This window comes from Erithacus rubecula (genome assembly GCF_903797595.1).
Source record: "Erithacus rubecula genome assembly, chromosome: 3".
NCBI lineage: Eukaryota > Metazoa > Chordata > Aves > Passeriformes > Muscicapidae > Erithacus > Erithacus rubecula.
Window position 1 is genome coordinate 102309906 of NC_136689.1, and position 66769 is coordinate 102376674.

The 66769-nt window shown below is 37.4% G+C and overlaps 1 protein-coding gene across 2 annotated transcripts; it reads left to right on the plus strand.

Moving 5' to 3' along the window:
• The first annotated feature begins 25966 nt into the window (after positions 1 to 25966).
• On the plus strand, positions 25967 to 59583 carry RBBP8 (RB binding protein 8, endonuclease). 2 transcript variants are annotated; one of them, XM_079301785.1, is made up of 19 exons: positions 25967 to 26047; positions 28880 to 29099; positions 34185 to 34227; positions 36558 to 36653; positions 38421 to 38533; positions 39992 to 40067; positions 43110 to 43279; positions 44645 to 44746; positions 45432 to 45529; positions 46152 to 46279; positions 47179 to 48061; positions 48144 to 48270; positions 50152 to 50252; positions 50602 to 50716; positions 51593 to 51742; positions 52324 to 52393; positions 53350 to 53446; positions 56980 to 57121; positions 58988 to 59583. In XM_079301785.1, the coding sequence occupies exons 2-19, from the start codon at positions 28988 to 28990 to the stop codon at positions 59083 to 59085; spliced, it is 2721 nt and encodes a 906-aa protein (XP_079157911.1). In that variant the 5' UTR covers positions 25967 to 26047; positions 28880 to 28987; the 3' UTR covers positions 59086 to 59583. The 2 variants fall into 2 exon arrangements, with proteins under 2 accessions (XP_079157911.1, XP_079157910.1); XM_079301784.1 differs by lacking the exon at positions 25967 to 26047 and adding an exon at positions 26098 to 26314.
• Positions 59584 to 66769: the final 7186 nt, after the last annotated feature.

The following is a 66769-nucleotide window of genomic DNA, read 5'->3' on the forward strand; positions in this document are numbered from 1 at the left end:
ATCTATTTGCAAGTCCTTTATATGAATCCTCAAGTCAGAATTAACTTACAAATGGATGCAGAAGTAACCCACCAGACATAAAAAGCTTTAGCCTTCAGCTCAGCTCTGTTGACAATACTCTTCCATCCAGCTTTCTTTGAGAAGAAGGAATCAGATGAGTTAAGGCACAAGTTTGAGGTGAGTCTGCCCCAAGTTTGAGACCCAGGGTTCCAAAGTTGTACTCTGTTCCTGAGCTTGAGAAGCATACACAGGAATATACATTTAGGCATACAAGTCTTCTCTCTGATGAATCTCAGGTGCCACCTGGGTCTCCATTCAGGAACCTCTAAAACACATCTGTTACAGCATTTGATCCTTCCTGAGGCAACTGTATTTGGTACCTTCAGTAGGGAAGACCAAATGGGATATTCTAAATACCATCTACTTAAACCTACTTGGCCTCAGTGGCCAGAAAGGCATGGATAAAATTTAAACCCTTCACACCCCTTTTTGGGGTTTTGAAACCATTTATTGGAAAGGAGCACCTGAAGGACTGTGCTTTTCATGTACTATCTGCAAAGAACCAGCAAGTACCAGTGACAACCTCCATGGTATTTGATGTCTCTCATCTGACTGGAAGCCACTTCTGAACTACCTAAACCATGAGAGGAATCAGCCAGCACAGATTTTCCATGTAATTTACCCAAGATTTTAATTACCAGCTAAACCAAACAGCAGAGGGTTCAGGAAACACACAATCCACTTGGGAATTCACCACCTGCCTGGTTCAAAAAGCTCACACAAAACCACATTGTTTTATAGGTTTCAAAAAGAGAAGGAGGGTGAAAAATAGTAAGCATTTGATTGTTTTTCTTCCAGAAAAACTCTTTTTTGAGAAAATTTCTTTTGTAGCTGGATTTTAACAGAATTACTACACCAAACTGAAACTTTTCAGTGGCCCAGACTGTAACTTTGGGTCCATCCTCTGCATTTTCCCAGAGATAAGACTGACAGAATCTTGATTTTTTTTTCTGAGAATAAAGCCCATACTGTGCAATGTGGGGGAAAAAAAAAACAAAACAAATGTGTAAATGTCATGAACATGGAAGAGACAATGTAACAGAGACAACTTATTTCTGATATTTTGTTACTTTGTAGTGCTTGACTTGCAAGTCGAATAATGTAGGTTTTACATGCAATTCCATTAAAGGAAAGAAATGAGGGACAGAGTACTGGAAAACTTCATGAATAGTCATCAGGTCCCAAAAGCTTAGATCCACAGCACAGTCTATGATTGTTCTAATCTGCTTGAGCATTTGGTGACACAGTAGAAGACTATTGTCTATGCCCAGCCACGGGAGGGAGATGAGACAAAACTTTAATGAGTATATTTCAAAGCTATTTGTTAGACAGCAAATGAAAGATGAAAGTTGGGAAAGCACAGTTCAATCACAGAAGAAAAATGTATTTTCTTTTTGGAAAACTCTGCTGTTCTTGTTCTCCTTGGCTTTTCTCTCCATCCCCACATCTGTTCCCACTTACTCTGCGCCCATTTTCTCACTGGGAAGCATCAGACAATCTTTACTGCAGGCACAAATATCTGTTCCAAGTGTCTTCGAGGGAATACATTCTTAGTCATGCTTCTACTCTACTGGGTGTCCTTACTTTACATGCAAGTCTGAGTCCACATGTGTCCCAGGCTTCGACTCAGCAAAATACTTATGCAGGGACCTCACAGTACAGAAGTGCTTAACCCCCAAATGCCTAACATGCATTTAGTTTTGAGAATTCATTCCAATGGAAGTGGCAGAAGTGCTGTATTTGTCACTGTCTTCTCCTAAACAGGGGCTTGAAACTTGTATATTGCACTCATTTGTGATGTTGACAGCCAAAAATGCATATTAATTACACAGCAAATGTAACATTTCTGTTTTTTTAAAAAAAAATGTTAGTTGGCAAGGAAGACTATTATTTTCCCCACACTTTCTCCAGATGAGTTCATAATTTCCCCCTTATTTTGATACACACTCAAAAGTCAGAGCAAGATTTTACTTGCCTGGCTTGTGACACTGCTGTGAATTCTCTTGTGTCCCTTGTGTGTCTCCCAGGAAGAACCAGTGAGTCCTTGGGGGCCTCCTCACTCCTTCAGTGACTTTCTCCCAGGGAAGACTCCCTGCCCTCAGCCCCCCAGGTGGCTCAGGTGCTCTTTACACACAAAGCAGACCACAAACACCTTGATGAACGGGGGAAAGATGTCCAAAAACACAACAACACCCTTATTTGCCTATTGCTTGTGGATAAATGATTATGATCCATGGGAGGAATAGAGAACTGGCACGAGTAGGGAAACAGCATTAAAAGGCCCACAGGTTGCTATGCAAAATAATGACTTAATAGGCAATGCCTGTAAGCATCTGCTGTATTAAATAATTGTAATTAACCTGTTTCAACTGCGAGAAAGATTTTCATTCAGCTAGAAATGCAACTGCTCAGCATGCAGTGAAGCCACAATGCAGAAAATCATTGCTCAAGAATATCAATAGCCTCTGCAAGAAAAAGGACATTGTTGCCAGCTTTTTTTTTTTTTTTTTTTTTTTTTTTTTTTTTTTTTTTTTTTTTTTTTTTTTCCCCAGGAGAAAAGCAGCCAATATAACAGGATGGGACATTTTCCACTCAGAAAACATGCATGCTCAGACAGGCTGGAGGACTGTGTAAAACAGGCAGCTGTGGAGAGATGAGTAAGTCCCATCCATTCAGAGATAAAACAATTTTTTTTTTTTTTTACATTGGATAGTCTAATGTGGAAACTGCCAAACCTTCTCCTCTCACTACTTCTTTGATGTTCATTTGCTTTAAAATTTTTCTCCATGATGAACAACAGAGATTGCCAGCAAGTATTTGCAAGCTCAGCAGCAAAGCAGAAGGAGCTGAAGACTTGTTGCTCCAAATGAATCCTTGAAAATTGCTATCTGCAATCATTCTCTTCTGTTTGCTTCACTTAGTGAGCTAAGGGATAAAGGGAAGGAAACAAAGCATGATGGCAATAGCTATAATAATAATAATCATAATAATAACAACAACCCATTACTGTTTGTAAAACCTCTGTTGGAGGCATGTAAGTATGCAAAGTATCACTCTGAAAGGGATACTGAAGAAGGTCTATTTATTTCCTCACAGGCTGCCTCTTTTTACAAATATATTTTGAGTTTTGAGAGCATTGATAATACATTTGATAGTTTTGATAGTGAAAAGGGTACCTAAAGCAATAGACTGTCCCTGAGGGTGGGGCTCTTTGGGAGGAGTGCAAGAACAGAGTTAGAATATTGGAAGGTGGTAATATTTCCTCCGGACAGACTCCCCATCACAAACCATCGCCTGTGTTGCATATGATGAACACAGACAGCATAACCTGCTCCTTCAGAAACCAGCTATTCAGGGGGCTCCCCTTGCCTGAGATGTCACTTGCCCGAAGCAGGAGGCTGGGTGCGGCACTAGGTGGCATGGAAGCCCTGCGGTTAAGGCAATTTTAGTGTTATTTTGGGTTTTAGGCGCCACCTGGCGTTACTGTCGGCTTTTTTTCTCGAAAAGTCTGGTTATGAAACCCTGCCTGGAAACCTCCACTTCTCGTGATTTAAATAGCTGGATATTAAAATACAGTATCATCGAGTTTTGCTGAATGGATTAGTATTTCCCCTCCTTTCTTGTAATACTTTTGGAAAGGAGTTCAATATGCAATGCACTTATCAATTCTGATTTTTAGCCAAAAACATTTAATCACAGAAGTTTTGGCTTAAAGGCATGAATGTGTTGCCAGATGCATTTCTGCTTCTGGATACAAAAGCGTTTCAATGCCCTTTCCTTCACAGCTCCTTGGCTTCTCCACCTTTAGGCTTCCTCTTGAAAGATCAATCAGACAGGTAAGACAAATCAGAGAGACTGCCATGGGAGGCAAAAGCTCAAAGATCAAATAAACATCCATTCTTCCAACTTCCATCCACCCTGCCCACCTCACAAAAAGAAACACCAAATTAAAACAATAACAAAAGACTAGTCCTTCACAAAAATCCCCAAAGCTTGGAATGTACCTAATCATCAGTCAAGATGCTGCACACCAACATCAACCACCTAGTAAGGCTTTTCTTCCATGCAAGTTTGTTGCAAATCTTCTCATTTCTCACTACATTCTTTATTTGTTTGGCCTGAAATGCTTTAGTAACAAATAACAGCTAATTTTATACCCCTAGAATATTCCTTCTGGATAGAAGAGTGTATTATTTGTGTATGTAAAACTCTAGATTCTGCTTTGTCATTTCCTGGACAACATACAACCTATGCTGAAGGCAGTGTGCAACACGTACATACTGAGCTTCTCAAAAGGAGGCATCTGTTTCATACTTTGAAAGACTCTTGCACTAAGACTGGGAGGGCAGAGGAAGGTTTCTTCTCAGTCCTGCTCATGTCGAGGTTAAACAGAAAAGTTCCATTCCACTTCTTTAGGACCATACAGTGGGTTTTGTCTTTCGCTACTACCTTGTAAATTGATGCTGCAAGAAGAAATTGCTGACAGTGGGACAAGGAGAAACAGCTCTGGCTCTAGGAGCTGGTGGGTGACTGATGCTGGGGTGGCAGCTCACTAAACCACTCCAGACCCTGTCTACAGACAGGGTAGGGGACTCCACTGATTCCACCTTGAAAGGCAGAAGGGCTAACTTGCTCTTCCTGTGATTACCAACACTGGCACACTAAAGCCAAAACTCAGATTACCTTTGTATAACTTGCCAACAATTCATTTACCCTGTTATTATCCAACATCCCATCACCTGGAGTCAAGGATGGAGGGGGGTGGCAGGTAAACACTAGGGCATAGGATGGGCACTTCTGCAAAATGCCAAACCAAGGAGGTTAGCCAGGGGAATTCAGAAAGGAGCATGAAACAGTTGACCTACCTAAAAATGAATCCTCTCCCAGACATTATGAAGGCAGAATTTGCATTAGAAATTCATACAGCTGTTTGGAGAAGGGAATGTTGCCCTCAGGGACAAATCCACTCCCTAACACCCAGCCTTAGCGTCTCCCTCATGCCTGGCCAAGGTCCTCCCCCTCATGAGGAAGAATCCTGCCCCCGAGGCGCCTAAGCAACAGTGGAGCAATCCTGAGGAGGCTGCTTTATTAAATTAAATGTCCTCGTGGGAGGATGCAATTCAGGGGGTTTTTTTCCTTTTTTTTCTTCTTTCTTTTTTTTATTTTTTTTCCCCCTCAAATGAAGTTCCCTTCTCAGAGAAGAGAGTTTCATTTGGAAAAATGAATTCTATGTGACATGACTCAAACTGAACGTTGTCGCTTTGTTCCTTTTTCAAAGTCAAGTTGCATAAAAAGTAATACATTTCCAAAATGGGATTGTCTCCTCCTTCAGATCTGATTACTTACTTCAGCTTCATCATTAGTATCATGTAATGTGGATCCATGCTTTAAGCAGGACTCTCCAGTGAAACAATGAGTGTTCTGCCTAAGTTAATGACACAACATGTCCCGTAGAAAAGAACTAAAAGATAAGCCAAGTTAATTTCATTTAAGATAAATGTAGGAGCTTTGCTTTGATGTAAGAACATAGCAACTTAGTCTTATTCTATGGGAAATTAATTTGAGAAACATATCCTAAATAATCAAGACAGGCAAACATTTGTATATAAGTAACCATGACTACATCCCTGAAATACAATGAGGATTTTTTGCAGCTTTAATATCAGGCTTTCCATACAAAATACTTAACAGAAACTCTCAAATCCAATATGCCTCTTTACTTTTTATAATTAGTTGGGGTTTTTTTCACTTTAGTTTTGTGTAAACTCATTAACAACACTCTCCTTTGCCTGTTTTGTACTATTCTGCTCATGCTAGACCACAAAAAAAAAAAAAAAAAAAAAATCTGTAGAAGAAACTTAAGAGGTCTGTACTTCTGTAAAGTATGTGCTTTACTTGCTGTATCTGCACCACAAATAAACAAAAGCAGGAGGTCACATCACTGTGCCCCTGTGTGGCTCCAGTAACAGGACTTTGGACATACAGGTGTAGGCACCACAATGGTCACTTTTTGACTGCATTTCAAGCTTGTGTCCCAGCACGTTTAAGCTCAAACTTGTTTCATGTCCGAATAATTTCAGTATTAACACCCAAAATAGAGTTTCAAGCAGAGATTTGGAGTCATGCTATTCTCTAGTCCAGATTCAAACATACTAACATTGCAGCAAAATTACACAAAGCAGACAAGGCAGGGCAGGTGCCTTCTAAAAAGGCTGGTATATGCAGCAAGGTTCCTTCTAAAAAGGCTGGTATATGCAGCAAGGATAGGTAGGCTGCTGAACTGTACTTCAGGGCCAGAACAGAGACACACAGATGAGAAAATGCATTTTGTTTCATGCAGCTTTCTGTCTTGTGCTCTACCCATAGGGAGATGCAGCCTATGTGGCCCAAAATTTCCTTATTCTACTTAGAAAAAATGCAATTTGTTAAGTAAGTTCTATTTTAACCTAATGGCCACCTCTACTGGCAAGACAGTCCCCTGAGGTTCTTTTCACAGCACAGAAAAAACAGTCAGGCTGTCAGAAGGGCATTTCAGCATGCCTTTGTTCATTATATCTTTTCAGCTCTTGAAAGTGCTGAGCAAAGTGATAACACCTGTTTTGAGAAGAGAGAGTGCATCAAAAACAGACAGTTTGAACTTCTCTTCCTACTGGTCTGTTCTCATTACCCATGTTCTAACATCTTGTATTTATATTGTTTAGACATTTTACTCTTACCAGGGGACTTGTGCTGTTTTCATCTAATTATCCTCAAGACTTTCTGTACAGAACAACTTCATATAGAGCAACTTCACCCAGCTGACAGACAGGGTGTGCAAATAAAATTTTCACTGCACTGTAGACTAGAAGAATGAAAAGAGGTCACACCTCACCTACCCATGCTGTATAAAGCTCTTATTCACGTAGGTATGGTCACTGAGAAGAGCAGGCTTTAAATAACTTGTTGAGAAAAAAATCTGTATCAGAAAAGTAAACAAAATTGCAAATTCTTGACTCTTCAGCTTTGCTGGACCCACAACCTCTTTCTCATGCCCTCTTCCAACATAAAAGACACCCAAACATTCCTTGTCATGCAAAAATTCTCATTTGTGTGAGACTCCAGTGACTTGTCTCACTGGCCTTTTAGGGCATAAATACCTCTTCTAAAAAGAGAAAAGGTCAGATTCGTTAAAGACTTCACATCTACTCATGACTACCAGGCTATTGCAATGTAATGACTCCAGGAGATAGGTCTACAGTCCTAGTGTTAAGGAATGCGATTTTGAGCCGTTGCCGGTACAGACATGTCACTGATGCTACTAAAACAAAACTTGAGCTAAAATTTGTTTCAAGTCTTTACTTGCTTGCAATGGAAAGTTTGCTGGCAGCTGTTGTCATCATTAGCCTTGTGGCGATGTTTTTTTTCTGAAGTGTCTTGTGTCTTATTGAAGCTTAACGCTTGTTAAGTTGGGAGGGGACTTTGGGTGATCTGCCAGCACCAGACAATAAAGTGTTCTTTTCTCCTGTTGTAACAGAGTCATAAGTTTTGGGTTTATGGATAATGGCAGCTACAACACGGTAAATTAAAACACACACAAAAAGAGGAAAACATGAGGGCTTTTCTCTAAGTTGTCTATTTAGCCTATTACACACTCCCTCGGGTTTTAAATACAGCCATAAAAATGCTCTAATTTTCACCATTAACTATTTTCTTTTCTTACTAAGCTAAGAGCAGGCAATTTATAGCAATGTCCCCTCTCCAAGGACCCCAGCTTTATAAATTTTTGAGCAGCATCACTATCAACTCTCTTTGTTGCAGGGAAAAGGTGTGATCTGGAGAAAACCCCTTTTTTCCCTGCACAGCTCCTCTGGGAAGGAGCTGAAATTCATCATCTGCTAGTGCACTGCCCTCTGGTTTTGGCCTTCTCACTATGGATTGCTGGGATGGATGGTGGTCTAGATTTTAAATATGGGTCAACTACATAATCTTTTAAAGTGACCACAGGGCCGTATCTCAGAGCATGCCAGAAACCCAGGAAAAGAACCACTGAAGGAAACTGTGCAGCCCAAAGTAGTACATTGGTTCTATGCAGTGAAGCTCACATACGACTTAGGGAGCTCTGTCAGGGCCATGGGACCCACTGCAGGACATCTGGTAATTTGTTGGTATAAAACACCAAATGCACCAGAACCACTTCACTTCACCAGCTTCTGTGCAGAGGCCCTGCAAGCAGTGGGGAGGTACTATATCACTCTACAGAAACACACAGCAGCCTCAGGTTCAAGTTTAGGTTCATTATTCTAAAACAGGTCCAGTGAAAGCTAATCAGATTAAGATAATTAAAAAGCAACCAGGCACCTTCAGCAGAAAAAAACTAGACTAGAAGTCCAAGCAAGGAGCAGCATGTTTTTGCTGCTTTGCCCACTGGTTGTGGTTTTCCTTGTTTGCTCAAGTTACTATAGTCCTTGAAATTACATGAAGCAAGCACGGCCAGGTACTGGCATTGTTTTATCAATATGATGAAACTAAACTGCAAAGAAATCTCTAAGGTTTGTGTGATTTAACACAGAGCTCTATGGGTAGGTCCTGGGCTGGAAACATAGGTTATGTGGGGAATTCAATTCCTTACAGTAACTCCAGCTCCTCAGAGCAAACTTGGACTTGTCACTCCAACTCTCTGTGTCTTTTCTCCTCCTTCACATTGCAGCCACAATGATGATGCACTGCTGCCTACCCTTCCTGCCTCACCTCCTGGAACAGGAGCTACTGGGAAGCAAGTTGCTGGCAGCTGCTTGCAGGAACACAGCCTGGCACAACAGAGCCACTGGTGCAGATCTTCACAGCTCTACCAGCAGCAGGAGGGTGTGTGCACTCCTTTGTCACCACAAGAGCACACACAGCGAGGTTCACTGTCCCTGCCACAGAAAGACAGCAGGCAGTAACACTCTCTGCATGCTTAATAATTTAAGGAGATAATTGTCATACCATAACTTAAAACTTATGGGCAATTCAGGAAAGTGGAATTAGTTATCTGTCTTGGCACTTGGTCTCGATTCTACTGCTAGGATGTGTTATAAAACATATAAACATCATGGAAGTGTTGTTCTATTTGTCATGTTGTGTGAAAAACTGGGGAAAATACTACCGAATAGGAAGCCAATATATTTCCTCACATACACTCTGCCTTAAGTAATCATCTCTTCCAGTACAAATCTGAGGCAACAGCATTCCTGCTATTAGCTGTCTTCCAGTTATACAGAAACATGAAGTACAGAAATAAAATTCCACTTGCATTACATCTGTCTTTCCTAAGCGGCCAGTGCATATACCTTGCTCAATTTAATTCTGGAATCTCAGACTCAGCCAGAAGGCAGCTCAGTCTCCTCAAGGTCACTCACCTGGCAGTCTTTTGCCAGGTTCTTTGCACTTGCATATTTTCCTAATTTTCTTTCCTGGTGTTTGTGTGTCGTTTGATCTTTCTGAATGACAAAACAAGGTAACAACCAAAAAAGGAAAGGAACAGAAAAGCCATTTTAGCATGTGTAACAATAATCTCACTGGAATTTCTCTGGAAGCGTTGTAGTCTGATCTTGTAGAGAGAAACACCTCAGGTTGAGTCTTTTTCTTGTTCTGACCCAAACAGCTGCAAAAAAATGGGCAGTTTTATCTCTTTTTTCTCATGGGATCTAGATTTTAAAAAAATAATATTTCACACATCAGTTTTCACTTAGGTATTGAGGCAGCTGGCTGCCTCGATGGAAGTGCAGAGATCCCAGCTGAGCTGAGTGTCCCTCAAAATAAAAGCAAAGTAATGGCTGCTTAAAGTTAGGCAACTACCACGTTCTCAGTGGCAAAAATTTATAAAAAGATCAGACCAAAAAGCTGTGCCAAGAGAGGTGTATGTTCCTTTGCTTTTGAAGTGTCCCTAAAGCACAGGTTTAGGGACCAGGGCTTTCCTCTGCTGCTCTGTAAGCAGCAGTAGTATATGCATTTCAAACATCAGCCACTGCTGAAAGACAATGAACAAAGGGCATGCAAAAGGGGGGAAAGAACTCAGAGCCAAATTCTCTCAGGTCACATACCAGGTGAGATGACACTAGTTCAAGCTGTTCACTTGTCCAAACGAGGCCCTACTGCCATCTGCCCGCATATTTCTGTCTTTCCGGTGTTTCTGTCACAGCAAGTCCTTCATTCTTCTGAAAAAAAAAAAAAAAAAAAAAAACAGAAAAGAAAAAAAAGGCCACCTGAACTATTGTATGTGTATTGATTTGGTTGATTTGCTGCCTGTGTAACTCAGAGCATCATTAATCTGATACAGAGGGCACCATTTGAAAGGCTTTGACTAAGTACAATATCAAGTGTCACCCTGGGCTTTAGAGTACAAAAAGTACAGATAACACAAACAAAAGGGTCATATTCACCGTGGTTTAACTCTTTCAGCCTTGCTAGCAGTTGCCATAATGTGGTTATTCTGGACTTGAATGAGAGGAAAATCTGAACCAGAATAGAAATGGGAAAAAGCTGGCTGGATAAAGATATTTTCTTAATTTCTTAAGAATGTTGCTTGCTTGATACCACTGAAAATGCCACATAATTGGAAACGTTCATGTTACTGTTTTTTAGACGTTGGAATTTTCTGGTTTCTGGATAGCAATGTGATTATCAAAGGTGCTAATCACTGCCTCCAATAAGATTAATTAAATAAGATTAATTTCTCTACAGCAAATTAATACACAGGTGGCCTGTGACCAGGACTGGTGAACTGCCTCATAAACAGTTGAGTAACAGTAAAAACCCCTGAGAGTATATTTAGAGAAAGTAGCAGCAGGCATTTGCCTTCACAAGAAAGAAAGAAAAAAACCTTTCAAACTCAAATGCTCTTGTGCTCTTATCCAGATTCCTTCCCCTCACCTGTATTCTGGTCCATACTTCTATTGCTGGGTCAGCTATCATCCTTACTGCACCCATGCCCTCCTTCTCTTATTCTCAACAACTGCTGTCAGCTGCTGCCTTCTCCAACAAGACTTAACAGCTTCAGCACACTGGGCTGTACAGGCTGCAAGTTACCAGCCAAGTGCTTTGGAGTATGCTCTGTGATCCCACATGGACTTTCAGTATGTTTCCTCTCTTCCTACAACCCGCACATAGGCATCCAGAAGAAGTAGACTATTTCATTATGCCAGCTAAAAAAAAAAAAAAGAAAAAAAAAGGCAAATCTCCAGTGCAATAGGGCTGTCATAAGCCTGAAGCAAAACAAAACTCAGCACCCTGTCCAGCCCTCCTGCTCTGGATCACTCCTGATATCACTCACCCCCAGGGGCTCAGTCTAACCTTTACATCATGCCTATAGCAGATGGAAGCTCATACAGTTTTACTGAAGCTAAATATTATTTGAATTTTCAGTCAGGTTTTTATGCAGCTCAGAAATGGGCAAAACATGATCTAGAAACTTTATTTAAAGTGAGAGGGAGAAAGCAAAGCAACTGTGTTCAATTTTTAAACCATTTCCAGTACCGGTTGAAATCAACCCCATGTGCCTTGAAATTCATCGAGACAAGAAACTGATGTTGTTGCTGACCCAGGCAGAGTACCTATGACAAAAAACCAACTTCTCTCTGTCACTGAATTATTGTTTCTCACTGACATTAAGAAAACAACCTGGAGATTAGCCATTGATAAATGGTTTCTGTTTCCCCAAATGTAAGATTCCCGTTTTACGCTGCAGTGTAGACAATCGAGCCCATGTCAGATTGTCAGCAACGCGTGACAGTGGCTTCCTGTAACAAACAGGCCATGTTCCAGTCTGCACATTCCAATGCCATTAATCCTTGTACTACTTTGTGTTTAAAATATAAGTACCATGATTGGAAAAACAATAAAGATATCATCTGAGAAGTAAGTATATTAGAGGGCAGAATTCTTAGAAAACAGTATTGCTGACACTGGACTGTCCCTGGGCTTCTCAATATGCAGAGAAGATGAGATCTTGACACCCTAAAAACAGGTTAACAAAATTCACATGTGCTGACAAAACTCAGGAACTGAGGGTTTAACGCCTGCTGCTGCAGTGAAGAAAGCAGAAGCAACTGCAAAGAGCAATCACCTCTCCTTCTGCTCTGCACTTACCCAAAAGTAGTCACCATTCATCTTTTTAGCTGGCCCTTTACTGAGGAGCTGCACAAGGTGCACAAGGCATGCAGATGTCCCTTCCAGGCACTGAGGCATCAGGATCCTTGTCAGCCCAGTTTATGAAACATGGGGATCCATTTCATTCTTTGGTTCAGTATGCCCCCACAGACTAAATAAAGACAAGTCTTTGAGGAGTCCTAAAACAAAAAACCTAATTTCAGGCTGAAAAATTATTTTATGCATTTCCTTAATGGAATAACAATCCCTTAATTTCTAACATGGAAGCCTGGTTTAACAGCAGCAGAGCCTAGATCAATACCTTAGATGTGGTTTAACACTTTATGCTTTTGTTTTGCTATCTTTTAATGCATAACTCAAATATGAGTCCTTGATATTTGTTCTTAGAATTAATTATATTCCTGTATTTGCTTGAATACAAGCCAGAAAGTAATGAACTACAGACTTGAGAGTCAGAAAAACAATATATGATCAAAGGCAGAAATACATTATCCCCTATTCCATACATTCTTTAAATTTCTAGGGTGGGTAAAAGCGTTCTCCCATTTAGCTCACACATTTTCATTTACCAAATTAAAAAAGCATTTGTTGGTCACTATTCTTTGCTTTCTTTTAGGCTTCTAGTTGCTGCCATTTTACTAAGCATACTGTCTGGTCCTGACTGCATATGAGTCCGCCCAGTTTTAAGAAGGTAGGTGGAGAATTAGTGTTTGGGCTGGGTGAGGAGAGTGGTAGTTGTTTCCCAGTTAGTTTTGACTAGAAGTAGTTTACTGGGGAGCATGGAGTGGGCATCCTCAGAAATGTAGTTGTGTTAATTCTAGAGGGTGCTTCAGAGGAATTTTCTAGGTTGTGCCCAGGAAAGAATGGTTTCACTACTGATTTTCTGATTTTGTTCTGATTTTGCATTTTTTACATTAGATGTTTACATTAGAAAAACACCTTGCTAATTTGCAACTAGAAACACTTGAGGTCTCCACGTTGTATGAGTAAGTCTCTTTTTAAAAATCTAGATCAAATTCCAAGAAGACCATGCTGCAAGAACCTGCACAAAGGATGATTAGGACAATTCCTTCTAGATAATAGAATTACATAGCACCCAGTTAAATGACACATTTCAACTGTACAAACACCAGTTTAGAGAACATGCTCCGGGTCAGCCTTACTGAGTTTGCTGCCCACTTTTTTGCTAATCATGGAAGAATACATATTAATCTCATGAGTGGGATATGAGCATGCTTCAGTGGATTAAGTCCCTATAAAAAGTAACCACTGCCAAAAGGACTAGAGAACACCATCAGAATTCACTAGTTAGTCCACTTTGACAGTAGGATACATTGACACTTACTACAAGTGTTTGTTCAGAAGGGACTAGGGCAAGGCAGCCAGTGTGCTGTAAATTCACACCTTAGCTTAGTTCTCTCTAATCTGCCTACGTCACACACAGTGATGAAAGACAAGATTTTAAACTGATTACACTGAGCAAATCCAAAAAGTTGTCTGATCACTGAAGTTCACAGTCAAAACCAGACTTCCTGTCTTAGCTTAGCTGATTTAGAATGGAAGTCAAAGTAAGTGGCTGCAACTGAATTTGGTCTAGCTTAAGTGAATCATCTGAAAAACTCCCCTACACTAAAATCCTGCAGTATCTGTTTTCTCAGACAAAGTGACTCAATCCTTAGCTATCAGCTGGATTCTGACGCCTTAAGTGGAGGCTCAGATAAAGGTGACCTGAACCATCAGTCCTGACAATCCTGCCTTCTGTCAGGAGCTTACCGGACCATCAGAAAAAACGTACACTTTCCTTAAGGCAAATTACCACTTCCCTTGGAATTTTCAGAAGCTCATTAGTACTTAAGGAAACAACAATACTTACATTGTGTCTGTATTGCACTGCCTTTTTTTTTTTTTCTGTTTTGTTTTTGATCACTAGAGCATTGCAAAAGCTGTGGTGTTATACATAGTACAGTAAACACATTGCAAAAAGAAAATTGACTGCCATAATGTAATAAAGAATCACTTCAAAGTTTATATCTTTCCTGTGGAAGTGAAGAGTTTATGTTTTAGCCATGCAGTTTTACTGAGGGAGGAAAATAACTCTAATATAAAAGATACTGTTAAATCACAATTACCTTTTCCGTGTTCGTTTGTGGTTTTTTCAGTTGATCCCATCTCTTTAGTGATAAAGCAGTTGGAAATGAGGAAAATGTATAGTATCAATTCTAGACTTAGTCCAGTGATGTGCTCATACTGTAGCTGTCAGTTCCTTGTGCAATTTCCTCATGAAATTTTAAGGTCTTTGATCACATTCATATCATATTAAGTTAAATTTTGGTCACTGTGCATGTGTCAGTTTCCCAAAAGTTTGATCTCTTTCATATATTTAAAAGTCTGAAGAGCATATGCCCCTCAGACATGCTACCACTCCTTTTTTCAAAATGGAACATGTTTTGCTTTAAAAAATAATCAGGTGAGCACACCACTTTTGCCTGCCCTGCCAAGGTTCAGCTATCCTGATACAGATTTATTTAATAATTGTAGTTTAATAATTCCTTTTTCTTAAGTACAAAATTTTTAAGCCAGATTTTTCACTGATAGCCTTCACCAAAAAAGCCCACCAACACTTTCACTGGAATATTTTGGAAACAATGGCAAAGTTGGCTTCTGGATAAGTCAAGAAAGTGAGAGACAACCTCTTTGCCATTTGTGAATGCCAGGGCTTCAGATATGTGTCTCAGAGGAAGGTGGACAGAAGTTCTGCAGAGACCTGTGCAGGGGAAAGGCACCTCCACACCTTTCCCACTTCTCACTGCTCTTTCCCTCCTTCTGCCACAAGACACCTCCTGGGATTTCCAAGAGGTAGCTAATCTGAAACAGGATAAAAAAGAAGTACTGAATGAGGCATAAAAACAAGCCACTCTACTTATCCAAATTCAATAATGCTGCAAGACTGGTGTGAACTTTTTCCTTTTGAAGAGAGCTGACAACAGGTTAAATGGTGTGACTATTGTAGCTGCTGCATATAAACAACTGATCATAAATGACAGAATTTGAAGAAGTGAGAGAGGGAGAGCTTGTAGAGCTAGTGATCTGCTGGGTGATGTGCTGAACTGATACAAGCATACTTATGGTTAAAGTCACAGGCTGAAGGTCAAAGGTAGAGGCTTGATGGGTCTGTCTTGATTTTCCATTTTTACTATGCATGGCTAGGAAGGGAATCTTGAGTCACAACAAAGTGTGGTTCTGTATACTGTGTATGGACTGGCACCACAGAGAAATGGCTGCCCTAGTTTATCTTTCCCCCTTCCTCTAAAACTGAGTAGCTCCCTTAACAGTTCAAGCCAGAAACATACACTAGAACAGTAATTTTTTCAAATTATTTTATCATACAAGACAGATAACATAAGAGGATTAAAAAATCTGGCTTCAGTAAAGTCATTAGCAAAGCTCCTTCTAACTTGAGAAGCTTGGAATTTTCTCTGAAAGACATTAATTGCAACAATCAAAAGCTTTGCTTTTGAAAAGTTGCAACACACATTTACATCCATCTAGTGTTATCCTAATACCCTCTTCCCCTTGCTGTTTCTAAGTACAAGAACCAGGAGAGACCAACAAAGCTTTAGGTATTGGAAGAGAAAATTCTCTAACAGGACAGCTGAATGATGTAAGAGAACGTAAGAGTGGTTGGGTTTCCCTCAATGTTCTGAATTCTGAAGATGCTTAATACCAATGTGGCATTTTAAGTTTCTAACAAAAGATATTGCCTCACTAACATTAGGTTTTTTAAAAAAAATAGCTTCATTTAAACTATCATTTCATTTCACAGTATGACACACAGAGAAATCTAATGTGCTAGGAATATTTCAGCAAGACTCCTACAACAGCAAACTGTAGCTCCTTAACAAAACTATCTTGTGTATTAGTAAAACAGCAGACAAATGAGTAGTAGACAATCTACTCAGATTTTCTAAGGTCTTCGACCAAGGCCTGCAGACGATACCATAAGTACAAACTAAGCAATGGGAAAGTAGTTCTCATATTTAAAATAACTGAAGGCCTAGATGACAAAATAGAAAAATAAACTATCTCATTTCAGCATATGAAAAGATAACTGTGAGATCCACAATATCCCATGCTTCCATTTTTTCATATAGAAAGCCTGTTCCTTAATACAGCATTATCTGAAGAAGAAGACAAATCACAAAAAAGTATTTATTATTCAGACACCCAAACAATGATAGCAATGCCTCTTCTGTTTCCTGCTTTATAACTCTACAACAAATACTCACTCTTCTGTAATGATTAACCTCCACAAAAAAAAAAAGGCAAAACAGTTCTAAATGTTTGTAAGACATCAAAAAGTAACAACATTTCAAAGTTTTTTTCCTCTTGGAGAAAAATAGCAAGCTTTTGTATCAGGCTTACTTTTGTAGTGAGAATAGTGGCAATTCTCTTGTAATTCATTTTTTATATCCTGTCTCAGATGAGGTAAAGGAGAAACTGTTGTCATCAACAAATTAGTTACAACAAGTTCTAAACCTGTTTTTGCTCAGGAAAGCATCAAAAGTGCTTTAGGTTGCATCATTTGGCTCACTTGAAGGCATTTTTCTCTAGTTAGCCTCTAGGTCAGAAATTAACTGCAGCTACTTCTCTTCCTTTTCCAAGGTCAGGCTTGGCCTACTTTTCATTATGCCCTTGATGAACCAACAGTCTCCTGCCCTTACACTGCTACACAACTAGTCAAGAGGAAAGAAATATTACCTAACTGTGATAGGGGGTGGGGGCACATGTGTTATCTGAATTTGCTTGTGAATGTACTGAACAGCTTTTGATAGCTACGGGGAGGTATGTTGTAAACTCTCTGTAATGAATACTTGTAGACATGAATGTTTGTGCATACCTTCACTATAATAACAAGTTGAAGCCTGCACCATTTATATTTTCCTACTTTTCAGAATTGCACCTCTCTGAGATTCCTCTTGAAGAAGATTTTATATGATCACTATATAAATTGGTAGAATTCACAAACAAGCATTACGAGACTTTTCTTGATGGAAGCTGGAACTTCATTCTCAACTGGAAAAGCATGTAACAGTAGGTTTGATTTTCAAGAGAATTCATCTGTGAAATCCATTTAATGCAAATTATATTTGAAATAAGAGAGAAATAGGTCCTTCAGTAAGTATACTGCCTTCTTCAGGAGGAAAAACTATGTCACAGAGAATTCTGAGCAAACCTGATACTACAATATTTATGTCTGTGGTAAGTCTACATTTAGAACTGTTATGAGTTATGAGGCTGAGAACAAGAGTCAATTGAAGACAAAATATCTTATACATGCAATAACTTCTTTGTCTTATACTTTTGCCTTTTACTTATAAAAAAATTAGTAACTTGTGGAAATTAATATAAAAGCATAACTTAAAATTTTGATCCTGATAGCAACTCTGTATGCAAAGCTCTATCTAAGGAAAGCCCCTGCTGAATCTCTAAGGTGTGCTCATGGTGGGTTTTATTTGGGGGATCAAGAGTCTGGAAAGAACAAACTCCTTTAAGCTCTCAAGTTAAAGGAAGAAGTAGTAAACATCTCTTTTATCCTTAGGCTTCCCAGAGTCCAGAGAAGAGTTCAATGGCAAGTACAGTGGCTTCAAAGACCCACCATCAGGTTCACTATAAGACTCCAATTTTAATGATGAGCTCAGGATTCAGAAAGGAACATTTCAGATGATATCTTTCATGAGACCAGCTGACATAGGTGGAAGTAGACCAGCTCTGAAGCACACCAGCCCTCCTTTAGTCTGCTATACAAGCAGAACCTTTGCCACATTGTACAGTCTTATGGCTATTTTGGGTGGTAATTTACTAGTGTTAATCAGTTACACAGTTTATCCAATTGTGTGACACAAAACCAAATCATAGTCAGACATAATACATTCACATTGGACAGGAATTTACAGTTCAAGATTAAGTGCTTGTGGAAAAGGCTTTGGAGTCTTTAAAAACTTCCAATTAATATGGCACTGAGACTGGGGCATACTCAGAACCCAATGCCCCATCACATTTGGCAGTGATGCCCAATTAATCAGTATAGCCTCCTGAATCACCAAAACCACTTCCTGCAGACTCTCTGTAAAGCCCTTATCCAAGTACTGACCCAGCCCAGCCCTGCTTAGCTGTATGCAATCATAGCCTAAGGTGGTGTGACTGCAAGCACAAACAGCATGCATCTGGCATTTCAGCTCAGTTAGCTATCCTCTTCAGAAAAGAGCTTTCATTTCAAGGCAGTCATAAGATGCAGTTTTATAGGAAGGGTTACTTTCCTGTAGTAAAATAATTTGAATATATTCAAATACCAGCTTGTCTTTCCTATTCAAGTCAATGGTGAAAACACTGCCTATGCTGCGCAACAATATTTGAATTTGGTGGTAACTTCCTTTTCTGATCACAGGTTGTATCCAGTAACTATTATTAAAATAGGTAAGCAAGAAAAGATGTTCTAATAAATGATAAATATCACAGTGGGATCATTTTACGAACAATTACAGCTTTCTATAGTTACACACAGCCTTTGACAACATTCAATACAGCAAACATTTTCAAGCCCGAGTGTTTAAATTGTAGGTGCCTAAACAAAAAAGAAGCACAGGTTTAGCACACTGATTGTACATGTACCCATGATTACATTTCCAGAAGTGTTAATTACAGCTCTTACTGATTCTACTCACCATCTCTGACAATCACAGCAGGAGATTTGAAAATTATGGTCTATATTTTTATCTGAAAAGAGAGTACTAAGTTTACACAGATGCAGGTTTTTGTTGGGGCATATGCTGATGTCTGCCTACAGCCTGAATAACTGCAATATGCAGGACTGCTGTGCAAGTATTCTTGCCCCACAGCCATGAATAAGCAGCAGCACAGCTGCCATTGCAGCCCATGTGCTATTGTAGCAGGGCAACTGCTGTAGTTCCTCACTTATGGAAGCATGGCCTACACATGCCATGTTCTCTGACCTGTTTCACCTTGAAATAAGCTGTGCAGTAATTCAGGGCCAGCTTGCACAGACCTAGGGCTCCACCAAAGTCACAAGGTGGATATTCCACATGCAAGCTCCCAGTGTGTTGTCTCTCACGTGGTAACAAAGATATGCTGAATCCTATGCACACAGTAAATAGACTTTACACTGGAAATAAATTTGAATTAGTTCATAGTTTATGTGGATTTTAGGTGGTCGCACTAAAGATTTGGTGTTACTCCATTATAATAAGTCTGTTATTTAAGAAAACGCATTTTCTTCTCTGTTTCTCTTTGCACTTATGCTCGGCAGACCTCTAGCCCAGTTCATCTGCATATAAAATGAAACAAAATTTATAACAATAAGATCTTGCTACACTTAACAAGGATGTATCACTCCCCCACCCCTCGGTAAATTATTTTGCTGGAGGCTACATCATTCTCTCTGAGTAGTATGTTGGGAGTTGACAGAGGCGTGAATAATTCTCGGTGTAGAAGCCTCCCCAGCCGAGCTGAGCTGCAGCATGTTGGGCTGGCCTTTGATGCAGACTGGTTGGGCAGGTTCCCGGGTGCCCCAGGAACCGGTCTGACGAGCCTGTTATGCCAACAAATTCTGGTATGATTCCATGCTCTCCAGAATGCAGAAACCTGCCCAGCCAGTTAAATGAAAGGCATATTAGGTTATCCATTGCACATTGTATATATCTTAGGTGCAGCAGATCTCCTCTCGGCATTCTCTAGTGTGGTCCACAGTGGCTTCCTCATCTCACTTACACTTGAGGTTTATAGCTGGAGGGGAAGTCAATAGTAAATATTTATCACCCCGACCAAGAACAGAACTTTTCACAAGTCAAACAGAAGGGTGAGTTTTGAAAATCTTTCTTTTAAATTAATTTAAGATAACCTTAAGCAAAAAATTTCTCTGATGCTTGAAGTGGTACAGTGGCTATCTCCTTAATGTGTCTGAGTACTGCCAGTCTTTATAGCACTTGTTGACAGGATTTTGGTAATTGCAGCTGTCTGAGCCTTCTGTGTGCAGCTCAACATCATCTGCTCTCTCTGCAGAGTATTTACTGCAAAGACAGCTCAATGAACCTAGCAGAGGAGTGAGAGTTAGAAACTCCACAGCCAATGCCCTGGCATTTTGAGCAGTTCACTTAAGTATTGCTTATTGGTCTTTTCTTTTATACAGTGTTTTTATAATTTCTGTCACATAACAGCAGTGTTGTGATAAGGCATACTGCCATTACAGTAAGACGTGTGGTTACTAATTCTTGCCAGACTAACTTTTTTAATTGTTCTATTTTATAGAGTGAGCTACTTAAGCCTAGATTTACCTATTTTGTGGTAAGATAGGAAACTTACTTGTCATTCTTACTGCTTTCTTTCTACACACTTACTAGAAATTTACCTGTTTAGTATGAGTAACGGTGGTGGTAATGGCAATAAAAATCAGTGCTAGTCATAAAGAGTAGGCTGACCTGAAAGTTGTACCTCTATTTGCAGCTGAATCCATTCACAGGTTCTGTGTCAAATAAGAAAAATTAAACAGTGTAAAAACAAAAGCGGTGGAATCTGGTAACTGATTAACTACTGGAGCAAAGAACTACTTGCTGAGTTGAATAGAAAGGAATGAAGACAGGTTTTGTCATGCCTGTTAGGACAAAATAACTCTTTAACTTAAGTAAATGTGAATCTTCTCAACATCTGTGTAGCTACATTTTTTTAAAACCCTCACACAGCTACTTCCTCCTCCAAGGAATTGTTGATTAATTTTTTTCTAACTTTATGCAAAACAACTACTATTCTCTTTTCTGATGTGAAAAAAAAGTATCAGAATCAGTGGCTACAAAGTACTAGATACAAAATATCTATACAGGATTATGTAAGACTTTATGGTAGTCACACAACAGGAAGCTTCAATTATGTTTACTGCCAGCTATTTTCAAGTTGATGCTAAAATTAATAATATTCTTTTGTAGAGTGCCAAGAAAAAGGCCTCCTGAGCCTCTTAAAAAATCAATGAATTGAAACCACCTTCTCATTAACAGCACTGTAAGCTGTATGCTGTAATTAAGAGCACTGTATGCTGTAAATTTTTTTTTCTTAGAAGTCTGGATACACAGAAAAGAACATAGGAAAATTTTGTAGTCTCACAGAAGCTTATAATATTCATCAGGAAAAAAAGTTTAATGTTCATACATTCTCAGTTGATTCTGCTATCAAATATGTAAGGAAAAACTTGCTAAGGGATAAAGCATTCTCCACAGAAAAGTTACAGCTGGCTGAACTCTATGGTTTGCACAACAACTCTGTGTAGACCTCATAAAACACTACAAAAGAGCTTTGATTTCTAAAGCTATAGGATTTTAACACAGAACATGTTTAATGTATTTAAAATTCAAACAGATAAAATGCTGCTTGCCATCCTCTCTCCAGTTTATATGTTCTTTTTTATTTGGTTTTCTTCAGCTGCATTTTTTTAACTTTTTTTTAGGGGGCTGGAAAGCGCAGGGGCTATTGTTTGGGAATTTCTTTTTCCCAAATGGTAAGTAAAATATTACTTCCAATATGTTGGGGTTTTTTCTGTCCCTGAATTTGTGTTGTTCACTGCAGTAAAAGGTAGGTGGCATGATTTTGTGGACAGTTCTATTAACTTTTACTTCAGCCTTCCAAAGCAGAGATAAATATGCATAACTACTCAAAGTGGTCATGTTATCCTGAGAAACATCAGTATGAGCAAAACATGCCACTACTTTCTGCATGCAGCTAACACAAATAGGTGCTGCTGCTTAGAGCCTGAAGATCAGGAACACTGCACTGGGGTCCTGTGACATCTTCCCTCACATTGCTTTTTTTTTTTTTTTCCCCTTCATCAAGACTTCCTAAAAAGCCTGAGAGTTTGAGTTGAGTAAGCCCTGGCAGTTTCTGATTATAGAGGAGGAGCAGTGAAAGCACTTCAAAGAAGAGGGTTCCTTAAAATAATCAGTGTTACTGGCATCGGGAAATTTGATCTTGGCTCAGTTTCAAACGCGGCTATGCAAGCAGCCTGAGAAGAATCAAATTCAACTAGTGGGGTGATGGAGTGGCTCCTCCCTATTTTTCCAGAGAAAGCAACCACCTGTGCTAGACAGCAGTGGTGGTGTCTGTTGTCTGTGTGCCCTCCCTGTAGTAAGAAATCATGCTGCTCAGAGCACTTCCAGTTCAAATCCCATTTAGGTAGCAGCTGAACTGTGCCGCACTCTTATTCGTTGCATCTGAAGTTGGGCTCCTTTGATATCCTTATTGGCATCTGCAACATAAAGTACATTAGATGAATATGACTAGAGAGTTAAACAACATATTTATCCCTCAGTTGCAGATCTGCAAGTTGAGAAGGTTGTGAACACACTGGCCATATATATATATGTATGTGCAATCTATTAAATCTGATGCAAATATATAAGGAATTCACTATTTTATTTTATACATACACATATATTTTATATATACATACATGTATATATATATGCAAATAGTGCTTATATGAAATACTTACCTTTGTGCCTAAAGCAAATAAAATATTTAAATTGGACTTCCCATTGTAATTCAAATCTGGTTTTAATCTTTACATCTAAATTTAAAATAATAAAAACAAATAATAAAAAAAAAAAGCTTTCTGCTAATATCTTTTAGCCCTACTATGTATGCATATGCAGTGAACTAGGTCATCTCCTGCTGAGTGGTTAGAAACACTGATGCAGCCTCTGTACTACCCCTCGAAAATGGAGGGGGCGTGTGAATTAAGGGCTATTTTTAATTTTATCTGTGCTGCAACATTGCATTGCACTTACAATAGAACTTCAGTTATTAGCTGATTTGGTGGTAAATAGTCCAGTCATCAAGAAGAAAGGCATTGCTACTAAACTGCCACTGAAAATTGACAGGTCCACCTACTATTATAGGATTAAACATCTCAGACCATCCAGGTCTAAAATGGGTTAGGAAATAAGAAATAAGATTCCCTTTTTTCAGAATTGCTCATGGGTAAGTGTTCTGTCACCTAGTTCAACGTGCCACAGTAAGGGTTATTTTGAAATCTGGACACAAGCCATGACACCACAGGAAGTTTTGCATCTGTTGAAGCGCAGCAACGGTGAAGTATTTTTCCCACAGTTTTATTGTTGAGGTGTGTGTGTTTACTCTTACAAGGTGAATGAGATGCAGTTCCAGTTAGACTAGTCATCTTAAGACACCCAGTGTGTGAATGTGGAATATCAGAGTCTCCAGTAGTTTTCTATCATGTTCAATGAGCAAGGAATCTATTCAGTGGCCAACTATGTGATTACAGAGTACATAAACTCAAATAAATCTGGAAGAGAGATAAAAGTAAAGTTCAACCGTTAGTGTTAATCCGTTTTCACTTACTGTGGAGTAGATAAGGATAACACTGTAGAAGTTGGTGGATTTATATGGCTGTAAAGATCAACATGAATGAGTATGAAAGCAAACAGCTCTGAGTTTATTGGGAAATAAAAGAGATGGCATAATTATTTGCCAGAGTGCTTCCTATAAATAGTAAGAAAGGTATAGTTTATGGTTAAATATCTGATCAATCAGCAAGAGGGCTATTTTATTGGTACCTATCAGATCTGTGCATAGATTTAAGATATCTGCTTCTCCTAACTTGGGGAAATGATCACTTGCTTACATCACAAACTTCTGGATGACAGAAGTTTCAAAAGTAGAATGAAGAACTGGCAAAAAGCATTATTTAGAAAGACTGGAGTGTCTATCACAACCTATTATGACATGACAGCTTCTTCCAAAACATGCAGATATTTTTACCTCCACCATATGTCTCTGATCTGATAATGGATCAAACTCACAATTTGATCTTACAATAAGTAATCTGCCGTTGAGCTCCTGAACAACATTTTCATTTTATTTAAGCTGAAAAACACATGGTTAAACAATGATGAGGAACGAGCAGGAAAGTTAAGTACAAGATAGTTTTGAAATACTTCAGAATTCATGGTACGTACTTGATGGGAAACCAAGAATATTTTCAACAAAGGGGACCAACAGATTTGAAGCTTGAATCATGTGTCATCTCCAGTCTGACAGTATTTCAAAATACCTCAAAAATGTTGAAATAGTATTTCAGATCCAGTTTTATTTAAGCTATAGGTCTTTATTTATTATGTTTTCTTGTAAAAAGAATTAGATGGAACAGCTATTGACAAATATGAAATACTTGAACACTTAACTTTTTAAATATTGCTATTAACAATCCAGAAAGTATATGTTTGCAGTACTTTCCCTTTCCAACTGATCTATGTCTTCTAGTCATGCCCACCAAGCTCTCCCTTTAAGAGTTCCTATATGTACCAAAATGGTCCAATGGAATCATGTGAAGGCAAAATAGTAATAGTGAAAAACTGTGTTTTGTTTCTATTTCATCACTAAGAACTACCTAAAATCAAGGGGCTTATCTCATGGCAGGCAGCAAGGCTGGTCCCAATGAATGAAGGAACATTGATCTGCAACTTGGGCAAGAAAAATAATATTGAGATAAAAAACTTCAGCAGACTTATACTGTACTAATCATATGTACCTTCTGGTTTCCATACCATGAAACATAAAAATATAACCAGGCTGCTCTGTTGTACAGTGAAATGACGAGCCACGGAAATTGTTAAGATCAAGAGGGTGGGGGGAAGCCCCCCCATATACTTCTGTGTGTAGACCCCATCAACCAGATTAGAAATCCTGGGGCACAGACAGATTTATCATAGCCTTAAAGGCAAGGCCACTGCTGGCAGAGTTGTACACCCCGATGATCCTCTTTACACCTAAACCAGGAAGAACTTCTTTCAGGAAGGCAGAGGCTGCATTTACTCCAATGCAGGCTCTGGCACACACCCTTGCTTTTCCAGAGTGTTCTGTGCCTGCTGTCACGCCGAACTGTGGCAGCAGCCAGGGCCTGGCTTGTCCCCTTCGCTTTCCTCTGGCAGCTCTCTGGAAATCCCAAGGCCAGAGGAGGAGGGGGCTGAGACAACACCTGGTGACCTCAAAGGGCAAACAAGAGCCAGCAGTGTGCCCAGGTGGCCAAGAGGGCCAATGGCATCCTGACCTGTGTCAGAAATAGCCAGCAGGATCCTGTACTCGGCACTGGTGAGGCTGTGAGGTTTAGGTCCCCCAGTTCAGGAAGGACACTGAGGTGCTGGAGCGTGTCCAGAGAAGGGCAGTGAAGCTGGTGGATTGTCTGCAGCAGGAGCCCCATGAGGAGCTGCTGAGGGAGCTGGGGTCGTTTAGCCTGGAGGAAGCTCGGAGGAGACCTTATTGCTCTCTAAAACCACCTGAAAGGAGGCTGGAGACAAGTGAGGCCAACCTTTTCTCCCTGGCAACAAGCGAAAGGACAAAAAGAAGTGGCCTCAGGTTGCCTTTGAGGAGGCTCAGGTTGGACATGAGGAAGAGTTTCTTCACAGAAAGGGTGATTAGACATTGGAGTGGACTGCCCAGAGAGGTTAAAACACCTCCCTGGAGGTGTTTAAGACTGGACGTGGCACTTAGTGCCGTGGTCTAATTGTCATGGTGGTGTTTGGACAAAGGCTGGACTCCATTATCTCAGCGGTCTTTTCCAACCCAGCTAATCCCGTGACCCTGCCGCTGTGTCAGCCCCGGCATGCGAACCCCCCGCCGCCGCCCTGGCGGGGGCTCAGACCCTCACGCTCCCGCTCTCTCGCGAGAGCAGCCCGGAAGCCTCGCGAGAGCTGCCCGCGCCCCGCCCCCTGGGCAGGGAAGGCGCTCGCTGCAGCTTTTCCTTTTTTCCCGCCGCTGGCGCGCGGAGCTGCCGGGAGCCAACCAGGTAACGGCGCGCGCGCCGCCAAGGCTGCGCCCCGCCCCGGGGCCGGGCCTGCCACTGCCCCTCCGGCCCGGGCGCCGCCGGGCGCTCCTCAGGCGCTGCCCCGCCGCCCCGGGGGCCCCGTTCTCTCCGTGTGGGAGAAGCGGCGTGTGGGACATGCCATACCGCTCCGCTGGCGTCCCGGCTGCGGGGTGTGACCCAAGCCTGGCGGGAAGCTCCCAGGTGTTGGTCATGGCAGGATTTCCCAGAGCATCCCGGCGTGTCTTTCGAGTGAGTTTTCTGTGCGGTGTTGGTGCAAGAGGGAAAGGAGAACAGCGCTCACCGCCGGGAAGCACGGGAGAGTTGAGTTGAGTTTGTAGGAGCAGCCGGTGGTTTTTGCGGGGATCAGAGTCCCGGAGGCGCGGTGTGTCCCTGGCGGAAAGGTATCAGCACCGATAAGCGGCCTCGGCGCGTTTGTCGGTGCTGATGGTTCCTGGAGGCAGCGTCGATGCAGCCGTGGGAAGCCCTGCGGTGCCGGAGGGAGCCGGTTTGTGGAAGAAGAGGGAAATGGACGCTTTTAGGTAGTTCTGTGGAAGCGGCAGTCGGCAGGATAGCAGCCCGGCAGGACATCCGGGAGAGGGGCTGGCGCTGTGCTTCCATCCCCAAGCAGCTTCCACTTCTGTCCCGCCTGCAAGTGGCCGTACATCCAGCTCTGGCGTTTTTTTCCCCTAAGGACTGGAAGGCACTTTGTTAGGGCTGGAGACTAAGCCATCACTTTTACACCTGTGCAGCTGCCCAGGCCTGTCAAAGGCTCGACTTGAACACTTCTTGCGGGCCCTGTGTTTTAAGGGAGGTTGAACACCTGTAGGAAGCAATGTATCAATTTGGCATCTTGAAGCAGATGAAGCTTGGGAGAATGCCTTGCTCTTTTTTTCCTATTTGTAGTCGGTTGATGTATTAATAATTTGCAGAAACTCTGAGCACGTTTTGTGCACTGTTTTCTTGCAGTCATCTTGGGGGAAAAAAAACCCAAAGCAAACAATAAGGACACCTTTTACTGTCTAGAGTCAGATGACCTTTCCATGGAAATGAGTCATCTGACATACTTAAATCTGAAACAGTAAGTGAAAGCGAACCTGTGGTTTTCACTGCCCTAGTGCTTGATAGAGAAAAAGCTTGATCCTGAAACATCTGTTAAAGGTGCAAAGCAAGAGTTTAAAAATCATTCCTAATGTCACTATGGGATTGGTTCCACAGAGAAGTGTTGTAAGATGGCTTAATATGGCTGCACACAAAGTGGAGCATTTCAGCTGCAGAGATGCAAGCAAATTACTGTTCAATCTCTGTTGAAGACTGGTAGGCATTGCTAATTTCGAAGAGTAATTTTATTTTCTGTTAAGGATTTCTCAGAAGGTAACATTTGCTACTTTGAAGCCATATCCTGAAATAGGCACTGAATTTTCTATGGGCAGAACAGGTTAAATCAAATGTGGAGCTGCTGGCTGCATTATTGTAACATTAAATATCCTTATACTGTAGAAAACATACAGTTAAAGTGTTTCTGTTGAGAATAATGTTTCATTCCGTTATTTTTCTTCCATTGTAAAGTCAGCCAGACTGAAAAAAAGTTACTTAAAACAGTGCACAGAGAGATGAGTGGACCAAAGCCTCCAGGCCCTACACTTGGTTACAGAATTTTATTGTTGTGAATCTGGGGGACCAGCTAAACCAGTAGCTGCATTCAGATACTCGGAGTTGTTTGAAGGCTCTCAAGATAGGAAATACAGCTTCTTGACAAATCACAGACCTTGTATCATCTGAGCTATAACTTATACCTCAAAAATTTGAGAGCAACTTCCATTTGGCAGTATAGGCATGGTAGTTTGCTTGCTCAAGTTGCTAATTTAGGAATTGTATAAAATACCAAGCTTTTGTTTTTTTCTTACTGTGTTTTATATTACAGAGTCATAGAGATAGCTATGTCTACCTGGTAATGACAGTCCCTGTTCAAAAGTGTTTGTTTAAAATTGGCTGCATAAAGATGGGGAAAGTGTAGCATGTCCAGTTTCACACAGAGGGAACTGAAGGATAGAGATTACAGGAATATTTCAGTATTGGACACCCAGTGAATTGAATCTTACCTTGTCTCAGAGCCAGATCTGAGTACCATGCTTCCCCTGTAGTTTGCCTGAGGGCACCATCTCTCTGTAAGAAACACTTCAAAATAAGTGAGAATTATGGGTAAGATTATCCTAAATTTTGCAGGCAGTCAAGCTTCTAAGACAGAGCTGAGGCAATCTGACACTGATTGTTCTTCTCAAATATTAATATTTTGGAGATTTGTAGATTTTGTGATTACTCCCTTTTTTTAACAGGGAATGGGAATAATTTCGATATAGAATTATGAAGACTTCAAGGGGATGTGAGATTTTTTTTTTTGCAAAAGGGTGTCATTTGAATTCAAGTTTATATGAAGGATATATATAGACAAATCCATCCCTGGTAAAACTTTTGACAAACGCTTTTGCTGGCAGCTGGATTTTGGCTCTGTGGCTTAATTTTGGAAAGCAGGAATTTGGTATAACTATATCTTTAGATAGGAAAAATATAAAGACTCCTAAGTATTTTAATCTAATTTTAAGTTGATAGCTTTTTAAGGAAAATTCTGTTCATTTGTAATTATCTGCAGCAAAATATTTAGCATTGTCCACTTACACTTTCAGAGTGAAAGTTTTTCAGTATGAAAGTATATAAATATATATCCTCATCAAGGATAGACAATAAACTTTGCTTTTCATCCATGGCTACAAGTAATGCTCTGATAAATTAAAATATGTTATCATTCTGTTGTTACAGACTACACCTCTCTTCAGAAACAGTTTCATAACTATGTAATTTAAAGTATAAAGTTTGAGAGTGAGCCAGTTCTGCAAGTTAAAGAAGCTGGGAGCAGAAAAAAGCAAGATGAATGCATCTGGAGGAAGCTGTGGGAGCCCTAGTTCTGCAGAACCTACAGGAGATTTCTTCAAAGAACTGTGGTCCAAACTGAAAGAATGTCATGATAAAGAAGTACAAGGTAAATCATTGAAGGTTGGATTTGTCAGATTAAAATAGGTGTTTGTCAGTTACCAGAGGTAGACTTTGAACCAAAATACTCTGCAAGGAACTAAATAGATTTTTAATATTTTAAGTTAATGCAGAAAGTTTGCAATGATTGCAGATGATCCTTAGAGACTGACCACCTAAACCTGGTTTAACAGGATTAAACTATCAACACAAATAAATTATTTGCTAGGTCAGTGAATAAAAAGTAACACAATGTTACATGGAGTCTCTGCTTGCCTACAAAATAATTGTGTTACTTTACCTTTAATGGTAAAAAACATGTTATTCAATGGATTCTTTACTTTTGCTTTTGGCTTTAGTTGCTTCACGTACATTAAAATTATTTGCATTTTTTATTTCCCCTAACTTATGCAAAATCACACTGCAGATTAATGTTACTGAAGTGAAAACTATTTCTTCAGATTTTAGTGTTCTAAATTTTCTCAGCAAAATTTATGATGTTTTTATAATATGATTATTCTTACATTGTGTGACTTGTAATAACAATTTTACTACAGATTGGCTGTTAGTGTCTGTTCATTCTTCAGTAATTCAGAAAAGATGAATTATTGCACCATATGTATTGTTACTGTAATACTGTTTTACAAGGAGTATTCATAAGGGTTTTTTGCAAAAGAAATTAAATAAGTTAACATTTTGTTCTAATCTAAAGTCACATGATCCATTCTTTTGGATGGAATTAAAACAGTATTAGACTGTATCTTTTAAGAAGTTTATCCTTATGTATGAAATAATATTTATATTAGGCTGGAATAAAAGTGAGTGAGTTTTTATGCTTTAAGAGCTTTAGTCATGCAAGTGGATCTTTACCCAGACCATTTCAGAGGCTTTGGTTGTTTCTACCAGCCTCAAAACAGTTTCAGGTCTGGCCATTTTGGCCCAATTATATCATCACTGCTTGGTTTCAAAAACTCTTGGAGATTGTTCTGTAAGTAATAGATGTAACATGCCTCCTGCTGAAAGTCTTGATTCAATACATTGTAGCACTGGGCCATGACACTTGTTAATTATTAAAAAAAACAAAAACAGACCTAACAAGCAACTAAAAAGCATATACCAATATGACAACTGAAAACTATAACACACAGCAGCATTTCTTTGCATTAGCATATGAACTACAATTTTATATTGTGTTCCAAAACACACAAAAACCCCTTTTTTAAAATAATTATTTTTTTAATTGGTGATGGTTCTTTTTGGAATGGGTGTGATGTCAACCACAGATAAATGCGGAAGTACCGTCAGAATGGGATCTGGCAATCTATGGCATGTCTGAACAACCAAAAAAGCAAACAAAAAGCTCTGATGTAGAGACTTATGTTAAGTGACCCTTTCTCTAGTTTCTTGGGGTGTGCAGCACGTGATTTTCAAGTTTGGGATTTCTTTATGCAAGCAAGATACTCTTTAAAATGCATGCAGGGTGTGGCCAAGTAATTTTGCCACCAGGCAGTCTTTTTCATGCCTAGCCCTTTGTCAGTATGTCCCACACTGTGTTAGGTAAAATTAGGTTTTCCATGATAACATCAAAGGCATGCCTGAAGGATAGTTAATTTTTCCAGAAGGTGGGGATCCTCTTATAGAAAATGGTACTGGAAGATATTTTAGAAACATCAAACACAGACTTGCCTAGACTTTGCTTGTTTCTGAAGTCTATAAATAAGAATTAAAATTGACTCATGAGTTTCCAATCTGAATGTCAGCAAAAATTATTTTAAAGGTGGTGGAAGGTGGATTAAGGGAAAGTTAGTAGTTGTTGAAAAGCTTTTTGTATGTACAATGTACTAAACACTGAAATGGTGGAATTCTTTTTATTTAAAACCCATGGAAAATAGAATTTGTGATGCATGAACTTGACATGGTCAGACATGTTATACAAGTTGTATCTATAGAATGTAGACTGAAGGATATTTTAAACTCATGCAGTTTGAAAGGGATTTTATTGAATTTTGATATTACTATATTGTAAAAAGGGGTGTTTTTCCACTGTTATGTAGAGAAATCCAGCTTATTGTTCTTTTAAACCAATCACTTCCAAAATTTTGGCCTTCTTCAGCCAAAGTAGTTATTATTTAAACTTAAATTCATTATGAGACCATGGGTAGGACACCTACATCCCAGTTTCCAAAGATGTTGGGTATGGTCAGTGTCAGCTGACTTTTCATGGAGTTCAGAAGTACTCAACAACTAGAATAATGGTCATTAAAACTATTTGCCTTTTTTTTTTTTTCCTATCTGTAGAATGGGATACTTGCATAGTGCTCAGAAGATCCAAAGGAATTTAATAATGCTTTTTATAAAATGTTTTATTTCTACATGTGGTAATTCTTACCTCTTGTTTAGAATAATTATATAGATGCTTGCTGCATGTGGATCTTATCAAGATGGTTTCTAAGGATTAATTTAGATCTAAAACTCTGTACTAAAATATATATCAACATAGAAATGTGAGCAGTGTTTTATATACAAGTTTTTTAATAGTTTTTAAAATTATTGCTTATTTCTGAAAAGCAGAAGATATCAACGGAGACAAAACTGTAGTCATAGAAGGAGAGAAACTTTTGAGGAAAGCAATCTCATTGATAAATTGCTGTAGGAAAGGAAATGGCTGGAAGTTCCTCAAAAGTAAATAATTATAGAAAACGGAGCTGGAAGGGATTTTAGAAGGTCATCTAGTCCATCTCTGTGCCCTTGAGGTAGGATTATGTCTGCGTCATTGCTGACAGTAGCTTGTTCAACTTGTTTCAAGAAATCTTTAGTGATAAAGCTTCTGCAGTCTTCCCAGGCACTGTCAGTTTTAAGGAAGTGCATTTAATACATTTGAAAATTAATCAGAAGACAAATTATCATAGCCATTAATTGAAATATTACAGTTATGTAGTCTAATCAAATAGCAAGGTTCATAAAATAGTGTTTAAATAATCTGCCTAATGATATTTTAAAGGTCTCTGTTGCTTTTATAGGTGTGGAGTGCCATTTACTAATGCACTTACAAGGTTTAGGTAATGTAGATTTATATTGACTGCAGCTTGTCTATTCCATGAAAATATTGTGCAAAAAAGAAAATTGGATTGCAAAGGGACACAATGTAGTTCTGCAGAGTTTTATGTGCTCCCTATGTTAAATAAGAAAACTTGAAAAAGCAAAGCTTCTTAAATGGGCATGCTTCAAAACTCTTAATGCTCTGGAAAAGCAAAAGGAAGAGACTACAGCGAATGTAGTAATTCGAGGCTCTTGGATAAATGTAACAGGCTGGTTTCCTGCCTTCTCATTGCAGTCATTTGAACTAAGAAAAAATGCAACCTTTAAGTAACTAGTTTAGTTCCTCCTGAATTCGGGTGAGAGGGGAGATAGTGTTACCTGTAGCACAGGGCCTTTTGAGCCCTGCCTCTTCAATTGGTTGCTCAGGTTGCCAAAGTTACAATCCTAAATACTTGCAGAACAGACTACCTGTTCATACAGGAGATGCATTGTTGTGCAGCTTCATTCCTTCCGATGGGCGTGGAGCAGCTTTAAAGCAAGCTTTATAGGGGTTCTAATTGCAGATGCCTAATTGACTTGATGAATAGCAACTACTTAAAAAAATAAACCCTCTTTCTGTGCTGATCTGCATGATAGAACATAACGTCTGCAGGTGCTGAACACTTGGAGATAAAAGAAATCTTGCTGTATTTCCTAAGAAGATTTTTAAGTAGTCTGTCTGCATTTTTAACTCATTGTCTCACTGGCATCTTGTAGCAAGTATGGGTTCACTGAATCTGTGGCTGGCTTGACATTTTAAGTGGCCTGAAGAGTGAACCTTCTCAAGCAATTAATTTTTCCCTTAGAGCTGTTTCTAGTTGAGTGTGGTAGGGGAGAAAAAACCAGTCTGTTAGCTGCCTTAACCTGCATTTTCTATAGTAAGATGTAGTATCAGCTATGTATTTAGGCTTAAATTCAAAGCAGTCTGAAGTTTTCTTACAAGTGTTTTGGTTTTAAAAGTTTATCCTTCTATCCTAAATGCATAATGCTTTTGCAAGAGAGCTTACAAGACACCTAGTGTTCAACCTGAAGTTGGTAGCAACCATTCATAGTTAGAAGAAAACCATGCTAGGAAATATTATGCTATTTTCTGATGTGATACGAAAATTTCTCTTGGGTTTCTGTGTAAGAAGCTGTTCTATCATTGGAGTCTGATTATTTTTGTTTATTTGGAATAGGAATGGCCAGCTTGTGTGGGTAATATCACATAAATTTCCATAGCACTGTGTCCTGCTTGTTAAACTGTTTTGTACATAAATATCTTCTTATCTCTGTGCACATACAAAAGCATGCAAGACCTTGCAAGCAGATTGACTGGACAGTGTTCTGTCCCCTGGGCTGTCAGTTGGCCACTCCTGCTGAGAACATCAGCTGTATTTGCAAACCTTTTTACATCTGCTCAGAATATATAGTTAAGAGTGTGGAACTCAGAGTGGGAGAAGGGCTGCACATGAAATATCATTCCTCAGTTCACCTTCTGATATTCCAAGGAGGCTTTGACTGGAGAGAGTCTGGTAGCACACCTCCAAAGAAGGATGTTGTCCTTCTGGGCTTTAAAGCCATGAATCACATGTTTTTAATGTTTCATTTATGCTTATACACTGTAAAGCATTTCTCAGTTCAGCAGTTGGACACTTCATTTCCAGTGTAGTGTTATGAATTTATGTGCACACAGAACATATTTTATGCCACTTATGTGAGCATGTTCAATGAGAATATATTGAGAGTGCTAGCTATCCACATGTGGTTATTTCACAAAGGTGTTTGTTTACTTGTGTAAGTGTGTGTTTGTTTAAGAAGTCCTTATTTCCTGGAGATCACAATGACTATATTTGATTCCAAGAACCTGTAGAACACACTCAAAAAGTCCAGAAGAAACCTTTTTCTTTCCAGATTAGTGACGTTTTTTGTCTCTCTCTGCGGATGACAGTGACAGAGGGGGATTGAATTTATTGTCTCACTCAATTTTTTTAAATTATAACTCTCCAACATGTGATTTCTTCTTTCTACTTTTCAGGCTTACAGCTGAAAATATCTAAGTTGAAAAAGGAAAGATGCTTGTAAGTACTTATCCTAATGATCTAATTTATTGAAGGAGAGTCAGAGTCCCATTAATGAGCTGCAATTCTTGTAAGATCTATTAAGGTTTCGTGGATTTTTCCTTTAGATGTGTAAAAAACTTTTTAATAATTCAGCTGAAGATGTATGTAGCTCTTTAAAGGGTGTGTTATTTCTTAAGTATAATTTATAAACTAAGTAGTTGCTCATTTTTAATCTGAAATGATGAAGTTACCTCTTGCTGTTGATATTAGCCTAATGTATCATAAGTTGCTTCCATTTTCTGGAATCTTAAATTAATCAGCCAGTTCTCTACATGAGCAATATTATCAGAGTTGTGAATGAAAGAATACCAAATAGGTTGATCATTGTTGGAATCTTCTCCAACTGCCACATTGTAGATACAGCACTGTTACATAGGAGGTCTTGTTCTCCTTGCTGCTTCTGAATACCTGGGGTTTAGTATTTCAAACTTGGTAATCAGCTGACAATGAACACCTTATTTTGTATCCCACTCCAGCATTGGAGCTAATGACTTGTAAACCCTAGGTCAGAGACCAGTCATTATGCAGTGCCTGCATAGCCAAAAATGTCTGTCATGTTTATCAGATGCACTAGAATTTTAAGGAAAAAAACTCCAACCAACAGCCTAGTTCCTTCTATTTTACTGTTTTCACGCAGCATTTTACAGGGTTTATGTGAAAGGCATGTGTTATTAATGTCTTATTTATTGAAAATGACTTAATAGAATGACTTAGAATTAATTAGAAACAATTTTTAAATTTGCTATTTTAAACCTGCTGTGAGTGGCATAAACAGAAAAATGAGGGGATTTTTGTGTTTTTACTTTTTCGTTGGAGCGATTTTTTTTTTTTTTTTTTTTTTTAATGTCCTAAACATCAGGAAAATACAGCCTGCTTTTGTCAGACTTCACATTTTCCATGGCCTGGCTGTATTTGGTTAGTGAACTGAGGTAATAGAACTTTAACATTTTGTCCTTCCCAAGTAAAAGTACAAGCCTTAAATGGTCCCTCATGCTGTTTGCATGTAACTGTTTTATAGATTGAATATACAGTTGGAATGGCCTATGTGGGTCTGTGTGATAGTACAGAAAAATAAAGCATCTGTACTTAAATTTAAGGATTAATAAAATATGCTTGTGATTGTACACTGTAGAAGCTTCCAGCTGTGCCATTCACTTTGTGACCCATGACTGCTAGTTTCTTGTACTACTGTACTGCCAACAATATGAAAATGTGGTTGGCTAAACATATGTTAAAGGGATAGTGCCAATTTAAAAGTATGATTGTGTAAAAGAACTGTATCAAGTTAGTAAATACATCTTCATTTCCTGGTGTGTGTGTGTGTGCTTAACAGCTTTTTGTGAGCCAATTTCATGAATTGCACAAATAAACCATCTCAAGCACACTGAAAACAAACAACTGCTTTCGTGGATATATACAGAGGATCCCATGGTAAAAAGAACAGCTGGGAATTTCTTAGAAGTTAGTCATTGTCATGTTACACAGATTCAGGTGCTTAGCTTTTACTGAACATTAATTTCTCTGAAGAAAACAGTTGTGTGCTTGTCACTGTACCTTTGTTTGCATCTTGAAGAGATGTTGTGCTCTGATAATAAAACTGAAAGCAAGCTAAAATTGGGAAGTTTGCATTATTACTTTTTCTTAGCTCTTTCAATGAGAAAATATTCATTGTTAATTAATTCTGGTTTTTAGAGAAGGTATTTTCCATAGGATTATCTGCCTCTGAGGGTTTTGGAAAGAGACTATCTTGTTTTTATTCATATTATGAGAATGCATGCTCTATTGAGAATTTCTTCTTGAGGAAGTAAACTTCTAATGGATATAAAGACTTCAGGAATTTCCAAACCTAATGTGGTTTGCCATGCTGCAGAATTTACTCGCTGATAAGACAAGACCAAAATGACCTGAGTGTGAAAGCTCCCATTAGATTCCAAAAGCTCCAAAACACAGTAAAGTATAAGAGAATGTTTGAGTTCTCTGAAATTATTGCTTGAACATTGCTAGCTTTTATGTCTTGACTGTCACCAATTCTAGTTTTCACCTGAACAAAAATTAGATTTAACAAAAGATCACCTGTATAATGAATTAGAAATTAGCTGCATCTTTCCTCTGTCATTTGTAATTTATTATTAAGCAGAAAAACTAGTTTTCTCTTCAGCTTAATATTTGTTCTGATTATAATCACATTTTCCAATGATATGAAAAAAACATGGCAGAGAAAATTCTCTGGTAAAAAGTAATTACTGCAATTTAAAGCTAGAACTAATTTTTCCTATTTTTCTTCTCAGGGATGCAGAGAGGCTTGAAGAGTTCTATACCAAGAACCAACAGCTCAGAGAACAGCAAAAAGCTCTTCATGACACTATCAAGGTTTTAGAAGACAGGTAAAGTAGTGTCTTCTGGCTTTTGAGTTTGCTATATTTTGCTCTGACAAAATAGGTCTGGATACTTTTCAAAGTTGAGTTTGTGTATTGGTGTGGGATTATTGATTATTTTCTTTTTGTAAACAAATCCTTTTCTAATGCAATCCAAATAGTGTGTTATAGCAAAAGGTGTAGAATTTGCTTTTTTCTGGCTGAAGAACAATCAATAAATATATAGCATATATATTTATTTATCTCTTCTATATAATGAAATTGTTATATTGTTATATTCAAAATACTTAGTTTGTTTAGTTCAGTTAAGGCCAGTAGAAGTTAGAAAAGAGCAGCTTGGGAGGCAAACAGACGTTTTAAGATTTATTCTTTTGTACCCATCTTTGTATAGTTAAATTTTATATTGATCAAGATGTAGTACAAGTACAACCCAAAGGCTATAATGTATTGTGAAACCAGTGAAATAACTCACTAGGGGAGGTTTCAGATTTGAGGGGGTCTTTTTTACCAATTGTCTATTTTACTTACATGTAATTACAGGCTCTGTCTATTACCTTTTTTTGGACTTAGGTGTTCTTCTCACCTTTTGATCCATTCTGCCTTTTCCTTATTTGTTCCTGTATAATCTGGTACAAGAAAACAAAACTAATAGACATGGAATTACAGTGCATTTTTTAATCTTTAAAAACTATACCTGTTTTGGAAAGTGTATATTGAATTTGCTGTTAATAGGCTCTCAGAAGTTTTCTGGGAACAGGAGATTGTTACATAGTAAATGTTTTTCCACTATTTCTGAGTTATGTAAAATTTAAAAGCTGTGATACTCTACTTTTCCTTCTAACTCCATCTCTCTGTGAAAGTGATTAGGGATAAGCTTGTTGCCATGCAGGTAATAAACTTTCCTACCTTGTAAGTAGAGAGGTATTCATGGTGTGGATTGACTTTTCTAATCCCTTAGCAGATTAATTACTCACATTGTGAAAAGCAAAAGTAGTGTTTCAACTGATTTGATGCAAGGAGATTGTAATACTGTGTTTGTTACACATTCAGATAAGCTAGTATGAAGAGGCATTTCAGCATTTTACTCTTGCCACAATTTCACAATATTAAGACACCAATAAACCAGTATGGCTTTTACTTCCAATATTCATCTGTGAAATTGTAAACTTACATTCTTATTTAGTTTGTTTAGTTGGGGTTTTTTAATACTTGATGTAGCAGTAGCAACAATGCAGAACTTTTGACTAACTGGTTCCTTATTTAGCAGGCAAAAGAGAGTCTGGTTTTCACTTTGGTAATACTGTTAGCTTTTTGTTGTGTACCAGAAATAAATACATTCCATTTATCACCTATTAAATGAACACAGATTTCATTGCATGAATGAATGTGTCAGGTAAGATGGAGTGATTCTAACCAGTCGTTTTTTGATCATGGCTGTGTTTTAAACAGCTAATTGAAACCATTAGAGACAAGAGATTTCATTGGCAAGGTGTAGCATGCTCCACTTTATTAAATAAAGCAATGCATGTTGTTTTAGAACTATCCAGTACCTACAGTTATTTATGCAAATGTTAGTGCACACAGTATTAGATCGTTCAGAAATCTCAAAATATTGCTATGTGAACATATAAAACCACAGTACTTAGTGTTGTTCTGCATAGCTGTCAGAAGTTCTCTGGTTTTCATTGTTCCAAAGGTCTGTTAAACATTGGTATCTGCTCATGCATGGCAATGTTTTTTTAACAGAGGGACCTTTTTCTCTTCATTTTATTGTAGATTAAGAGCGGGGTTATGTGATCGTTGTGCTGTAACCGAAGAACATATGAGAAAGAAGCAGCAAGAGTTTGAAAATATCCGGCAGCAGAACCTCAAACTTATTACTGAGCTTAGTGAGTTTTATCTCCAAGTCTGAAGACAAAACATGCTATTTTGTAAACTAGTTCTCCAGTAATTCCTGTAACTTGATGTAATTTATATGTGGTGTGTTTAGTAAGCCCAGAAGTTCAGTTGGGATACTTAACTGTACAGTCTGAAAATATGTAACATACCAGTGACTAGTCATTTGACCCACCTTCTTAGATTGAAGTGCTGATATTGAAAGTGAACTGACGTGGAAAATCTTACACTGTAAAGTAGCTACTTTAGATAAAATGGGATTGCTTCTGTTTATTCCTACAGTTAGAATGATTGCCAGCTTTCCTAAGAAAGCCCTGACTTCAAAAGGAACTGGTAGATTACAAAGTATCAAGTTCAGACAGAAGTGGGTCCTGCTTGTGTCTTGTAGTTGGTTGTGACTTCAACTGCAGTAAACCCCTAACTGTCACATAACCAACAAAAGGCCACCAAAAAATAGCTTTATACTAGGCAGCTTGTAGCCAGCTCATTTTGAAATCAAAAAATAGAACCTGTGTGACAAAATAAACTATTTGTTCCAGGTGATGCAAAAACAGGACACAAATATGTTCATAAAGAGAATTTGGAAAGATGGGCTGTGTAAAGCATAGAATAATACAGAATTTTAAAATATTAATGGTATCATTATGGTTTACCATTCAGTATTTTGTATCACTTAGTTGTCTTGCTTGGTCAAGCAGACATCAAAAATATGGGAAATGCTGGACAAAATATGGGAAATGCTGGACAAAAAATAGGTTTTTGAATTGAATTATGGAAATATTCGGTTCCATGCTAATACAAAACACATCACTGTTTCAAGGATTTCTAAAACTGGGCACTTACTTAAATTATTCCGAGTTCTGAGTTTAATGATGAGCAGCAAACAGGGTACAGCCAATATAAATAGAGCTCTGAACCTTAAAAATCAAAGTGACACCTATTAGGTACAAATCTTGAACTGTGACACAACAGTAGGCTCCCATGGGTTTGCATTGAGATCTATATAAAAATGAAAATGATCAGTTGAGGAATATAGAGGCAAAATAGACAACAACAAAATAAAAACAAGAATATAAAGTCGAAGTGAACAGAAGAGTTGAGAGCTATCACAACATTAGTTTGAGACTGCATGGAAGAAAGGCTTAATGGTTGCTTAAGTGGCTAAAACCAAATTTAAACTGCTTTATATCTCATAGGTTATCTTTAGTCTACGGAAGGTAATTAATAATTGTATAGAACTAATGTTGTGATACAGTAGTTGTGCCGTGCACCTCTGCCTTTTCTAACATGGAATTTTACTACTTTTTTTAATGACTAGCTTGCAACTTCAGTTTTGTAAACCATAGGTATTACATGTTAGAATTGGTTCTGTTTCCTTGAAGGACCTGACAAGATTATCATGTTAACTTGTGTGCATTGGTTTTTGTAATATTTTTTTCTATAAATTTCAGTGAATGAAAAAAACAACTTGCAGGATGAGAATAAAAAGTTAACTGAACAGTTCCAGCAATTACAGAAGGAGCTAGAGTAAGTTTTGCATTGTTTTGGATATTCCTTAGTAGAAATGTCTGGTAATATAAATATCAGCTTTGAAGTCTTTAAATCTTATTTCCTCTTTCTGATGGATAGACTGTGAAAAGATAGCCTACTGCCACTATAACAACATAAGCCCAGTTTCCTTCTATTGTGCAGGTTTTTATTTTAACTGTATGCATCTTTTTTTAAACTGGGAATAAAACTGGGAGAAATAAATTTATCAAAGAAATTTTGCTTGACTTCTGATCACAGTGTATAGCAAAGCCTTATATCTCATACTTTTATTCCTTAGTTGCCTCTTTGCCCTGTATTTCCTCCTAGGCTAAGACTCCAGAAAAGTAGTTATTTAGATAGTCCCTGGATCTTGCAATACATTTTAAAAATAAACTTACTATAATTCGGCAATTTTAAAAGAAAAATACTACAGTAAATTTTGAAAGCAAGACATAAAAATAATGAGCTACAAATTGACTGTGAAATTTTAATTTGATATAGTAAGAGTGTGCCATCTAATGTTGTGGTTAATATGTGAATGTGGTATACTGTGCAAGGCAGAAGTAGTGTTCCTTTCTTGTTGTGATCTGATATCATCTGAAACTTCTCACTTTTGCCTGTCTGTGAATAAGTTGTGTATGTGCCTGGGAGAAATGGGACAGGATGTGTGGACTTGATATGGAAGGTTTTTTTTGCATGTGACTTATTTCTTGTCTTTCTCAGAAGTCAACTTCAGTAGCGTGTAAAACAACTAGAGTTCACTTCAAAATGACTGTAGACCTATTGCTTTGTATTTCTTGGTTTGTCTCCCATCTTTGCACCTACACTGTCCTTATTTTTTTCTATATGCATTTAATCTTCTTGGGGTAACATGCTTCATGACCCCAGCTTCCACTAAAGATCTCTGGCCAGTGTAGGAAAACTGACAATGACCAATGTAACAATAAATTATTTGCTTTACATGTTAGGTGATTGTTCAATTAAGTGCAGAGTTGAGTGGATAAACACTAATTTATAAGGATAGTACTGCTGTTTTAGCAGTCACTGCATCTGGTTGTATTGGTTGAGATATAGTCATGGTACTTTATTTAGAATTAGCAGCTTAAGTCAATAGAATATCAATCACATTGTAGGTGCAAAGTAGCAGATTGTTTCTAGCGCATGATATGGAATCAGATTTTTGCAGTTTTCTGTATTTTGTAACCAAGTTATAATATTAGGAATAAAGATCTGAGAATTCTCTATAGAAGTGAAATCAGTGAAAGTGTAGAAGAATTATTATGTATTATCTGATCCTTTATGACACTGAGATTTCATTATGCATGGATGGAAACAGCAAAAAATTTTCTGCAAAATACCCGTTCTGGGGTCTCAGAAATCCATGATTCAGAAGTTATTTATTACATAGTTATGATGTACAGTGTCTGTGGCAGCTGCTTCATTTGATGTTTTTGTCTTCTGTGATGGTGTGTAGAAATTACCTCTTGGTTTGTATAAAAGTAAGGTGCAGAAAAATATATTTTTAGTAAGCTCATTTATTGAACAAAGCTACATGTGCCAGTAAATTTAAAGAGAACTCTAAAAGCTAACTGAAATTTGCAAAGCAAATTGATGAATATATTGCTCTGTTGTTTTGATTTATCTACAAGCAATATCTTAAGATACAATACAGTTTTCCAATGCTTTCTTTGTAAATGTGCTAGAAAAGAGCAATTGCAAAATCACACAGTAGGATTCATCAAGATTTGAGAACATCAGTGCATCAGTATTTGTCATTAAGTGTTCAAAGTTAGTAGTGGTAAAAAGTGTAACTGCAAAAATGCTTTTTGTCTCAAGCCAGACAGCTTTTTCAAGTTTTCCATTACCTTATTCTATATAATATCTTGTGGTTCAACTCCCATGCAGGCATTTATCTGTATTTCCTCTTCTTCCTTTAGATCAAAACCTTGTAACCTTCCCCTTATAGTTAGGAAGTGATCTTTTGGCCGTGTTTTCCCTTGAGAACTGTAAGGGAAAGTGCAACTGCAGGAAGATGACCGAGCAGGCCAAGTTAGATTTCTGTGTGTTTTTCTTTTACTGCCTCTTCCACATCTCACTGCCACCACCATAGGACAGATAGCCCCTTATGAAGTACTAAACAAACTATTTAATTCAAAGATCCAAAATCAGTCTTTTTTGTTGTTATTTCCTTGCTGTGTCTAGATAGAGTTTTTGGAGAGAGAAGACGTAGTTATTTGTTACATTAATTTTTATATACTGACTCTCCAACAAGCTGCTAGAGCTGACAGTGTGAGAGAAGATAAACTTCCAAAGTCATCTCATTTTACATTACTCGTTTTACATGCTTTTTTACATTATTCCCTGAAGACCTTTCAGAGTTGAGTTAGAGGTAACATCAATGCTTTCAAGAGGAATTGTTTTGAATACAATTCTGTTCATTACTATTTAAAATTGTCCAAAAGCTTTTGTTTTGTATTTAAGGTAGTCTTTCCAGACCACTGAATATATTCTGAATTGGAAAGGACCCAACAAGGATCATAAAGTCCAACTCTTAAGTGAATGGCCCATCCAGGGATTGAACCTGGAATCTTGGTGTCATCCAGTACCATGCACTAACCATTTCAGCCAAACTTAGGGTCATAAACTGTGCAGATATACAGGAATTTCCATACAGGGGGAGATCCATCCATTTCAGCACTCTTTTGCTGAAGAGGCAGCTGCTTCAGAGGATAAGCTATAACCTCAACAGTACCTAGCTGCTTCTGGGAAAAAGGGCTTCCATAGTGCCAGTTGTATGTTGACTTCAAATGTGAAGAACTAGGGTTGTATGCTGTCCTTGGGCTTGATGGAGCAATGGTTAATCTTTTGTTAAATGTAAAGTGGGTTGAGTATTACTTTTTTACAGTGTAGTGTTATTGAGGTGGCTGTATTTCTGGAATTGTTGCATTCTTGAACTGTGTAATTGTCCTGCTTGTTGAAGTGAAAACTCTTCATCTTGCTGACTTGGGGTTTTATTTGACCACCTGATTTGGTCTCCAGGGTGCAAAAGCAGCAAGTAGTGGAGGCAGAAGAAGGAGTTATTCCAGATTCTCCAGTTCAAACATCTTCATTTTCTGTGGTTAATCGTATGAGAAGAAAAAAAGAGAATAGGCATATCCGATATACTGAACATACACCCCCAGATTTGGAACTTAGGGAAAGAAACAGTGGTAAGAGTTTTTTTTTTTTTTTTGTAATTAATTAAAGGTTAAAGAAAAAGTAGTGTATATTGCAAAGGGCAAAATCTAGAAAAACCCCCAATCTTGTGCTTTTTTTGTTTTGCCTTCTCTTTTTGTGTGATAATGCATGAGTCCAGGGGAAAAAAGTCTATAGCAGTAACTGTTGCATCAGTGATATGCTCAGAACTTATCTCAGCTTCTACTTTTATTCATCCACATGCAGATGTAACAGGCTATATCCCTCCTCTATGTGCAAATTGGCTGAAAAAGCATCTGTTCAGTTTTCACTTGTGCACGCAGCAATGTCACCATCTAGTGGAGAGTAAAACAGATGTTTTGCCACATTCTGAAATTATTCTGCAACTGAAGTAATGTTACTGAAACTGATAGATATCTACATGATCTCTCTTTGTATTCTACATCATTTGCTTTCTTTTGGTCTTAAGTTTAGAACTATTGTGTACATTTAATTTCCAGACTTTGTTCTGTAGGGTCATAGAAATAACTTTATTTTGTCCACAAAAAGTATTTTTGTGGAATAAGGCACCTTCTGCTTGTATTTCATTGATACACAGGAAATATCATAATCTAGGTCGATTTATCTTGTGGCATTAAAAAAAGGTATTTTAAGTATGAATACATCTAAATGTTAGTCTTGACTAAAAGCCTCTTCCCAAGAATAAATATAGGGTAACTGTGGGATGAAAAGGGTGGGCTGGTTATTCATGCCTTTTATTTTGCATTTGATATTTTTAGTGCTGTGAGTAGCTTCTCTTTTCTAAGTATACCTATCTCTCTCCATATTCTGTGTAAAGCAATGGAGCTACTAAATTAATCCAAAGTCTAATATGTAAGAAATGGTGTAAATACCTCTCACAGTTAATGGCTGTGAAAAGCTATTGGTCATCAAGGTAGAAAGTACTGCATGGCATATGTTTGTCATAATTCAGATTTCAGGTTTTTCACCTTTTTATTACCTTAGCTGATGCAGGGCATTGTTGCCTTGTATGGTTTACTCCAGTAGTTTCATTCTCCTGTTAACAGGTCAAATACAGCTTGAATAACTATTTTAATGCGGTCATACTACATGGGGGTGTGATTTTGTGTTAGTATTGTTTTAGAGCTGACTGGCTGAGATATTGATGAGAAAAAGGAATGATATTAAATATTTATAATTTTATTTTTATTTTGACATATGACTGTCACAAATTATCAGACATGCTTAGATTTCTGGATCTAATGACATATTAAATCTCTCATTCGAGTGCTTTTAAGATCAGGGTCATTGTATCTACACAAAATTATCACAACAGGATACCTAATTTCACCATGTGAAAATGTTTCTACATCTCCTAGAGCTGGGAAAAATTCCACTTTTTTCCACACAAGTGAACACTCACCATGGAGGAGAGATATTAGTGGCAGAAACTTGTGATCCACAACTGTCCCCTGTGCCAAGTAAGTGTATTAATAGATTTAGTTCTAATTCCATTAAAAAAAAAAAGCAAAAATATTGTACAACTGAGGTTTCATCATTTTAACCTTTTTCTAACACAGAAACCTAGTCAAGCACAAACCTTTTTAAAGCATTTAATGACTCTGAGAATCAGCATAGAATTCAAGGTTGTGGTTGCTGATCTTTTACTTTCCAATCTTATTATCTTAACCCAGTTTAATGAACTGAGTAAAGTTAAACCACGCAAAGAAGGGAAACTCCTCTATTTGTTTTCCTAATAAAAACACATGAAAAATAATGGTGACTGTCAATTAGGAAGTACACAAGACAAGCATTGTATCATACGTACACATTACCTCTGTTCTACATGCTTTCATCATACTGTTTGTGCTGGGAGTGTGAAAAGCAGCTTTTATACTGATTTTTGATTTTGGGGAGCTGTATTCAAATTAGGCACATATTTCTCTGTGCTGATACAGCAGTTTACTCTCATCAGAAATTCTTTTGCCCCTTTTGCCACTTACCACTTCCAGATGAGATTTTTATCTGACATGGATCAAACTATTTCCATAAATGCCAGTTTTAATTTGTGATCTTTTTAGTGTAGTATTTGTACCATCTCTGTGAGTTGAGTGAAATTCTATAATGCATGTGTAACTTATTGTGATTTTCTTTCTACTAACAAAGATAAACTAAGGGTGGGAGGATACCCTGTTCCAAAGCCATCTTTTAACTTGGCTGCAGTTGTCGCAGAAACAATTGGACTTAGTGTTGAAGAGGAATCTGTAAGTATTCCCAAATTTCTTACATAACCACCTTTTTGGGCCATTTGTTTTCAAAAACAGTATTTTTCCATTTTGCATTAAAATTCTGCAACAGCAATCTTGAGTTCTGCTTTGGTTTGCTTTTGCTTAGTCTTCACTGACTTGCTTTAGCCAGAAGAGATGGAACGGTCCTGACCTGTCTCAGGGGGTTGAGGAGGAGGGTAAAGACACGGTTCCTCTTTTCCAGTTTTGTTAGTATAGTGGTCTAAATCCTTGGGTCTGCTAAATTCCCTTTGTGCAGTAATCAAATCTAAGACATTGAAAAATATTTCTTGGCAATGAGACTGGTGACCCAGGTGAGATTATTTGATCGTTTTGGTTGGTAATTGCCATGAAAATTACAGTATGCAGAATTTTTTTATGTCCACGCATGTGAATGATTTTTTCAATTTCCCTAAGATTTCTTTAAAGCTGCTGGTCTAAATTTCGTTTTTTAGCCTTTTTTTTTTTTTTTTTCAGAGTTTTGAATGTTTCAATTTGACTGCATCATCGGAGTATTTATGTGCCAACCAAGCATATTTCTAATTTTCAATCCAATATCTTCTCACACATCTTTTCTTTGTTTTCTTTTACCATTTGCAAGGAGTCCCAGAGTGTACTGAATCTTCCCCTCACTAATACAGTTATGAACCAGGCCTCAGAGAGCATGCAGTCTGAAGACTCAAGAAAACATCCAGCTTCTGAATCAAGAAATGATGACAACAATTTAGGGTGTGTTTCTACTCAGTTATAATAGAATTTTTTAAGCAGGCTTACAGAAGTTTGGGTCTTCATAGAATTTCAAACCTTGCAACATTTTGCTTTAAAGTTATAGAAATGGAAATGAGTATTTTCAAATCAGGGTGGTTTCTTTCAAGTAAATAACATGAGAAGCAAAGAAACTGATAGAATGCAAAACTGTAGACTTAATTCACAAACTTCTGGTTTGGGCTTCTTGTGTACACAGTCCCTTCTTTCCTAACTTCTCATAAGGTGTCTTCTGAGCCCCATAACCCTGTAGATAGTGGGCCTGGAGTGGGAATGCAAGAAGGATCCTATTGCTCTGATTAGGTGTCAAACCAGTTGACTGTTGCCCTTCCCACTCTCCTCAGGATATTGTGGTCTAAACAAAAACATTTTTGGCCATATTTGTCATATTAAATGTATGTTTTGATGATGACAGGTAAAAAGCTGAATCTGAAAGGAGCTTGCACTTTTTTCCTTCGCTTGCAGAATCTTTAGGAATCTATTGTGGTTTTAAGATCTATACAATAACCTGAATAGACTCCTATTGCAACCATTTTCACTTCCTTGCTTTTAATAACACTAAAAAGTAGGGAGTCCTTAGAAGAGATACTTAGGGAGGCTTAATTCTGTCTTTGGTTCTTAGTTCAACATGGAACAGAATTTCAGACCACACGCCAAAGTGAAGGATGAGATCTGTACTTTGTCTGCCTTCTACAGCTCTAAGTGCAACAGTACCTATCCCTAGAATAGGTTAATTTTTGTTTTTCCTTCTGTTTTCAGTTAATACTAGCAGCTCACACAGATTTAAAGCAGATCAGCAATAGGAAACTTTCTCTCCTTCCATCTGCACACCAGAAACATCTCTCACATCTCATTGTATTCAGTATTTCAGATTCATCTCATAACACTCCACCACATGATGACTGGGATTCTCGGGTAGCTTCTCCTGTTTTTGGAGCTTCTAGCACCATGAAGAACAACTCAAGTACAGTTCATGCTCCTTGTATTTTAGATTCAGGATTGAAGCCTCATCTCAAAACTAACGTCTTCAACAATCCATCCAGTACCAGATCTCATAAAAGTAGATCAAAATCTGAAGATGTTGCTTTTGTTGCACCACTGAATCTTGGGACAGAAATCAACTCAGTTATCAGCCAGGCCTCTGTCCATAGGCAAATGGTTGTGAAAAAAAATTCTAATGAGGCTGTAACCTGTGCTGGAAGCACCTGCACAGTTAAAAATGAGGCTATCAAGAGCGGTGTCCTTCTTATATACCAGAAGCAGCTAGAAGGCAGGTGTGCTAAGAGAAAGAAAACTGAAGATGATCATGGAGTTAGTGGTGAGAAAACATCATTCAGCAAAGAGAGCTCTGTGCCTTTTCAATCTGATGTTCAGGTTAATGGGGAACATGCAGGTGATAAGCCCTTGGATCTGTCTGATCGCTTCTCTGGAGTTCGTGGTGAAGAGAAAAAACAAGGAGGTGAGGAGACATACAAAAATAGACTCAAGCAAGTGACTCTGCATGACATCTTTTCACACATAGGGAAGACCATTCCTGAAGGTTCATCATCCATTCAAAATGCCAACAATGAGAGCTGTTTGTTTGGCAGAGATTTGCAAGGGGAATCCTATGTACAAGAGGCGATGCTGGGAAAAACCTTCCCTGACAGGAAAAATCAGATCCCAATGAAAGAAGAAGTTCCTCCCTTCAAATTTGCACCATTGCCAGGTTCTGCAGAGACAGAGGAACTTTTTGATGATGTAAAGGTATGTTTTTCTCACTCTTTCTTCTCCTTTGAAGTATTTTATGTAAGTTATGGGAAATAGTAAAATTGCAATATGTTGTTAGGTTGCCAGTGGCCATGTACCAAATAGAAAGAAAACAAGAACAGGACATGGAGAGTCTGAACCAGCATCTGTACTTCAACCAAACCCTTGTAGACTATCAAAAAGTAAAGCACAGCAAAATGAGCAAGGTAACTTGATGAAAATGTTCTTTTTTACTGCCTCTCTACCTCTTCAACCTGTGCTCTGATTGAATAGAATTTTTCCTGTGTTCCTTTCTTGTGCTTTAATCCCTTTGTTCTACTTCTAACTCAGTCACATTCTATTTGGGATTTCTCAAGATCACCCCCAACATTTACAAGTGTGTAATACAAGTGGCATACTTCTGCCACTGTATGATAAATATATCATTGGTATTCAGATGTACATTCAACAGGCTAGGAATCTTGTTCTTTCTTGTTTAGTGTTGTTATTCTTTGCAGTGTAATAATAAAACCTCGAAGTTTGAGTTTAAACTCTCTGTACCAAATATTTGAAAACTACTGAAGTGTATGCTTAAGTGATTTTGTTAACATTTTTCATTATTCCTAATGATCTGCTAAAGAAATTTGTACCTTTAGTGATAATAAACACAGGCTGTCATATATTCTTTCTATAGCATGGATCTTCTTTCTTCTTAAGTGCTCCCAGTTGGAAAACTGACTTTTTGAACTAGCGTAGAATCAAAGCTTCTGTACTCAGTCAAGCTGTTACACTGTTTACTTTATTTAGAAATACTTGCATTATGAATTTAAAAGATAATTCCCAGTAGTTAGTGTGGCCATGCAGCTTGGAATCTAAGTATCCTCCTCAGAGATAAATCAAGAGACATCTTTGGAACAAAAGCCAGACACTTTTGTACTCATTGCTTAGACCTGGCACTTGTACTGTCATTGATCTAACTTCACTAGTGAACCAGTTAGGGAAGACACCCCCGGACTTGTTGTTTGTGAGCACAGAAGGACAGGTAGGTGAAGTGATGGTTGGGGACCATCTTGGGTATGGCAGTCACAAAATGATAAAGTTGTCCATCCTCAGAGAAGTAGGAAGTGGGAGGTAGCAGAACTGCTACCTTGAGCTTTTGGAGGGCAGACTTTGGCGTGTTTAGGAGACCGGTTGACTGTTCTCCCTTGGGAGGCAGTCCTGAGGGGCAGAGGAGTCCAAGAAGTCTGGACATTCTTGAAGAAGGAAATCCTAAAGGTTTAGGAGCAGGCTGTCCCATGTGCTGCAAAATGAGCTAATGTGAAAAAGGCCAGCCTGACTGAGCAGAGAGCATTGGCTGCAACTCAGATAAAGAGAGTTTGACTTTCAGAAGAGGGGCAGGCAGCTTCAGGAGAACTACAAAGATGTTGTGAGGTTACACAAGATGAATATAAGAATAGCCAAAGCCCAGCTAGAGTTTATAATCTGGCTACTGCCATAAAAGACAGTAAAAAGTGTTTCTGTAAATCCATCAGCAACAATGGGAGGGCTAAGGAGAGTATCCTTGCTTTATTGGATGTGGGGGAAACATAATGACAAAGGATGAGGAAAAGGCTGAGGTACTTAGTGCATTTTTGCCTGAATCTTTAATAGTAAGATGAGTTGCTCTCAGGGTACCCAGCCCCTGAGCTGGAAGACTGGAATAGGGAGCAGAATGAAGCCCTCATAATCCAAGAAATTGTCAATCATCTCCTGCACCACTTAGATACACACAATTCTATGGGGCCAGATGGGATCCACATGAGGGTACTTAGGGAGTTGGCAGAAGTGCTCAGCGAGCCACTTTCCACCATTTGTCAGCAATCCTGGATGACCAGGGAGGTCCCATTTGACTGGAGGTGAGCAAATGTGACACCCATGCACAGGAAGGGCTGGAATGAGGATCCAGGGAGCTACAGGCCTGTCAGCCTGACCCAGGTGACCAGGAAGGTTATGGAGCAGATCACCTTGAGTGCCATCATAAAGCACATAGAGAACAATCAGGGGATCAGATGCTTCTGGCAGTTTGATTCTGATTATTTGTCTTTTTTTCTCATACTCTGTGCATACAGACCTGAAAGATAAACCCTCTTTAGAAAATTTCCAGTGGAGCATAGACCCAGGAGCTGACCTTTCACAGTACAAAATGGACATCACTGTGATTGATACAAAGGTGAACTTATAATAAAAGTCTGCATGTTGTATGATGTTGAAAAAGCCTGCTAAGTAGTATCATGAACATTGTTCATGGCAGACCAAATCCACTTTGTAACTAAATTCTGAATTAATCTCATTTGGTATTTGTTCATACTACAGTTATCCTAAAACATTTCCACTGTGGACAAATGGTTGTGAGAGAGAATTCTAATGAGACTGTAACCTGCAGGAAAAAATGTAAATCTGTGTCCAAAAATAAGCCAGTAACTGCTTTGAAAGTGTTTCAGATACACAGCACTGACACTGACTACACCAGTTGCTTCTGGGTGCAATTGTTATGTCTGCTTTTTTTTTTTTTTTTGTAGGGTGGCTCTCAGACAAGAGTTGGAGGAGAAGTTGTTGATATGGATTATACATATGTTAGTGACAGTGTGCTATTAGAAATGAAAAATCAAGAGCAAAATCAGGAAAGCAGTCCACGTAAGACTTTTTTTCATCTTCACTTTGATTTGCTTTTTTGTGGTATGGTGAGGTTTTGAGGGTTTGCTGGAGTTTTTTTGTTTGGTTGGTGTTTTGAGGAAGAAGAAAAGAGTAAAAGGGCACCTTTTTTCACTGTATGGCTATATAGTAGAAAATGTTTTGCAGTAAAACAGTGGTGATGTATTTTTATAGGTTACACAGATTAGTCTGTTTTTCCAGAGAATTGGTGGTGGGTTTTGAGGTTGTTTTTTTTAACATAGGTTAAAAAAGATGACAGAATTTGTGCTGAGAGCACCAGTAGCTATTCCTTTACAGTGCTTAAAGGGTGAAATACTTAACCATGTAACAGTTCTGATCTCACCTGCAATGAACAGCTTTGAAAGTTTTTTATGTAATCAAATCATATCTTGTATGAGAAGACTAACTTCATTTTTAATGACATATAAATAGAATTAGTATGTTTAAAATAAATCTAACTCTGTTTATATCATTTTGTGGTGAATCATGGCTGCAGGGCAGTGACTACTTCCTACCTGCAAAAAGTATTTCCTTCTGCTTGGATTGTCCATAATTCCAAGAACAAAAATTTCACATATCCAGTATTAAGGTTAAAGGTACCTTACAGTGATTTAGCAGTTAATCAGATTTTAGAAATGAGATCCAAGGTATCTTGAAATGAACATTGGCCTCATTTGAAAGATTGACAGAGAAGTTGCAGCAAGAATAAAGGTATAGCTGATTTTGAGTTAATTGGTACTGGAGCAGTATGTAATTGTTAATTCTTTTGATACATATTTAGTCAAAATGCAATTTCTCTCTTTTAAACTAAAAACATTGAGACACTGATTTGAATGTTCTTTGTTCTTTTAATAACAGGAGGAGAAATAACAGATTTGTTTGATCAGACAACTCACGAAGAATATGAATCCTGCCTACCAGAAAATAATCATTCATGTGATGAAAAAGAAAGTCTTCATGATGAAGTGCAGGATAAGGGAATAACAGCAGCAAGCAAGAAACTGAAGAGTGGGATATAATTTGATTTTGTCTTTATTAACTTACTTAAACTACAGGAGTTGATTTGAAATCAGACTCTGTTCTTTAGGAACGAATCTGCCAAATTAACCACCAGTTCTTTTTGCATAAATTTGTGATAAAGTTGATTATTGTAAGGACATAACATAAAGCAATATGAATTTTTTTTGGTAATTCATTTATCACCACATAAATGTGGAATGTGTAGTGGAAGTTGGCACAGCAGCAGAACACCAAAATGACTCTTAAAAGAAACACCAGGTTTTGGCTACAGTTAATTTACTTCCTTTCTTCTCACTATTTTAGGTTCTATTGAAGATTTTACAGTATTTTGTATTTTAAACAGCCTTTCCTTTGATGTTCTTTTTGTCTTTTTTGCTTGTCTCAGTGCTGTTTTCCTTCTGCTCAAGTCATGCTTTTTGATTGCTTCTATCTATTCTATCTATTGGTTCTATCAATTCTGTATTCTGTATATTTTTAGTATCTCTGAATCTGTTGTCTCAGTCTTAACAGTTGGCTAATAATTTCTACAGGCAATCTGTTAACCTTTTGTTTTGCTTATGTGTTTACAGAACATGAGGATAAACAAGATAAAGCCAAGCAGAAAGCTTTTGTGGAGCCTTATTTCAAAAGTGATGAGAGGTAATTTAGTTTGTTCTGTATGAGCATTTTAAGGCTGTTTGTATCTTCCCTATAGGGAACTTGATCCTCCATCAAATAAACATGTTTGTGTGTAACAGACTAGCAGTTGAAGATGCTGAGGTAGAAGATCTCCTACATTAGATAAGACTGGATAAAAACTGGGGTAGGAGAAAAAAATGTTGAGATACCTATTACATTTGCTGAAGAGAAGGGCTTGCCTCTTCTGCTTTGTATAATTTTAGTGAATGCAATGTTTTGTAATCCATGTGGTTTCTTACAGGCATGTGGTCATGCCTAAATTTATGAGCCAAGAACCTGTGGGTTGCTTATACAAATAAAAAGCTTTCCATCTCTGGTATTTTTGCACCTTGCTCTCTAGGCAATAAATGAATAGTGTTCAACAATTGCACCTCTTTGTGCCTCCTCTGACTTCCAGTATAATAATTGGAAGTCTGAATCTTCATTTTGTAATGATACCGAGCCCTTCAGTCTGCTTATATTTTATATTATATACTATATTTATACCTTAATGCATGTTTTATTTGTAGAGGAAAACTTGTTTACTGTTTTGAGAGCAGTTAAGTTGAAAAGAATCTGCTGATTTTGAACCCCAACATGTATTCCTCTCATGGAAATATTCAATAGAAGATCTATATTTGAATAATTTTAATGTAGTAATTACTTTTACACTATGAAAAGCCATAGTAATGAGGCAAACATCTCTGGTTATGTAAAAGTTCATATTACATTTGAAAACTGTTTTGTTTATAAAAATTGCCCTATTCAACTATGAAAGGCAATACAATTTGGGTTTAGACATTTTCTGAATTATTTTTTTACTTGACTGTCCATCATTGTTCTAAAAAAAAAAAAAAAAAAAAAAAAAACCAAAGAAAATTTCCAGTCATGTAGAAGAAATAAAAGTACTATTATGTGAAAGCATTTTTATTTTTCAGAAAGAATACCGTGTTAGATTTTCCTCATATTGAGGTTATTCGAAAAAAAGAAGAAAGAAGGAAATTGCTTGGCCACACTTGCAAGGAATGTGAAATAGTAAGTAGTGCTTTAAAATTTGCCAGTCTTCCTTTCTCCTAACTCAAGACAGTATCTAAGTGCTGAAATGCTGGTTTTAATTATTAATGTGGTTGCATCATCATCATTACCAGCAATAGCTGGGAAATAAGTGTCTAGCAAAAAACAAAGTTTTCAAGTGGTTTGTTTTGAGTGTGGTAGCTGCATATACCATGGAAAGTCTTGGGTTTGATTTTTTTGTGTGTATCTGTATGATAGAAGAGCTTCTTACATGGTGGTTCCAATAAGATTACTGTTAATAAAACTACATTAGCTGGTCAAAGAACTATTACAGGTTTGCAAACTTTAAATCAAAAGCTGTACTGAGCTTTATGGGTGCTGGAATAAGTGAGTCCTGTTGTACCTTTATGTGGGTAGACAGGTCTTGTTTTGGTTTGGTTGATTTTTTTTCTTTTTTTTCTGGGTTATTTTTTTCAGCTAATTGCACCAGCACAGGCAAATATATATATTTTTATGCAAATGAATGCAAAAATGTTTAAAGTTACTTGTTTAAAATACTTGTTAATAAATACAAAATTTTAGATTTGACATTACGCATTTTTTCCTTCCTTTCTATTTACTAAACTGCTTTCAGATACTTGGTGTAGAGGTAAAATATTGACATAATTGTGTAATAAGAGCATATTTTATTTGGCCATTAATAGACTTTATGATCTAATAAATGATGATTCAGTAGTAGTGTGGATTAATGACTGAAGAATGACTTGCAACTTAATTTCCACATGTATATAAAGCCAACATTTCTCAGAGATTCTCCTGCTATCCTTGACTTTTTAGTCAAGTGCCATTTACTTAGCTGAAAAAAATGTATTATAGTATGTTTTTAAGGAAAATATTTTCTCAAAAATAGTTTTGGTGAAACTCATTAAATACAAATACTTAATTTTTGCAGTCAACTATAATACCATTTTAAAAAATATGTTTGATTTAAACACTTTGAAAGAAAGCAAAACAACCCCCAACCTTCAGTCTGTTTCATGGCTTCAGAGCCATTTGTTAAGCATTTTAATTTCCTGATTCTGTAAGCTGCAAGTCTTCCTTCTGCAAATCCAGTTCTTGTTACTTTCTGTCAAGTTGGAGTGATAACTGTGGTGTCTGGAAACATTCACAGCTCCTATTTTGTAACAGTAAGTTTCTCCATTAAATGCTTGGAAAGTTTGGGTTTGTTGTTGGTTTTGGCTTTTTTAGGCTCTTTTTCTAAGCCTACACCATTCAAGATTAATGTCTTGGAACGTGTGGAATGCTTGACTGTGTCATTGCACAATAATGAAACTAGCTTTGAATTAAATGCCTGTGGAAGAAGGGAGTATTGGATAAAGCATAAATGGTGCTTTAGAAATTCTTGGCTTGCTGATTACCAATATGGGTTTGAAAAGCTGCCAAAGTCTAAGGGAGTATTTAGGGAGTGGGTAAAGATCAGTAAATTGATTCTGACCCTGTACTGCAAGTGGGGTCACTCTGAGAAGACCTGAGATTTAACTTCTGCACATGCCACAGCAGGCTGATATTAATGTCCTTTATAAGTGCTTATCTTAAAGCTTTGTGGAAGCATCTCATTCACTTTACAGTGTAGAACTTTTGATAAGAAGTCTTGTTTTGGTTTTTTATGACCTTGTGATGCTATCAGAGAAAGATTGTAGGCAGAAGTTACTGGTAGCTTGTAAAAGTAACATTTACTAGTGTGGTTATTAAGTGTAGCTACACTTAGGTGAGTAGGAGAATCACTCAGATATTTTTATATGCATTTAGATTACAGGAATTATTATGTAAGTTTTTGCTAAATTAATGGGATGAATATTTTTAGGGTTTGTTCCCTTTCTGAAACTGCAAGTTGTAGAGTTCTATAAACAATTATTTTATAGGGAAGACAGGTTGAGATTACAGTATCTTCACACATGGAAAAGCCTAGCTTAAATGTTCTGTGTGGATTAAAAATGCTGTGTGCAGTGAGATCCATCTAGAAAACAGCTGAGAGTTCTTTTTGCTGTTTAGCTGACATACATAACTCTCATTCTTTGTCAACCCTAATATATTTCTAAACGAGCCAAAGAAGAAAAGTGGTTTTTTTTTAATTTTTAAAACATGCTTATCTTGATTTTGATCTTGTTTTCTGTTCCTACTAAACTGTACTGTATTTTTCATAATTGGATTTGTAATTATTATTTACTAATAATATTTTTTTTAAATTTAAAAAATGCAACATACTACCAACTTTTAGTGGATGAATTTCTAAAACTTCACACTATTTACAGAACAAAATAAGGAGCACTACTAATTATCTCTAAATCAAACTCAGCATTGTCTCACACAGACATTGTAGAATTCTTTTAGTTAATTTTATTAACTTAACACCTTGTTCTTAACTTTTGACAATTAAAATTGAATGAGCATACTTTACAATTCTAAGTAGATTTTCTGAAATCCTGCCAGGAGCTGGGAACATCTCTGTTGACGGAGGTTTCCTGTTCTTTTTGTGATTTCCCCAGTCTAGGTCACTTTCTATCTGATTGAATTAGTTGTAAACTTTATTTTGCCAATTTGAATTGCAGCACTGCCATTTCAGTATAATTGTTTTACCATTTTCACAAAGGTCACGTTTCTTCTGTGGCTGTGACTGTTGACTTACTACTTGAATCAAAAAATGCTTTCACTTTGAAAATATTTTGACCCTCTGTGTGCTTTAAGGTTCAGATTCGTGTTTTTAGGAGATATAACTAGAATTGCAATTTAAAGCAGTAGAAAACTGCATGGGAAAGAATATACCCTAGCTTTCTTTGATCCTGCTCAGGAGAGCACCCAGCAAAAAGGTTTGGAAAGAGTGTATATACTCTTCTCATTGCAGCCCCCAGAACAGCTGACATGGGTGAAAGAGTATAATCAATTTACTATAGAGAATGCTCAGCTCACAGATAATTGTTGGAGTCTTAGTGTCAGTCAGCTACTTAAACTAACTTTATTTACTTCTAATTTGAGGATAAATAAGTAGGAAGTATTTTACTTAAGTTTGCAGTTACTACTCTGAATTTGGATACTGGAAGTAATTCTGCAGCATGGGGTTGGTATTGTTTGGGTTGGGTTTTTTTTCCTTTTTTATTTTATTTGTAAATTCAAGCTGACACTTTAATAAATTAAAATATTTATTTCAACAGCTTTCAACACCTGTGGAACGTAGATTTGTAAAATTAGTATGTAAACTGTTGACATAAGTAATTGTACACATGCCTAAACTTTTTTACTTATGGTATGTTAAAAGATAGAAGGTTAACAAATTTGCCATGAGAAAGTTATACTTAGTCTGTAAATCCAGTAAGCTTTCAGGATAATTGCCAGGTGTTTGTCACTTGGATAACGAATCTCTACTCTGGCTGTCCTCACCATTGTTTTCAGATAACTGTGTTAATAAACACTGTGATTGATAATGTCAGTTGTGTAAAGCAGTTGTTCTATTATGTAGGAATTTGTTAACTGGGATTCTTTTTCCCCCTTACATTCAGTATTATGCAGACATTCCAGAAGAGGAGAGAGAGAAGAAACTAGCTTCCTGTTCAAGACACAGATTTCGCTACATTCCTCCAAATACTCCTGAAAATTTCTGGGAGGTTGGATTTCCTTCCACCCAAACCTGTGTGGAAAGAGGTTTGTGCAAAAAGAAAACAACAGCTTAAAAAGCACATTTTAAAGCTCTTCTTTTTTTTTTTTTCCCCTGAAATTATGTCTAGTTCACATAGTAGCATTTTTCACTCACTCTTGAGGTCTGTTTATCAGCAGCCATTATTTTTAATAAATATTATCTGGTTTTAGCAGTTTCTATTTCTGTTTAAGAGTTTCTGACTACTAAAAAAGGAATATAAGGAGAATTTCTTAGAGCCTAGGTAAAGAAGGTAGTAATAATTGGGATTTCAATAGAACTTAATTTAAACCCTACATATTTTTGACCATAAGTAAGAACTGCATTTTCAGAGGCAAAGGCCAAGAGATTGTATTTACTTAGGACACACAAGCAGCAGTATTGATATCCTTTGTAAGTGTTTTTAGAGTTTCATAATACCAGGTGATAATGGAAATGTTGTAGATAAAGTATAGTTAAACAGTTTTTCATACATATACCCTGCTTCGTAGTGACAATTAAAAGATGTGGTGTTTGGTTTGGTTGTTTTTTTTAACTTGACTTCACATAAAAGTTTCTTCCTTCTAAATAATTTTTCAAAATCTTAGAGCCTGGTGTAAAAAGAAGTTTTTACAAATTATGTTAAAACACAGTGAATTTGTAATGTACTCTGTACAATTCTTCAGAAGTGGTGAGAACCCCTGTAGGAACTCTGAGTTACTTATATCTTTACTTGTGCATTAGCTGTGAAACATTAATCTTTTTATCTGTTCTTGTAACAGTGTCAGGCATAGGAAAATGTAGCCTGAGTTGTCTATGTGTATTTTGTGATAGTGTTGCAGTATCATCCTTAATCTTTCATAATAGGGAACCTTGATTTTTATGGACCATATAACTTCTTACTACCCATTTGGAATCTGCTTGCTGCCTCATTAAAAATTAGCTTCTTGGCTGTCTCCTTGTTCTGCTGGAAGAAGAACTGTTCAGTTGTTAATGGTTCTCAACAGCATACATAAAGTCAGACTTTAGATCAACCCTCCCTTGGAAAAGAAAATATTTTGTAGCAGTGTAGTAAGAGAACTAAAGGATGAGTGAGTTCCCACAATGAGCAGCTGCTCATGCCACTCCAAAGTAGTGGGGTACAGCTAAGTATTTTCTACTCCTTATTGGTATCTTGAACCATCTATTTGTGTTGTTTTGGTTTTTGTTTTTTTTAATAACCAAGTTATATAGACTACTATGAAGTAGAAATCTGCTACTCTCATTTTGGTGGATATTGCTGAAAAAACGGTGGGGAGTTGACAAAAGCCAGGTGCTGAAACTGACTTGCATAAAATGTCTGTTCACTGTCAGCTAAGTTGAGCATGTTATAGAAATTTTCTATACACTTTTCTTATCAGAGAGGTTTCAAGGTGTGTTTGATCCATAGGCTCATGTTTGGCTTTTTCCAGTCTTTAATAAATCTAGGTCCTCTTAAAACACAGGGAGGTACTGTTTAAACATATAAAATACATTTGCCTGAAGTTTCCTCTGTATGACTAGGATTTACATTTTCAAAAGTGATTTTTATTAGTGAATTGAATTAGCAATTCTTGCATACTTTGTTACTCTTAGTAAAATCCTTGAATAGATGAACTATTTATAGTTTCCATTCTGTTCTTCATTGTCAACTATCTGTATTGCATTACTGTACAGTTACCTACCAGAAAGAATTGTGTATTTTAATGAATTATATTTGCACACTGGGATCTCAAAACTTTGATGTGAAGTCAGAACCAATTGCCCCAAATAGAAAAAATAATTTACAAGTTATTTTTTTAGGCTAAACACACATTAAAGCTAAAGTATGCCTGGTTTTATATTCTATTTCTTACCTCAGGTTTATTCTTTTTAAGGCTACATTAAAGAGGATCTTGCTCCCTGTCAACGTCCAAAAAGGCGTCAGCCTTATGCTGTAATGTTTTCTCCAAAAGGCAAAGAGCAGAAGACATAAAGGATGGGAAGTAAGGAGTGCCAGAAGTGTATCTTTCCTGTCCGTAGATATTTATAGTTAATATAAACTTGAAATAAACAACTGTGTTTTCCATAATGATAGATACATTGTTTAATTGAATATGTAAATTTTATAACATTCGTTTGCAAGTCTGCTGTACCAGGAAACAAAACTATTTAATGTATGTTTGTTTCATATTGTGTTAATACATTTTTGTATTTGTTTTTGCACCTGCCAGACAAGTCTCCTACTTTTTTTTTTTTCTTTAAGGCCAGCAGCTGAAATTCCAGCAATTCCTGTGTAAACTTTGTGTCAGTAACTGCTTTGAAGTCATTGAAATCAGTTGTTCTTGCAAGAGTAAATGTCTGTCAATGGGAACAGAAATGACAATTTTCTAGGGTGCTTTTATTTTGCTCTGGATTTTCTTGTATTTCTTTCCTCATGTTACAATAATGGTTATATCTATTTGGAATAAAGCTGTATTAAATTTGAAATGTATCTACTGTTCATATTTTGGAGGTGTGAAAACCAGGAAATCTGTCTTTCTTCAATTCTGATGTTAAATGTATAGCACAATGGTTTTTCTCGGTGTTTACATTAGAACATCCAATATTTCTTTTATTTTTTCCTTGAAATCTCTTTGCTTATATGTGTCTCATTTATTGGTAGAGATAAACATTGTTATTTCTAAATCTGGGTGACAGTTCTGCTCAGAGTTCTTCTAGTGGACAGCAATAGACATCATCTACATTGCAAAAGATTCTCTGGAGATATTTTAAATTAATCTTTTGTAGCTGGGGATATATTTCCATACTTGCATTGGGAAAGTAAGATATACAGTATCACAGAGGCAGAGTAATACCTGTGTAGGTAGGCAAGCCAAAGATTACCATAAGATCCTTAGGAATAAAGAATCTACAATTAGAGTTGGGATTCAAACAGTGAGAACTCTTTTAAAAGGAGATCATAAAGCAAGTAACTATTGAAATGCTTTAAGTAAAAAGAAAATAATAGGAAGTACAGATACATATGAGGGTTTATCTGTATATATATACATATATATATATAATTTGTATCTTGTATCTTATGTATGGGTACAAAAATATTGAAAAACTTGGTGGACAGGACCATTTAAATTCAGCTGTATTTATGTAGGAATGGTGGCAGGTTCTTCTGGTGGAGAGGTTGTAGCATAGGCCCAAGAAGGAAACTAAAACAAATGTGATCAATTTAATTGTAACACTAAGTGACACAAGACCCTTTTAGGTTGAAATTGCAGGCCTTGCCAAAAAGTGGAAGGTACAACAGGAGACACCATCCCCATCCTGCCTGTTTAGCTGGCTTACTTCATAATTTCACAGGAGTATATATCCTAAGGAATACCAAAGGCATAAAGCCAAATAACAATGAAAGTCTTTAGTCATTCCCATATATACTAATACACACTGACAATAAACTTTTACAACACTGTAAAATCATTTATTGGAGCAGGGAGTCAAAGAACTCATGCCACGGTAAATCTGGTTTCCTGAATTTTGTTTTTTTAAATTAAAAAATAATTAGCAGGTGCTGACAAAAAGTGGAATTCTTGCAGTATCTTGAAGATTGCTTTAGAACAACTATTACATGCTCTGAATAAATATTTATCCATTAAAAAAGAGGTTTTTAATAAGAAGGGTAGGGTAGGAGACTGCTTTTAACTAGGGACAGCCTTTACACAGTAGAAGCTATGTCTACCAAATGAGAAGTGGAAGCACATTGCAACTTATTAAATGTAAATTTTGCTATGAAGTAGGCTGTTTGAGAAAGTTCTTAAAATTAGATTTATAGTTATTTATTTCAGAAACTATCAGAACAAATTTCATCAGTAAATTGAAAGGTAAAGTAAAAGATCAAACAATAATGGGAGCATTTAAAGGTAAGATGACAAGAAAAGATGGGATTTTTACAGCAATGTTCATTATAGAAGTGCCTGGGAACCTTTCTTAGCAGGGTGGGTGGGCAGAGCTGTTGGGAGCTGAAATGGCAGGAAAGGCCAGTGACGTGGATGTTGGCAAGTGGACAGATTTGGAGCCTGCTCCCATGGATTGGAAGGTGAGAGAAGAAACTGCTAAATCTCTCATTCCAGCATGGAACACGAGGCTCAAACCAGCTGTGGTGGTGCAGGAGAACAAGAGAACAATTGTGCCTTGAGGGTTTAAAAAGGACTCCAAGGAGATCAGTGGGGCTGCAGCCTGAGGAGTTTTATGGAATCATAGGAACTGGGATAATTGATAGGAGCATAATGCACAAGATTTTCAGGTCTTTATAAATACAATGTGAAAAGATGACACTTTTTGCAGCTGCTATTCTGAGGGCCTTTTAGATAATCTGAAGGTGTCAAAATATGATTTTGATATGACAGTAGAACCAACTTGTCATGGTGCAGAAGTTCTCTCCTAGAGGGTTCCTGTTTAAAGGAACAGTGAGATTCTGCTAAGGACCATTTTATTCAGCCTATTTTTGTTCTGAGAAAGGGTGGAGGGTGGAGTCTATTAAATTATTCACTGAGCAAGTGGAACTGGGATATATAAAAGGGGCGAAATTGCAGAGCAGAACCCCTTCATACACAAGAAGGGATGAGATGGATGCTGATAAAGTCATGAAGTGTGGAAATAGCAAGGATTGCTCTCCAAGGGCAGCAGGTTTAGTTGCAAGAGGAAAGGAGCAGATAGTGCCTATGAGGATATTACTGTTCCACTAGAGGACAGTAAGGAGCTGCTTTTGAGCTTAAAACAGTGCAAGAATTACTCTTTCTTACCCTTTGATTGTTGGCCACTTTTATAAGATTTAAATTGATTTTTACATTGTAGATCTCTTGTCTAGCTCTTCAAATGCTAAAAAAACTATTTTTCTTCGTCTTGAAAAGACAGAGATCAATTGTAAAAATCAAGAAACAAGACTAGAAACAGACAGATTTCTTCTCCAAAAAATAAAAAAATACCAAAAGCCTAAGCAACCATTGTGTACGAAAAAGATTATTAAAATTTATACATTTAACAAATTAAATATTTCTATTTGCAGAAGGTTCTAATTATGACTTATCTGCATTTTTAGCATACTCTAATAAAATGTATCTTTTGTCCAGAAGGAATGGAAGAAAAAAAGGGAGCCAATCAGACCCAGCAAGGAAAGTCTACTTTAAAAAATCACTTTAAATATTATTACATTTAGACATATTGGCTATCTTTGTCCTCTTTATGGCATGGCAGGACATTGTAACTTCAGTCAGCTGCACTATCAAGAAGAATTGTAAACTGTGTTCTTTGAGATTTGTGGGATTTTCCATGTGTGTTGGCAGTGGGAAAAAAAAAATCGGATAAAAACCATAAGCTGAAATCAGGAGATCAGGACTAAAACCAACGTTTGTGAGCCAGATATTCAATGGCTTCTTACCTGAAGGCATGACTCAGAGATTGAGAGAGTGGGAGAAATTTCTTTAGTTGTTTTGAAGTATAAGCATCCATATGGGAATTTCTGAACAGCAGTGACTATTGGGTAATGCATCCACCACCTGGCAGAACAGACATGATAACCTTGTCTGGGACTATATCTTAGGATTCATGCTTTTTCTCATTTTATAAGGGAAAATTTAGTAATTGATGCTAGGATTTGTGCATTTTGCAGTTATGTAAATAAATACTGATACAGTATTAGTCATGACTGGAAGAGCTTGAAGATTTGACATTCATGTAGTACGTACCCCCAAAGAAACAGTAATATCTAGGATCTCATCCATTTGACAAAATCAAAAACAACCCTCCCTGGAATGGTTTGAAAACTGGAATGAGATTCTGAACTCAGGTCATGGTAAACCTCTTGGGTTCCAGCTGAGCTTGTGGCCTGCTGGAGTACAGCGCATTCCTAGTGATTGTTAGCATGTATTCCAGCCTATGGCATTCAGACTCTGATATGGACCCAACAATTGTACAACTTCAAGTTGGTGACTTAGTGTTATTCCCAAAAACACAAACATGGCAAAGTCATGGCTTTAGCACTTCCAAAGTGTTATCTGTCCACTCTGCAAACAATCTCGCCCTGAGAAGGAAGCCTTTGATCAAAAAAATGTTGGTTTAGACTGCTTGGAACACAGAAGTCAGATTGTTGGTAAATTGTCCACAGGCAAGCTGTTTCCTGCTCTGCCTATGAGGCCAACGTGGTTGCTAGTTGCTTTTAATTAGTTGTGCTTTTGAACTTTGCCTTTCTCAGAAAGAAAGGATGAATGCCTTGTCTCTAATGAAGCGGAAGGAAAACTATGTCTGTTTGCTGACAGTTAGAAACTCCTGTCAAAAGAAAAAAAAGAAAAATAATAACAAGAGCAGAAAAATCATAGGCCAGGGAAGAAGAGAGGAGAGAGCAGAAGAGAGTGATGAGGTTCTTGTTGTGGTACATCATGGGGTATCAGGGGACTCTTGTTTTAAGAGATAATAAACATCAGTCCTGATCCTCAAGGGAAGAGATTTGCTGTGTTCAATTAAACCAGTTGTGGAGCATTTGGAAGAAGAAACAGACACTTCCTTTGTCCTGTGTGTTTCTTGGTGTAGAAAGACTGCTTGTCCTCAACAGTCTGTAGCTGATGTGTTTCTGCAGAGAGCATAAATTTTCCAGGAGTGTTCTGTGTGTACAGGTATAAACACTTAACTATGAAGAAAAGGGACCAAGACACGGCAGAAATAAGCCCAATTGGAAGATGGACCATGCTTACTTTAGGCTTAGTTTCTTTCAATAAAACTTGAAATGTAGAGTGTTTTCCTCAGAAATCATATTGCTTCTTTAATCTGTGCATTGCAATCTATATTCCTGTATATCATATAATATAAAAAATGTGCTGTAGATGATAAAAACAGCATTGTCCTCTGTGAATTATTTGAAGGTTACAAAGTGACAGCACAGGTTTTGTTGTTGCTATAAGGATGTGCTATAAAAATACACAATTCATTTTGATCATCAAGTTCAAAATTAGGTTTCCTCTAAATACGCATAAATCTTCCCTCAATGATCAATATGAGACTTTTTTTTTCTGAATTGCAATTGTCTTCTGTCTCCCACCACTCTTTTAAAACCTACTTCTTCTCTTTAGAATATTTTTCAGGGTACACATGTGGCTAGACATTTGGCATCCAGGGCACAGTTCCTGAGGTGTGAGCATCATCACAGCAGAACCAAATGGACTTCCTGTGCTCAGGGAGAAGTTGCTGTATCACGTTCATGGTGAAGAGAGCCTCCAGCCAAGGGCAGCAAGGTCTGTCTCCCACAGTGTCTTAGCAATGGTGGGAGATAACCCTGCCCAGCAGGAACTTTGAGAAGGACATTTGAAGATTGCTTGTCCTTGGGTGGCTTTTGTCTGTGTTCCAGCTGCAGCCACGAACAAGGCTTATCATTCTCACTTATAGCCAAGGCTCCTCTTTAGTATCTCACTAGGAAAATTAGTTGGAGCTTAAGGTCAACATGGCAGAAACATTTTTTTTCATTACAAATGGGAAAGCTGATTTAAGCTAAAAGTGAGTATTTGTTGGGAAGGCATCCTCAAACTCAAACATGTTACCAAATCAGGATGGTAACCCTTGGTGTACTTTCTACACTGCTAAGTGACTACACTTGGAACTAACCAATGCACCAACCAAGTTTTCAGTACAAACTGGTAACATACATGACATATTCAGACAAAAAAGTGAGGAAAATATCCCCAGAAATAATTGCAGGAAGAGTTTCATGTTCACACAATTTCTTTCAATACCTACGAAGATATTGCACATATGGTGATGATGCACGTTAATATATTTCAGGTACTGCACCAGAATAAAATATAATATTAACAACAATTTGGAAATTCAGATCTCTTTTTCTCCCTTTTCTTATTTCTGAATGGTCTACCCAGGAATTTAAACTTCAAAATAGAGACCAGTTAGATTTTTGGTTTGGGTTTGGTTTTTTTTTCCATTTTTGATAGTCACTAGTTTTGAATGTTTTGAATGAATTTATTTTCAGTTACTTAATACCTTACTTGGCATGGTTTCTACTTAAGACAACAATTTCATGTGGATAATGCTTTAAGAAAAAAAATGTAGTGATACAAAGGACAAATTTTTCATATGCCTGTATTCCAAAGCCAATAGGAATAGACAGGAGACGGTGCTGTGGATCAGACACACACATGAAACAAAAAGCAGAGGAGACAAAATTCAGCTCTAGTCACCAGCTCAATTCCATATGGTGATAAAAGCTGCTCAATTCCCTCACAGTCAAAATTACCAACTCTATGAGTCTTTTTAGAACAGTTTTAAATAAAGTGAAAATAAAATAAAGCTAGATAAGAAAGAAATAACAATTTAGAAGCCTTTAGGAATATGTTTTGTGTGCTTTACTTGTGCCCTTGGGTAAATCAGTTGTGGGAAAAGATAAAGAGATTAAATACAGTCTCTGAAATTACATTCCTAATGACTCACCATTTCAGAAAGCTTGGGAATTTAAACTGCAATTGAAAAGAAGCATAAAATGAAAAAAAAAGCTAACATTATCTTGGATAATGTGTATCAGATAATGACTTGATACTCTTTTAATGTTGAACAGGTGAGGCAATTATTTTAATTCAAATTTTATTTTACTTAAGCTAGTTTACTAAAATACAGGTACTCTCTCACACAAATGTAAGGATGAATATAATTAGAACCAAGATGCTAATAGCTGCAAGTAAGAAAATCTAATTTTTTATTTCTATTCCATGGAAATATCCTGCATCTCAAATTGTAGTAGTCTTCCACTTTGGAACAAAATGGCAAAATTTTCCATTAAATGAAATCGAAAATAATTGGGTTTGAAATATTAAACTTCTTGAAGTATTTCACTCTGACCTAGCAATTTGACTTATATCATTACTGTCAAATTAATACAAGCAGGCAAGAAACTCAAACTCATCATGACAACCCTCTCTGAAATCACTGTGTTCTTTTTATGTGTTTCTAAAGTGTTTTGCTTGCTGGATATGAAATGAATACTTTCCAGCTTGCTAGCCTGCCAAGCACACTCTATTAATTGCTAATAGATCATTAAATACTTGGCAAACCATTCAGAGAAACCAATGGGACTTTTGAAGTTTAATCCTAATAATTTGACACTTAAGCAAGGAAAAAAAAGAAATGTAAAAAGTTGCAAAGAATATTTTTTAGCCATACTTCTTTTTTGGTTGGAAAAATAGAGAAGAACATGAAATCATTGGAAATATGATTCTCTTTTTCTCAAACTCATGTTGGAAGAGTTAACTGTTTGGGGGGTGGTGTCAGAAAGCCTTTTTTATTCCTCAGCCTCTGAGTATTGACAGGGAATAATTTCTTAGCAATCCTGGTAAAGCATTACGCATTCCCGAGAGAGGAATTGCATTTTTGTCTCATCTGCTCCATCTTCTGCTGTGGTTAACAGAGAGCATTGAGCCAGGGAGGTTGGGGATGAGTGGCACTTGCTGGTAAAGCTCCTCCAGAACACCACTCAGCAGGACTTTGTTAAGGATCTTCACCCTAAGGATAAGCAAAGGAGGCTTTTGTGAAAACTTAAATTAACATTAAATGGCCATATTGTTTTGATATAGTATTATGGAAATGTATATGGGAATATATTACTTATTTCAAATGTCATTAAATGTGATCAATAT

Excerpts from the sequence above, each read along its gene's own strand:
- RBBP8 (XM_079301785.1), top strand. The coding sequence starts at position 28,988 with ATGAATGCATCTGGAGGAAGCTGTGGGAGCCCTAGTTCTGCAGAACCT. Across the intron at positions 43,280-44,644 it reads ACTTAGGGAAAGAAACAGTG|AGCTGGGAAAAATTCCACTT; the intron begins GTAAGAGTTTTT and ends TACATCTCCTAG. Across the intron at positions 44,747-45,431 it reads ACAACTGTCCCCTGTGCCAA|ATAAACTAAGGGTGGGAGGA; the intron begins GTAAGTGTATTA and ends CTACTAACAAAG.